General features: G+C 38.3%; 1 pseudogene; it reads left to right on the plus strand.

Annotated features, from left to right (window-relative positions):
• Positions 1-12519: 12519 nt before the first annotated feature.
• On the plus strand, positions 12520-13455 carry LOC146399399 (olfactory receptor 4P4-like; annotated as a pseudogene).
• Positions 13456-72089: the final 58634 nt, after the last annotated feature.

Here is a 72089-nt window from a genome sequence, read left to right on the forward strand (position 1 = left end):
TTTGAACTTCCAAATGCTGTGGGTGTGGCCATAAAAAGGAAAAAACAAACCCCCCAAAACAAAAAAGTAATAATGATGGTTAATTGGTTGTGACAAATGCACCATACTAGTATAATAACATGGGAAACTGAATGTGGGGTATATGGAAATTCTCTGTGCTGTTTTTTACAACCTACCTGTAAATATAAACTAGTTATAAAATATAAAATTAATTTAAAAGAACAACTTACTTTTTAACATTGCTCACATATTATTTCTGTTGTAGCATGCATCTGGTACTACTTATTTTAATGCTGAATAATATTCTATTGTATGGATACCATGTTTTGTTTATCTATCCCTGTGCTGTTGGAGACTTAGGTTCCTCAGCCATTTTGACTGCTCTGAAAAACTTTTTATGAATATGGGTTTACAAATATATCTTTAAGTCCCTGCTTTCAGTTATTTTTGGTTTATACCCACAAGTGGAAATGCTGGATCATATTCTAATTTTATTTTTAAATTTTTGAAGAATGCCTTAGGGACTTTCATAGTGGTGGCACTATTTATAGCCTCAGGAAGAGTGCACAAGTGTGATTAATGATGTTGGGCAACTTTTCATGTACTTATTGACTATTTGTACATCTTCTTTGGAAATACAACTATTCAAGTTGTTGGTCTGTTTATTGGGCATTTACATGTTACTAAGTTGTAAGAATTCCTTGATATTCTGAATATTTTCTTATCAGAGATTTGTGTTTCCTCTAATTCTTTGGTTTGCCTTTTCTCTCTTTTGATGCTGCCCTTTGATGCTTAGAAGCTTATCATTTTGATATCATCTGGTTTACCTGTTCTTGTACTGTCACTTGTGTACTTGATGTCATATTTAAAAATTTATTGCTGAAGTTCCTATCATGGCTCAGTGGTTAATGAACCCGACTAGTATCCTGGAGGATGTGGGTTAGATCCCTGGTCTTGCTCAGTGGGTTAAGAATCTGGCATTGCCATGAGCTGTGATGTAGGTTGCAGATGTGGCTCAGATCCCAGGTTGCTATGGCTGTGGTCTAGGCCAGCAGCTACAGCTCCGATTAGATCCCTAGCCTGGGACTCTCCATATGCCATGGGTGTGCCTCTAATGACCAAAGACAAAAAAAATCAGTGCCTAATCTAATGTCGTAAATTCTTTCCTCCATAATTTTTCTAAGCGTTTTATATTTTTTGCTCTTATATTAAGCTTTGATACATTTTGAGTGTGTTATGTATATGGTGTACTTTAAAGGTCCACCTTAATCCTTTGCATGTGGGTATCTAGTTATGCCCACTCCATTTGTTGAAAAAACTGTCCTTTCCCCCATGGGAGTTCTTGGCACTTCAGTAGAAAGACATTTGACCATTAATATGATGGGATATTTCTTGGCTCTTTATTCTGTTCTATATGCCTGTCTTTACAGTTAGTACCACACTGTTTTTGAATACTATGTTTTGAAAGCATGAAGGGTGAAATCTCCAACTTTGACTTTTCAAGGTTACTTTGCTTGCAGGTTCCCTTGAGATTCCATGTTAATTTTCAGGTGATTTTTCCCAGTCTCCAAAAAGTGTCCTTGGGATTTTGACAGGGATTGTTTGAATCTGTATTGTTTTAGGTATTATTGATATCTTAAAATATTAACTTTTCTAGTGCATGAAAATGTGATATATTTTGGAACAAATAGTGATTCATAGGGAGAGGTTTACTTGAAGGAACTGGCTCATGTGATTATGGAAGCTGGCAAGTGCAAAATCTGAAGGACCAAAGTCCTGATTTGAGTCTAAAGGCCAGAAACTGCTGTATGCTAGTAACAGACAATGTCCCAGTTCAAGTTCATTGGCAGGAAGTTGCTGTAGGATTAGGAAAAGCTAATTTGCCAGCATGCATTCCTTCAGAAGAAAGGGCTGATTTTCAGTTTGAAGGCTCTCAGGCTGAAAAATTCTCTCCTACTCAGGCGAGGTCATTCTTTTGTTACTTTCAGACTTACTGCTGATTGGATGAGGACCACCCACAGCATAGGGAACAACATGCATTGCTCAGTCCACCAGTTAGAATGTTAATTTTCTCTAGAACAACTACAAAGACACAACCGAAAGCAATGTTTTGGTAAATATGTCTGTGCATCTTGTGGCATAGTCAACACAAAACACTGGCCATCACAAATCAATGGCATGCCATTTTAGTACCTGCATGCACCACATTTAATCATAGTTAATCTCCAAATAAGGACAACACTGAGGTCATAATTCTGCCTAACATGGCACAACTATCCTGTGTACAAGTGAAAATGCACCAAATCTTTCCCCTCTAAGGAGGTAGAGCCCTTGATATCATAAAACTTTAAATGCTGTGATGGAAATTACAATACTTAAATACCGTGATAGAAAGTTAACATCTTATTTTGTGTAACATAGTAATAAGATAATAAAACAAAGATATATATATGTGTATATGCATACCTATATAACATATATGTATGTTTATATGTGTGTATGGGTATATATGTGTGTATATATACATTGTTATGTGTATAACACATACACAAACATTCATAAATTAAAGAGAACATAGAACATAGACATAGAACATGTAATTACATGTCTCATTTCTGTAACTGGTCACATGGCTGTAACTGACCTTTATAACTAATTCCTTCTTTTACACACGCATTTTGCATTCTCTGTGCCTTCAGCAAAACCTGAGTTGATGGTGATCTTTATGTGGTGGGGTGACATAAACCTTTATTGCTGAAAAGTCTGGGCTGTTAATAGTTCTGCCTGGATTGGGTTGTTGCAGTTCCTTTCATTCTTAGTTATCATACATGGTGATACTAAAAGAGGCTCTATAGGAGTTCCTGTCTTTCAGACATAGTTTTCCTCATCACTGCTGCAAAGTAGTAGTGCAGTTTCCCCCTGTAGTCAAGATCAATCACTCCTACCTTCAAAGTACTTCATTCACCTGTTGATTCCGAGGCAGGAGGGTTCTAAAATGGTCAGGCAGAAGACTTAACTCTCAGTTGAAGAGAAACTTTCTGTGTTTCCTGGTGGAAGCACTTCTCCCTTTGGAACTAAAACCTCTAAGTCGTTTCAAATGATGCAACTGACAAGGGCTTAATCTCTAGAATATATAAACAACTTATACAACCCAACAGCAAAAAAACCAATCAATCAATGGAAAAATGGGCAAAAGACCTGAATAGACATTTCTCCAAAGAAGATATACAGATGGCCAACAAACACATGAAAAAATGCTCAACATCGCTGATTATAAGAGAAATGCAAATCAAAGCTACCATGAGATATCACCTCACACCAGTCAGAATGGCCATCATTAATAAATCCACAAATAACAAGTGCTGGAGGGGCTGTGGAGAAAAGGGAACCCTCCTGCACTGCTGATGTGAATGTAAACTGGTACAGTCACTATGGAGAACAGTTTGGAGATACCTTAGAAATCTGTACATAGAACTTCCATATGACCCCGCAATCCCACTCTTGGGCATCTATCCAGACAAAACTCTACTTAAAAGAGACACATGTACCCGCATGTTCATTGCAGCACTCTTCACAATAGCCAGGACATGGAAACAACCCAAATGTCCATCGACAGAGGATTGGATTCGGAAGAGGTGGTATATATACACAATGGAATACTACTCAGCCATAAAAAAGAATGACATAATGCCATTTGCAGCAACATGGATGGAACTAGAGAATCTCATCCTGAGTGAAATGACCCAGAAAGACAAAGACAAATACCATATGATATCACTTATAACTGGAATCTAATATCCAGCACAAATGAACATCTCCTCAGAAAAGAAAATCATGGACTTGGAGAAGAGACTTGTGGCTGCCTGATGGGAGGGGAGGGAGTGGGAGGGATCAGGAGTTTGGGCTTATCAGACACAACTTAGAATAGATTTACAAGGAGATCCTGCTGAATAGCATTGAGAACTATGTCTAGATACTCTTGAGAACTATGTCTAGATACTCATGTTGCAACAGAAGAAAGGGTGGGGGGAAAATGTAATTGTAATGTATACATGTAAGGATAACCTGACCCCCTTGCTGTACAATGGGAAAATTAAAAAAAAATAAATAAATAAAACCTCTAAGTCAGTAGAGCATAATATCTCCCTGTTCCTGGAAATAGGAAGCAACATTATTACTAATAGTTACTAAAAATAACCATGAATGGTACCACTCCCATTTTTATACTTAGTGCTGTAAGACACAAATATTTTCATATATTTTGTCCTTTCAGAGGAGTACATAAATACACATCTTCCTCTTTTTTTTTGGGGGGGGGGTTACCAATTATCGTCATGTTCCTTCCATATCCCAGGACATCCAGCTAAATCAGTGGTCAAAAAACATGAACCATGGAGTTCCCGTCATGCCTCAGTGGTTAACGAATCCGACTAGGAACCATGAGATTGCGGGTTTGATCCCTGGCCTTGCTCAGTGGGTTAAGGATCTGGCGTTGCCATGAGCTGTGATGTAGGTTGCAGACGCAGCTTGGATCTCACGTTGCTGTGGCTCTGGTGTAGGCTGGTGGCTGCAGCTCTGATTCGACCCCTAGCCTGGGAATCTCCATGTGCCGTGGGAGGGGCCCTAGAAAATGGCAAAAAAAAAAATCATGAATCAGTATATATTGCACATCTGGACATTGCTCTTTCCAAGCAAAGGCAACAACCAGGTGCACTACTTGAACTTGTACTCTTTGGAAGGATTTCCATTAATATTGACCTTTAGGAATTTTCCAGAATGGGGCTGCAGCACTGTAGGTTTCCACTTTCAGGTTATTGTTTTGTTTATTTATTTATTTTCTTTTTAGAGCTGCACCTGTGGCATATGGACGTTCTCTAGTTAGGGACAGAATCAAAGCTTCAGCTGGGGCTACACCACAGCCACAGCAGTGCCAGATCTGAGCCCCATTTGCGGCATACACCAGATCCTTAATCCACTGAGCAAGACAAGGGATCACACCTGCATCCTCATGGAGTCAGGTTTTTCACTCACTGAGCCACAACAGGAATTGCCTCCTCTTTCAAGTTATGGCTGCTTATCATTGTGGAACTATCTGTAAACAAGTCCTTAGTCTTTTCTTCCTCTGTCAACTAACTGTAGTTGATTCCTCATGGCTCCATAGAAGCAGGCAGGGAGAGAACAGGGAGTATAGGACGGGCCAAGACTGTGAGTATTTTTGCCACTTAACAATATGTTTGCCTTCAGGTCTTACTTGTGCCGGTCCATTTGATGATGAAGCACTGTTGTGCATGCCCAAATTTATTTCTTTGATGGGTCAGATAAGAGCAAGTTCATAATGGGCAGCCCAGGTTATATGGTAGCCCTAGTGAAGGCAGTCAGAATCTACTAATGTCCAATAACAGGCCAGGTGCTATTTATCAAAAGGAGAATGTTTAACTGCAAAAGGTGGCAAGCTTTGCTCCAAAATACTAAGTGCCTGCAGTGCAGTTTGCATGTGGAGACTTGCCAAAGGCACTGGCATCCCCATTTGCCACTAACATACCAAGCACCACGGACCCACTGGATCAGAGAAGCTTGCATGATATCCTACAGAGATTTTTTTCCTTTCTTTTTTTTCCTTTTCTTTGTGAGCCATCACAGAGCAATTCATGGATGCTGAGGGCTCTGCTACAAATTTATTTTTCATGATTGTGATGAAAAGTGTGTGTTCTAGAACCTCTCAGGGTAGCTGAGTTTATCTTCAATAACATATCCATTCTGGCCTTCCAGTCGCCATATGCCTTTTTAATCTCTTCCTCTACATTAACCCAAAGCAGGACTGACGTTTCTAAGCTGCTCACTGTGGGCCACCATTTGGTTCATGTGTTAGCTATACCAACACACAAACTTTTAGAGACCTTCTTATTTCCCCCAGTGTCAGTGTCAAAGTCAGAATCTCTTCTTAGTGCCAATCAATAAATCAGGCCTGATCAAAATGTATAGTTTTTCTACAATTATCATGTATTTTTGTCTTAGAACACTCAGGTAGTTACTTGGGAGTGTAGTGCAACTTCCTAATGTATCACATTTTGTATCTCACTTATTTCTATTAAAGTATAGTTGAGTTACAGTGTTGTGTCAATTTCTGGTGAACAGCATAGTGACCCAGCCATATATAAATGTGTGTGTGTATACATACATATCTTCTTTTTGTCATACTATCTTCTGTCATGTTCTATCCCAAGAGATTGGATATAGTTCCCTGTGCTGTACAATAGGATATCATATAATATATAGTTATTTTTTGCTTTTTAGGGCTGCACCTCTGGCATATGGAAGTTCCCAGGCTAGGGGTCACATTGGAGCTGCAGCTGCTGGCCTCTACCACAGTCACAGCAACACCAGATCTGAGCTGTGTCTGCAGCCTACATAACAGCTCATGGCAATGCTGGATCCTTAACACAGTGAGCAAGGCCAGGGATCGTAACTGACTGAGCCACAATGGGAAGTCCCTGTAGGACCTCACTTTTAGCAGCTTCCTGGTACCTGTGTCTAGTTATAGAACTAGAAGAAAAGAGGGGTGAGTGCTATGGTTGTGTGGGTCCTGAGGAGAATGGTCTTTCGTGGCAACCATTGCAGGGCAGGGCAGGTCATTACAGTTTCTTCAGGCAATGAAGGGATAATCCTTTAGCCTGAGAGTGAGTTGCCATGTCCACTGGGTGTGAAGAGGCCTTGTCCACTGTCAAAGAATGCTCATCCTCTCTCTCTGTTGCTTCTCCTCAATTTCTTCAAATATTCGGTGATAAAAGCCAGAATCTAGATTTAATCCATGACTCTTTTTCTCACGTCCACATCTTATTTTAAGTTCTTTTTTTTATAACTCCAAAATATTTCTCCTTCTATATTTGCATTTTAGTTTGGGTTTCCTAAATGCAGATGCTGGGATGGAATTTTTATGAAAGTAATTTATAAGAAGGGTTGAGGGAACTGCCTATGATGGGAGAAAAAAGGTGTAGTCTCCATTAGTTTGGTTCCAGCCTGGATACATGGGAACTCATACTTGTCGTATATGTTACAGTATTGCCCAGGTTTCACCCTTAGGCAAGGATACCAGTTCCTTTTACTCCATCTTCAGTCATTAAATGGACATTGGTGGACCTTCAGATGGTGAGCCTAGTCACCAAGTGAGGCAGTTTCAATTCTCTCTTGTGCAATTTTCTGGAAACAATGGGACCTGTGAGCTGTTAGCAGCCCAGACAAACAGCAGATAATCCTGGGAGCACTGGTCCAGTGAATGAGATTTGACCAGGTGCAGCAGTGTCCACAATATTCTCCATCAGCTGGTACTACTAATTAATTACATTAACCTTCTTACTACTCTTTTGCTGCCCACCTTGTCCTCTTCAACTGATTTTCCATTCTGTAGCTAGAGTCATCATTCTATATCTCAAATATAACAGCATCATTTGCTAGATTAAAAAACCTTCCAAAATTTTCTTCACTCTACTTAGCTTTGAGCCTTTAACACAGTTATGAGAGCCTTCTTGGTCTTCCCTGTTCCTTTCTCACACAATGCACATAACTCAAATAAATAGTTGATATGACAACCATAGCTGTATCAAATTTATCAGGATTTCTGCATTTTTATTTTCACCTTCTTGCCTTGGTTATATATTCCATCTCCTAGGAATATCTTTGTCTAACTGATGCCTATTCATTCTATTGATCTTTATATCCTTTGCATCCCTTTTTTTATGTCTTTTCACACTTGAATCTTCTGAATCCCCAGGATATTGTTTTGTGTCCCTCAAACATACTTTCATAGCACCCCCCTGTGCTTCTACTATCTTACTATTTATAACACTGTGTGATATCTCTCTGCTTTCTTTGGGAGTCTCTCAGTGGTTCTAAGCTCTGCGAAGAAATCATTTAGATTAGTCTTTACTCACCACTGAAGCCCTGGTGACTCTTAATGTACTTGATGCATTCTGTGAGTTTAAGAATATCTGTTGCTAAATGAATGAGGAAAGGAAAAAAATGAATGGAATATATTTACCCTGAAATTGCTTTGTGTGCATCAGAAGCTACAGATTTTTAAAAACAGCTTTTCATAATTAAATGTTACCAAAAAGCAAGCTAATTAAAAGGCGAATGGAACAAAAAACATCCCACATTCAGAAAATGATGAAGTCTTGGTAAAAGCAAGGAGAATACCAAAGTAAACACTTTGTTCATCGGATAAAATACTTGATTTCTATTTCTTTATTTTTCCCAGTTTAAGCAAGACTAAAAACAGATGTGATTTCCCAAAGAAATACAACTAGAATTCTCATGGTTTGAAGGAGATGAAGGCAGAAAAAAATGTCCTAACCTCATTCTTACTTTTTCTGCTCTGCATTTCATTAAATGCATGCTTCTTCCTTATATATTTATTTATCCATTTGGTATTTATCAGATACTGTGCCAGATATTGCATAGCAAATATTATGACACTGGTAGAAACTGTTGTTCGCAGGTAGGCAATTTCTTTATAAATTATGACAATTTATTTAATTAATTTAAATTCCCATTTGTCATTAAAATATACTTTGAAACATTTCTCTGATATATTTTCAGCATAAGACCTTTCCACAATTCGTATAATAGGATTCAGAATGCGACAAAGAATGTTGAAAACATGGTATAACATTGTTACTTCTTAGAAGTTAAATATCCCATTGCTTTTATATTCCTAGAGTAGTTTCATATCACATTCTTAAAGTTATCATATTACCATCAACTATGATATATAAAATGAGCAGAGTTTTTAATGAAAACTATTAGAATCTATCTATATATGATGAAATAATAATACAGTCTATGCAATAATATATATTTAATATATAACATATTAAACATAACAGCATGCATGGGTATGTTATGTAGTATGTATTTGTCTTTCTCTTGCCCTTTCTTATTCTGTGTGTGTGTGTGTGTGTGTGTGTGTGTTCAATATTCTGATTTGGAGTTTTGTGGGGTTTTTTTTTTTTTCCTCGTCTGTAAAATGGAGATAGTAGCTGTGCCTACCTCTATGGATTGTTTTAGAGGTTACTGCTTAATATCAACATGTTTTGTATTTATTTTTTCATTAAAAGGAAAGCTTATGAATCTATATACATTGATGAGGATGGTAAAACTAAGCTCCAATTTGGTAAAATGTTCCAAATATTCCAAGATTTATCCTGGGCTAGGTTTTTCTTATTTTTCTTACACTCATTTTTTTTCTTCTTTCCTTGCAGAGTCTATGATTTATGGCAGTAACTTTTTCCTCTTTATATCATAAACATTCTTTGCTAAGATCATCAACAATAACTTTTTTGAACTTTGCATCAGTTGAATAAGTATTAGGCACAATGCACATTTTATTTATCACTTAAAATCACTTGCCTACTACAAAGTTTCCTAATAGAATTTTTCATTTGAGCACTTCTCAAAGTATATATTAAAGGGTATATACATGGAAGTTATCAGAGTATAGAGCATAGCAACTGCTTTATCATTAGGTAAAGTAGCCACAGGTCTCAGGTATACAAATAAATAGGCAGGGCATAAAAATAGGACAACCACCATGACATGGGAGACACAGGTAGAGATGACTTTTTGCCTCACTTCCAAGGTCTTTGTCTTTAGAGCATGCAGGATGACCACACAGAAGCCAGTGAAGAGGAGGAAGTTTAATATACAGATAAATCCACTGCTAAAAGCAACAAAGAGCCCTGTTGTGTGGGGTATCAGTGCAGGCAAGATTGAGCAAAGGGTTCAGATCACACATAAAATGACCTATGATGTTAGGACTGCAAAAGGGCAATCTGATTATGAAGAGGGTCTGGATAAATCCATGAAGAAAGCCTCCCACCCACATCACTCCCACTAGCAGGCCACATAGCTACCAATTCATGATGGTTGCATAGTGCAAGGGCAATTACTACAGCTAGTCCAATACTAGGGTTTCTTCATGGATTTATCCAGATCCTTTTCATAGTCAGCCACAGCAACACAGGATCCAAGCTGCATCTGTGACCTCCACCACAGCTCACAGCAACACTGGATCCTTAGCCCACTTAACCAGGCCAGGGAATGAACCTGTATCCTCATGGATGTATACTAGTTGGATTCATTAACTGCTGAGCCACAATGGGAACTTCCCAATAACTTTATAGTATCTAATAAATGTACTTTTCATAATTGATTGCCATGGACATGGCATGATAGCAACCTGTGTGGGTAGTATTATTTCATCCATTTTGCAAATGAGAAACCATCTCAAAGACCAAAATATTAATTATAATATAAACAAAAATTTCATGAATAATTTTTGTGCTCCAAGTGTATTTGCAAATCATCCTGTGAAACCTGTGAAATAATTAATACTATCATTTTACACATCAGTAAATAGAAGCACAGAAACGTTGAGGAACCTGCCCAAGATCAAGCAGATTTAATAAAGATCAAGAACATAAATTAGATATAATAATGATCAGAATGAAGATTAGATCAGATTATAATTTTTACTATTTTTTCTCCAAGTTCTTAGCGCATGTCCTTTATTGTTATGTTATAGTACACCACACCGTGTTAAACTAGTAAACTCCTTTTGAAAAGACCATAAGAATTATAAATACTTAATAATACTTCAGAGTCAAGTATATATAAAACAATTTCATGAACAGGCACAAAAATACACATATACATGTACACACACAGTATAACATATTGTAATTCCACATTCTTGTCACTTGGCATTACTCTTTTACTTATTCCAGGAGGTATGCTGGTAACTGTAAGTTATATGCAGATGCTTTTGGTCAGTTTGAGCAAATTTATTTCTTTCCTTCATTTGCCAAAGTCTTTTTTTTAGATAAATCTAAATCAAAATTTATCAGTGGAAGAAAGTAGCCTCTTGGAGTTCCCATTGTGTCGCAGTGGTTAACGAATCTGCCTAGGAACCACGAGGTTGCGGGTTCGGTCCCTGGCCTTGCTCACTGGGTTAAGGATACAGCGTTGGTGTGAGCTGTGGTGTAGGTCGCAGACTTGGCTCAGATCCTGCATTGCTGTGGCTCTGGTGTAGGGCAGTGATTACAACTCCAATTAGACCCCTAGCCTGGGAACCTCCTCTGCTGTGGGAGTGGCCCTAGAAACGGCAAAAAGACAAAAAAAAAAAAAAAAAAGATAGAGAAGAAAGTAGCCTCTTCAGTAAATGGGGCTGAGAAAACTGGAAAGCTATGTGTAGAAGAATGAAAGTAGAACACTGACACCATAAACAAAAATAAACTCAAAATGGATTAAAGACCTAAATATAAGGCCAGATGCTATAAAATTCCTAGAGGAATACATAGGCAGAATACTCTTTGACATAAAATCAAGCAACATCTTGTTTGATCCACCTCCTAGTATAATGACAATAAGGACACAAATAAACCAATGGGTCCTAATCAAACCAAAAGCTTTTGCACAGCAAAGGAAACCATTAAAAAAAAAAAAAAGAAAAGATGACTGCAGAACAGGAGTAAATATTTGCCAATGATGCAACAGACAAGGGCCTGACCTCCAAAATATACAAACAACTCATGCATTCAACAACAGCAAAAAACAAACAACCCAAGTGAAAAATGGGCAGAAGACCTAAATAGACATTTCTCCAAAGAAGAGATATGGATGGCCAACCGGCATATGAAAAGAATGCTCAATGTCACTATTTATTAGAGAAAAGCAAACAAAACTCCACTGAGATACCATCTCACACCAGTCAGAATGGCCATAATTGATAAGACAACATATAATAAATGCTGAAGAGGGTGTAGAGAAAAAGGTACCCTCCTCTACTGTTGGTAGGAATGTAAATTGGTACAACCATTAAGGAAAACAGTGTGGAGGTACCTCAGGAAACTAAATGTAGAACCATCATATGATCCAGCAATCCCACTGCTGGACCTATATCCAGACAAAATTTTCCTTGAAAAAGAAACATGCACCCATGTTTTCATAGAAGCACTATTCACAATAGCCAAGACAGGGGCTTGACGTTTCACAGGTAGTTAACAGCAGAAGGGTATGAGACCCCATATTCTTTATAGAGATGGAAACAAGCAGTAGTACTTTTGGCTCTTAGATGAGGTAGCATAATTGTGCAAAGCATAGAAAATGGCATCAAATACAAGTTCATATCTTAGGTTGCTACTTAATGTTTTAGTGATTTTGTGGAATTAACTTTTTCTACTTCCTCCCATGTAAAATGAGTATCAAAAAATAAGTATTCATGCAAAAGAGTTACAGAAGTTCCAGACTTAAAATATACTCTCCCTAAATTTCACTTGAAATATAATACTGTTACTGTAAAAAAGATTTAAAAAAATAAGTATGAAGTAAATCTTGTATAATCTACATCTTTTTAAATGTATAAATACTCTGAAACTTCAAAAGTTCTATTAAAGATGTATTATGTTCAGTGTAATTTCAGACAAATTAAATTTCTGTTGTTTATGCTGGACACACCCCACCCTCATGGAAAATCAGAGCAATGTCACAAAATTTGTATTTATGAGGCTGTGGGGACATAAGCAAACAGAGCTACTGTTTCTTTTCTTGTTCCTGATATGTTACCTGACAGTCTTGATGTGAAACTACGTCTTTTTAATGGGAAACAGCCTAATCTTACAATCACTGGCAGCCATCTACTCCAACAACCAATGTACTACTTTCTCTGACACCTTCCCTCATAGACCGCTTCTACACTTCTATCGTGGTCCCCAGGCTAATCAGGGACTTAGCTGCAAAAAGAAAAAATATTTCTTATAGCAATGACATTACCCAGCTCTTCGGTGCCCACTTGATGGCAGGTGTGTAAATACTCATCTTGGTATCCTTGGCTTTGACCACTGTGTTGCAATTGTCAAGCCCCTGCAGTACATGGTCATCATGAACCGGCAGAGGTGCATTGTGTTGGTTATCATGGCCTAAGCTGTGTGTTTTGGGTGCTCTATTTTTCTACTGGTGGTGATACTCAGTTTACCTTTCCATGGTCCTAATCAGATAGATCCCTACCTAGGTGATGTGAAGCCACTTTTGAAACTGGTATGCAGCAGTATTCATATTGTGAATATCTTAATGATTGCAAATTCAGGGGTGGTGGTGGTGGTTGTTTTTCCTGCACTAGTAGTTTCTTATATAACCATATTATATAGTCTTAGAACACATTCCTCTCTGGGGTGGCAGAAAGCCCTCTAAACATGCAGTTTTCACATAATGGTTGTGGTTTTATTCTTTGTTCCTGGTATCCACATTTATGTTCTACCTGCTGGGAAAGAAAACAAGGATAAGGAAATCTCCATGATTTCCACTATGATTTCCCCTGTGCTGAATCCTCTCATCTATACTCTGAGAAATGAGGAGATGAAAATTGCCATGAAGAAGGTGTGGTCTAAAATAGCACACTCATAATTGAAGTATATAAGATGGTATTCATTGCACCTCTGATTGGTGTCTCCAGGGAATTTATTGTTTGAGATAGAAAATATGTATGCTTTTTTGGGGAAGTTGGACCAAAGAAACAAATCACTGTTATTCAGATTGCAGTTTGCACTTTGAAGTTTCCAACTAGGTTCTGGGTGTGATCCCATGGCTCTAAGGCATACAGAAATGTCCTTCTAAAGCACATTTCTGATCATATCAGAACACTCTCCGAAAATTGCTATGGAACCCTATTTTGCTTGAGATAAAATCCAACCTTCTGAATTGTTTATCAAATATCGTCCTAAATTGGTCCAAGTTGAATTTACTCATTGTAAAAGTCACAGGATTGGTATAAATTATTACACAGCACTTGCATAAATTACTGTAGTAGGCTTTGTGGTCAGGGAGACCTAGGTGACTACTGACTCTGAGTATTGGCAATTTGCTTTATTGATATGCATCTTTGTTTCAAATATCTATGATATGAGTAGCATTTGTTTTCCATAAAGAAGTAATATTCCTTTATCTAACACATATGAAGTTTTAGCAGGGCAGATGACAAACTGGAAACTCATGGTTGGTATTTTTGCCTTACCTTAGTTTATTTCTCTGTTTCTCTTTGCTTGGATGCTTTCATCCAGCTAGAGTGGACCCCTCTGCATGCCCCAAACATACTCTAAAATCTTATTCATATGCCTTATTTCTCTCTCCCCTCTGCTTGTACTACCCCTATGCTTTAGTGTCCATGTCTTAGGTATAATTCACACTCTAATATTTTTATTCAAAAGATTTTACAGCTCCATCCACAGACCACACATATTTTTTTATTCCATCTCTGTTCTTTTTGTTGTTGTTATTCAGCTATATGTATACTCATTTCAAATAGTTTTATGTGCAAATACTGGTATTTCTTATGAATTGTGTTTTTCCAGTTTGCTTGAGACAGAAGTTTATGTACTATATCTTTATTTTTCATGTCTCTCTCTATTGATAAGCAGTGAGCCTGTGCAAATTACGATGTAAATAAATAGTTACTAAATTAAGTTTAAAGACACTATCTTCTTATTTGACTGTATACATTGATCTTATATATCTGGAATTTTCACTTGTGTCTTTAACAATCATGCATTATTTTTAAAATAAATAATATCAGTAAGGCTAAAATGTTAACATATACTACTATGTGTCTATGGGGGGAATGGAATCCAACAGTCTCCCAACCCCCCTAGTGTCTTTTCACTTATTTTATGCAATAAGAAAGTACTGTTTTATCATTTATCCTCGTATCATTTGGATCACATGATCCCATCTCAGCTCCTTGTCTTGGTTCCAATTTTTCGAAATGTCTTTCTCTACCAAGGCTTTTCTAAGTAGAATGACTGCATTGCTTCAATACAGAATTGCCTTGATTGACTTACTCCTGCCCCACAGCAAAAGCAAAATCTAGGAAAAAATGTAGAGGCCATAGTGTTTGTCTTTAATGTCACAAACCCTTCTTTTGCTAATTGACATTCAATAACTTTTACACATCCAATAACATTTTTTTCTTCTTGGAGCCATGGACACCTATAGAATAAATGGGGAAAAAACATTCCATCTATTCTGTAGGAATACATCTGACTAGTTATTTATTCAAAGTTTTGTTTAACTAGGTATAATGTAATAATTTTACAAAGAGAAATATAGGAATGTAGTGTGTGCATTTGTGCCTGTGTTTATGAGATGTTTCTGTCTGTGTGGGTATGGTACAGGGGGTTTGGGTGGTCTTGAGGATGGGTCAGAAGAAATACTTACTTATCCCATCAGAAAGAATGCTGCACAACTACTGTAGCCCAGGGCAGATCACTCTAAAGTGTGCCTCAGTGATATATCAATTATTAAGTTAAAGTAACTTAAGAAATGGCAGATGCAAGTGGGACACTTTGACCATCCTCTCTTGTCCCTGAAAGCAGGAAATAGTCTCTCACGTGACTACTGTACTGGGTGTTGGAAAGATACCCTTATAAGATATCCTTATCTTTCCACTATCCAGGGGGAGAAATTAAGGATCAAGGAGGCTCAACAAGCAAACTTTGTTACTTCTTCACTAATTTCATACCCACATCCAGACTTTTCTTAAATTACTTACAAATTAAACACCCAAAACCTAAGTTTATTTGTTCCATTAAACAATCACTCACCAATTTGTTGTTTTTTCCCATCTGCCCACTACTGTGGTCCAAGTTCTATGACACTCCCATGTGCACAAATGAAAATCAAGGAGTAGGGGGAAAACGCCCTCTCCTGTCACACACACTCAAAAAAGCTCACTCATTTTCACTGTCATTTATTTTCTTTTCTCAAGGGTCTACAAGATTTTATTGGCCAAAAATATGACTACATCACACAGTAATTATATAAAAAAGCATACACTGAAATAAGATTAGTTACCTACTTATTGGATGGTCTTTTTAGAATTCACTTTCCTGCCTATGGCACAGTGCTTAATATTTCAAATAGAGCTGCCAAACTAAATACATAGCATATAAGTCTGAATACAGAACATTTAATAAATATTAATTGTTATAAAATGTATAATTTATGATAGTCTATTTAAATAAGACTTTAAAAATCCACCATTAATAAATTTTATTAGCAGAATACCTTAACCAGCTAATGAACACTAACATTAAAAGGCTTACTTTTTAAAATCCCATGTGTCAGCAAGTACCAGACTGGAAGATGTTTAGAAGTTTTGGAGGTGACCTAAAGGAAAGATTGGGGAGCCAGATATGGCTGTGTATGATGGAGTTCTATGTGACTTCCTATTCAGTCACACTCTCCTTATCCCTCATCATTTTCCTCAACCCTGTATCTGTTTCTAGTCGTCAGTCGAGAGGGTCAATTTAGACACTTATGGACTATTCTTGTATTATCGGCAACACCAGGTAATGATGATGTCAAATAGCCTAGAGATTTCTAAATAATCTTTTTTTCTTTTGTTGAAAAAAATTCCCCATGCAATTAGTTGCACATCCGTTATCTCACATAGTTCTCTTTTATTTGATGACAATGTTTAATTTTTACTCTCTTAGCAAATTTCAATTGTACAATACAGTGTTATCTGCGGTAGTCATCATGTTGTATGTTAGAGCCTCAGAACTTATTCATCTTTTAGATGAAAGCTTATATTCTTTAACCAATGTCTCCCTATTTCTTATATCCCCTACCCTAGCCACTGACGAACACTTTTTAAATTTCTATATATATGAGTATGATTTTCCTTTTTTTTCTTTTTATGGATGTGGCGTATAAGTGTTGCCATTTGGGTATTTAGGCTAGTAGACATTCGGGACTGTCCAAAATTTGGTTCATGCCAAAAGGTCCTTGCAATATGGTTCTATTTTGTCTATGGCAAATGATTTTGGACAGGACCAAATATTGCAGGCCCTTTGGTGTGGACCAAGTGTTATATGGATGTTTGGGGCAGGGCCAAATGTCCTGCAAAGGGTATTTTTTCTTTTTTCTTTTTTTGGTCTAGCCTATTTCATTTATCATAATGCACTCACAGTCTAACCATTTTGTCACAGATGTCAGGATTTACTTCTTTCTCATGGAAGAATAATATTCCCTTGTATAAATATAAACCACATCTTCTTTATTCTTTCTTCATTAATAATGGATGACATTGAGACTGTTTCCATTACTTAGCTGTTAGGAAAAATGCTGTACAAAGTAATTGTAATTTCAAACGATTATTTTTTTTCTCTGTCCCATATCATCAGCTTTCACAGAGCCTTTTGAATGTACTGAACATCTAATAGGTGCTTCATGTTAAAATAGACAATTTTATTTTATTTCACATTATGATATATTTACTACAAAATGTGATATAACATGAAAAGGATCAGCCACAGGGAAAATAGGACTTACAGATAAATACAGAAAAGTCAGGGACACAGCACACACACTGTCTAAAGACTTCCTGAGTCCATAGCTACCTCCAGACGTGCCCCTAGACATGGCCCTGCCCACCAGAGGGCCAAGACCCAGCTCCACCTAGCAGTTGGCAGGCATCAGCCCATTTTACCAGGCAACTTGCACAAGCCACTAGACCAGCCTCACCAGAAGCAGACACCATAAGCAAGAAAACTATAGTCCTGCAGCCTGCAGACCAAGTCCACAAACACAGGCCAGACACTCCTCTGGGACCAGCTGGCTCCTGGCCATTGGAAGATATGTGAGCGCACTGGTGGGATACATTGGTTTTCTTCTACAGAGAGACAATTCACCAAGGTTGAGAATCCTAACCAACCTACCACATACGTAAAAATACAAATAGGAATTTAGACAAAATGAAGTGACAGGCATATGTTTCAGAAGAAGGAACAAGATAAAACCCACAAGAAAAAATATATGACACAGAGGTAGGCAATCCAACCAAGAAAGAGTGCAGAGTAATGATCATAAAGATGATCAAAGAATTCAGGAGGAGAGTGGATGCACAGAGTGAGAAATTAGAAGTTTTTAACAAACAGTTAGAAAATATATTCTGTGGTACAGGCCTCTCTGTGCTAGAGCTCTGTCTTCTACACATGCCACCTATGTGGGCTCCTTGAGGCCTCCTTTTGTGTCAGGATGACTATTGTAAGTAGTCTACTAGGTTTGATTGGTCCATCTTTTTATTGGTCACCAGGCCTTACCTTGTGTGGAGGTTGCTGGCTGCTGCTTCTTGGGGCCAGGTCACAAAATGACTGGATGCAGAAGCCTGGGTCACCCTGGGGCTGGTGGTTTGCAGTGTCATGACCCAGGAATCCCAGGCCTGGTGTTTGCCAACTGGTGGATGAAGCCAGGTCCTTGGATTAGTGTTGACTCAATGGCAAACCAAACCAAGTCCTAGTTCTCGCTATAAGCTCCAGGAATCCCAGGCCTGGTGTCTGCCAACTAGTGGATGAAGCCAGGTCCTTGGGTTAGTGTTGACTCAATGGCAGGCCAAGCCAAGTTCTAGTTCTCGCTGTAAGCTCCAGGAGTCCCAGAGCTTATGTCAGACTACTAGTGGATGTTCTTAGTTGCTGACACAATTGACTGTGGGATCCAAGATTATCCTGAAGCTTGTGTTGGTGTATTGGTGTGCAAGGCCAGGGCCAATCTGGTCCCAGGGCTGGTTTTGGCCTGCTTCTGTGTGGGCTGGGTCTGTAGGCTGTGTGAATGTGATTTTTACTGGGGCTGGTATGTGTCTGCTGGTGAATGAGGCTAGGCCCAAGGCTTGCAGCATTATTGCTGGTGGGAGGGCTGGGGATTCTGGGACTAGTGCATGAAGACTATTATATGGAGCTGGGTCCTTGGGTCTCTGGTTACAGGGCCCTGAGGATTTCAGCACTAGTGTCTGCACACTGGTGAATGGGGCCTGCTCTGGTGGGCAGGGCCATGTCCAGGAATAACTTAGGGTTCATGGGACCTTAAGGCAGCCTGTCTGCTGACAGGCAAGTTATTTGGCATGTTAGTCTTTTGGCCTGAGGTTTCTCCTTACTTGTTCCATGGGTTGGTGGGCTTGGGTGGGACTGGGTCCTGAGTTTCATAAACTAGAGGGAAAATTTCAATATAGCACTTGCTAGCATGAGTCCTTATGAGCTCCCAGAAATGACTGACTCCAGTGCCCATGTCCCTAAGAGTGAGCTTTAATTGCCTCCCACCTCTCTAGGAGACTCTGGAAGATCAGTAGGCAGGTTTTTTTCAATTTATTCTCTTTATCCTGGGTCACAGAGGTATGAGATTTTGTGTGCACCCTCTACGAGGGGAGACTCTGTTTCCCACAGCCTTCTGGGCACCCCAAAATTAACCCCCCCATTTCAATGAAGAGCACTATAGTAGGTTATCTTCATGGCACAGGGCTTGGGACCTCAATATGAGTCTCAAACTCCTCATTTCTTGGGAAAAATCTCTACCATTGTAATTATTCTCCCACTTGTGGGCTGCCCACCTGGAGATAAAAATCATACTATACTGTGTTTCTTACCTTCATACCTGTCTTGCTGTGGGTTTTATAAATCTCTTAAGTTGTAGAACTTTTCCAGTTTTTTCAGTAGTAGTTCTATAAATTGCTGTCATTTTCATGTGCCCACAAGAGCATGTAAGTTCAGGGTCTCTCTACTCCTATGTCTTCACTGACCTTACCAGAAATTTTTTGTTTGGTTGGTTTTTGATGTAGTACAATTTGCCCATTTCTTTTCCTCCTTCCATCTGTGCTTTTGGTGTCACATACACACACTCACATGCACACACACACACGCACACACACACACAAACACACACACACAAGATTGCCTTGCCTAATATCTGAATCTTGTGCTCTCTAATTATCCTAAGTGTTTTAAAGTTTTAGCTTTTGTGTTTAGGTATTTGATCTTGAGTTTATTGTGTATGTTATGTTATATGGTATATTGTGTATAGGATTTATAGATCTCTTTCATTCTTCTTCACATGGACATCTAGTTATGTTTTTGTTGAAAAAATTGTCATTTCCCCATTTTTTGGTCTTTTCACCCTTGTAGAAAATCATTTAGCCTTTTATGTAATGGTTTATCTCTGAGCTGTCTCATCTTTCCTATTGCTCTGTAAGCCTGCCTTTATGCCAGTATCACACTGATTTGATTACTATAGTTTATATTAAGTTTTGAATAAGGAAGTATGAAATGTCTAATGTTCTTTTTTTCTTTTTAAGATTATTTTGGGTGTGGTGTCCCTTGAGATTCCATATGAATTTTCCAGATAATTTTCTACGTTTGCAAAAAGTCTCATGGCAGTTTTGATAGGTATTGCTTTAAATCTACATTGTTTTATTATTCATGTCTTAACAATATTAAATTTTCCAGTGCATGAAAATGTGTTATTTTCTCAAACCAATCTCTAGTTATTGATTCTGAAAGGTAAGAACTGTAAGGAATTGGATCTTGTGATTAGGCAAGTTGACAGGTACAAAATCTGCAGAGGCAATGTCCAAGTTTTAGTCTAAAGGACAGAAACTGCTGAAAACTGGTAAAAGTCAATGTCCCAGTTCAGATCAGTAGGCAGGAAGCTTCTACAGAATTATGAAGAATTGATGGGTCACCACACAGGTCATCAGACAGGAAGAGGTGATATTTCATTTTGAAGTCTTTAGGCAGGAAAATTCTCTTATACACAGGGGAGGCCAGCCTTTTGTTAATTGCAAATATTCAGTTAATTGAATGAATTGGATGAGGACTCCCTGCAGTAGAGAGGACTATCTGCTTTACTCAGTCTACCAATTCATTTGTTAATACCATCCAGGAAAACCTCAGAGAGAAAGCCCAAAACAATGTTTGAACAAATATTGAGTACCTCATGGCCTAGTCAAGTTAACATAAAACATTAGCCACTGTAAGTCTATTACTTGTCAATTTGGCATCTGTATAAATGTTCTTCAAACCTAGTTAATCTCTAAGTAAAGATAATACTAAGATAAAAAGTCTAGCTAACATGACACAGCTCTTCTGTGTACACCTGAAATCACGGAGTCCTTTCCAAGAAGGGAAAGAAAGTAAATCCTTGGATCATGTATACTCTTCTCCTTGATAACCTGTAACCTATGTACTCTGATAGAAAGTTAGCAATACTTAAATACTGTGATCATCAACATAAGGTATTTTACATGATGTAATTAGAGAAAGAAGAAAACAAAGATTTTGTGTATAATAGATCGATACACAGAAATATATTCATAAAAAAGAGAATACAACAATTAGAGACATGGATTTAGCTGCTCTTTGGAACAACTTACTTCTGTTACTCATTTTTTCCCCTGTGCCTTGAGAAGGCGTCTAAGCTGGCTGTGTATAATAAACTATATTCTATCATATATAACTAATCATCTATAAATATTATGTGTGTGTGTGTGTATATATATATATATATATACATACATATATATATATATATATATATATATATATGTTTATAGACAGAAGAATGGATAAATGAATAGTCCAGCACAGTCTCTGTCTCAATAAATGTTAACTAGTATAATCATGTAGCCTTTCTATTATCATTGCTTAGCTGTTTATCACAGCAGTTAAGAACATGGTCTGAGGGGTCTGTTAGTTTCTGGTTGCTAGTTCATCAATATGTCTTTTTCAAAATGCTCTCCTTTCTGTTTGTTTATTCACCTATAAAATGGAGATAATAGCAGGGCCTACCACTTTATATTGTTATAAATATTGCTGCTGAATATTTATTATATTTCATTTTATCGGTATGAAAGCATATAAATCCATGAACAAAGATGAAACTAGTAAAATTAAACTGAAATTTGATAGAACTTTTCCAATATGCTAAGATTCATCCCCAGCTAGATTTTTCTTTCTTTTCCTACATCTAGTTCTTCTCCCCTCCTTACAGTATCTATAATTTATTATTATTTTTTATCTCATCGATATTCTTTGCTGAGATCACTAACAATGTTCTTTTGACCTTGGCATCAGTTGAATGGACATTGGGGTCCATGCACATTTAATTGATCACCTGGAATCGCTTTCCTAGCATACAATTTCCTAATAGCATTTTTCATTTGGTCATTTCTCAGCATATAGATTAAGGTATTTAAATGGGAATTATAGTATAAAATACAGCAACTGCTTTATCAATAGGTAAAGTAGCTGTGGGTCTCAGGTACACAAATATGCAGGGCCCAAAGAAAAAGACAACTTCTGTGATGTGGGAGACACAGGTATAGAGGGCTTTTTCCTTTGCTGCCAAGCTCTGAGTACTTAAAGAGTGGAGAATGAGAGCATGGGAGCCAGTCAAAAGGAGAAAATTTAACATGCAGATGAAACCACTGTTGGCAGCAACAAAGAGCCATAGAGCATGGGTATCAGGGCAGGCAAGATTCAACAAAGGATTCAGATCACACATAAAGTGATCTCTGATGTTAGGACCACAGAAGGTAATCTGAAGAAGAAGAGGATCTGTATGGTTGCAAGAGGGAAACCTCCCACCCACACCACTCCCACTAGCAGGCCACACAGCTGCCAGTTCATGATGGTTGTATGTTGCAAGGGCTTGCAGATGGCCACATAATATTGGTTATAGGCCATCACAGTAAGCACAATGACATCAGCCCCTGCAAATAAATGTTCCCCAAAGATTTGGATCATGCATTCACTGAAAGGGCTAATTTTCCTTTCAGAGAGTGAATGTACAATCAGTTTAGTGATATCAACACAGGAATAGCAACCATCAATAAAAGAGAGATGAGCCAGGAAATGGTACATAGGGAACCCCAATAATGGGCCGGCTGTGATGGTGACCGTAGTGAGTGTATTTCCTACCATAGAGATGATGTAGATGATCAAAAACATAACAAACATGACTTTCTACATCTTTAGATTCTGTCTGGGTCCCAGTAGAACAAACTGTGTCACATTGTTTTTATTTTCCATATTTCTCATGTATGATTAATTATATCACCTGGAAAAAAAAAGTCACTTTTTATTGCTCAACTCGAATTCATTAAGTCCCTCCATGTATCAAATACGAAATACCTAGATTCAGTTGAGTTCTAACTTCCTATAACTTTTTTGAGATAGAAAAAGAAGGGTCTGATTTCTTGAAGATTACTCAAATTCTCTCCTGGAAGAAGCTGATGTTTAAAATATAGCCACAAGGACCATAGTGAACACAGAGGCAGAAGATGGTCTGTGCACAGTTTATCCTGTGAGATGACTCAGAGTCTCAGGTGAGGCAGTAGAGCTCACAAAGTGTAGCTAAGCCTAAAAAGTGAGGTTAAAAATGCATGCAAAGTCTATGAATTCCAAGCTAAATAATTTTCCCTTCATTTTTAAGAAATTGGAAACCAGGAAAAGTAATTGAGAATAAGAGTGGTAGGGTTTGAAAAAGAGGCAATATTGCATCTAACATTGCATCTAACTCTAGTAAAAATATTTGTGTCATTTGGATGAAGTGGGCTGAGGTTCTGTAAGGATATGGAAGCCAGAGACAGGAACCCCAATACCATACGATTACATTAGCTGACATAAAGTGTCACAGGGCATTGGTGATGGGAAAATAATGAAGGAATACAGGAGTTATTGCAATAGATTTGGTAAAGCATGTTGTCTAAATCCAATAACTTTCTAATAGTTTATAAAAATACTTTTAGTGATTGTTTGCTATATGCATGGCACAATAGCAGCCTGTGTGGGTGCTACGATTGCATCCATTTTGCGGATGAGAAACAATCTCAGGAACTAACATTCTGAGAAACAATCTCAGTGATAGTAACAGTAATAATAATAACTTACAGAACGGTTACCTTGCTCTTGGTGTTTTTGCAGACATTGGTTCTTTATCTCTCATTATATACTTGTGAGATAATTACTACTGTCATTTTTGTGCTTGTTTTACACAATAAGAAACAGAAGCATAAAGTTAAGGATCCTCTCTAATGTCAAGCAGATAATAAAGGTCAGAACTATGATTTGATCTTTTTAACCCAAGATCAATAAACTTATTTTATAATAAACAATGTTTAACTAGGAAACTGCTTTTGATATGAAAGTAATAAGTATAATTACTTTAATCCAATATCAGAGACAAGTATATATGAAGCAAACTCATTAACAGACACACAAATATGCATATGCACATATGAGCAGTATAACATATTGGAATCCCAAATTTTCAATAACTATGTGGTACTTCTTTCACTGAATGTTCATTTTATCTTTGTGTTTTTCTCACCCTCATTTCTTCTCTCCTTGATTTACCTGCAAAGCATAATCCCACTTCTCCTCTGAAAAAATTTGAAAATGAAACCCCAGTGGTGAGGAATGTTATTTTGAGAGTCATAAAGCTCAAATAAGAATCTTGCCTTTTCCCACTTGTAATTTCTTGATCTGGGGTATATTTCTTGCCCCCTTACATTTTGTTTCCTCTAACATAAAGCAAGAATAATACTGTCCACCTCACAGCGAGGTATGAGAATAATTGAGAAAACGTATGAACATATCCACCGTACCTCTCTGGATAAACAAAAGACCTTCATTTATTTTTATGATTATATGAGCCTAGGGGTAGGAAAAATTGACCTTTTGAGCAAAGTCACAGAGAAACATTTAACCATGCAATAAACTATGGAAGAATCATTTACAATTTGACTTATAAAGAAGCCACAGAGACTCATATTACGCATAGCAGTGTGTCCTAGGATAAGTTCTTCATATTTATCTTTGGACTAAAGAGGTTACAATTTATATCATTTAATATTCCTATGTGTGTGTTTTTGTATGTGGAGTGTTATTTAAATTTTGTTTTCATTCCAAAATTAGTCTTTCTTTTATTACTCAAATGAATTTATCACATCTGTAGTTGTGTAATGATCATATCAATCCAATTTCACAGGATTTCCATCCCACAACACAAGCACACCCCCCCCACCCCCCAAACTGTCTCCTCCGGAGACCATAAGTTTTTCAATGTCTGTGAGTCAGCATCTGTTCTGCAAAGAAGTTCAGTCTGTCCTTTTCTCAGATTCCACATGTCAGTGAAAGCATTTGATATTGGTGTCTCATCATATGGCTGACTTCACTTAGCATGATAATTTCTATGTCCATCCATGTTGCTAAAAATGCTGGTATTTTGTTCATTTTAAAGGCTGAGTAATATTCCATTGTGTATATACATATACACATCTTCTTGATCCACTCCTCTGTCGATGGACATTTAAGTTGTTTCCATGTTTTGGCTATTGCAAATAGTGCTGCAGTGAACACTGGAGTACATGTGTCTTTGCGAGTCATGGTTTTCTCTGGATAGATGCCCAGAACTGGGATTGCTGGATCAAATGGCAGTTAAAATATTTTTAGTTTTCTGAGGAATCTCCATACTGTTTTCTACAGTAGTTGCATCAATTTACAATCCCAGTAAATTTATAGTGTCATAGGGTTCCTTTTTCTCCACATTATCTCCAGCACTTCTTGTTTGTAGACTTTTGGATGATGGCCATTCTGGCTGGTGTAAGGTGGTACCTCATACTGATTTTGATTTGCATTTCTCTAATAATGAGTGATGTTGAACATCTTTTCATGTGTTTTTGGCCATCCGTATGTCTTATTTGGAGAACTGTTTAGATCTTCTGTCCATTTTTTGATGGTGGTGTGTGTTTGTTTGTTTGTTTTTTGGTATTGAGCAGTAGGAGGTGTTTATAAATTTTGGAGATTAATCCCTTGTCACTTGATTCATTTACAAATATTTTCTGCCATTCTGTGGGTTGTCTTTTCATTTTGTTTAGGGTTTCCTTTGCTGTGCAGCAACTTTTATGTTTGATTAGGTCCCATTTGTTTATTTTTATTTTTATTGTCAGTACTCTTAAGAGGTGGATCTGAGAAGATGTTGCTGTCGTTTATGTCAGAGAGTGTTAGGCCTATGTTTTCCTCTAAGAGTTTGAGAGTGTCTGGTCTTCTATCAGGTCTTTAATCCATTTGGAGTTTATTTTTGTGTATGGTGTTAGGGAGTGTTCTAATTTCATTCTTTTACACATGGCTGCCCAGTTTTCCCAGCACCACTTATTGAACAAGCTGTCCTTTCTCCATTGTATATCCTTGCCTCCTTTATCATAGGTTAGTTGGCTGTAGGTGTGTGGGTTTAATTCTGGGCTTTCTATCCTGTTCCACTGATCTCTTTTTCTGTCTTTGTGCAAGTACCATGCAGTTTTGATGACTTTTGCTTCGTAGTATAGTCTGAAGTCAGGGAGCCTGATGCCTCCAGCTCTGCTTTTCCTTTTCAGGATGTCTTTGGCTATTCTGGGTCTTTTGTGCTTCCAAACAAACTTTAAAATATTTGTTCGAGTTCTGTGAAACATGTCCTTGGTAATTTGGTTGGGATTGCATTGAATCTGTAGATTGCCTTAGGTAGTATAGTCATTTTGATACTATTAACTCTTCCAATCCACGAGCATGGTATATCTTTCCATCTATTTGTGTCATCTTTGATTTCTTTCATCAGTGTCTTATCGTTTTCAGAGTACAGGTCTTTTGTCTCTTTAGGTATATTTACTCCTAGGTATTTTATTCTTTCGGATGCGATGGTAAACGGGATTGCTTCCCTAATTTCTCTTTCTGATCTTTCATTGTTATTGTATAGAAATGCCATCGATTTCTGTGTATTAATTTTGTATGCTGCGACTTTGCCAAATTCATGGATGAGCTCTAACAGTTTTCTGGGAGGGTATTTAGGATTCTTTAGGTATAGTATCATGTCATCTGCAAATAGTGACAGTTTTACTTCTTCCTTTCCCATTTGGATTCCTTTTATTTCTTTTACTTCTCTGATTGCCGTGGCTAGGACTTCCAAGACTATGTTGAAGAGTAGTGGCAAGAGCGGACATCCTTGTCTTTTTTCTGATCTCAGCAGGAGTTCTTTCAGCTTTTCACCATTGAGAATGATGTTCGCTCATAATTAGTCTTAGTCATTCAAGTACTTCAGGGCAAAAACGGGATATCAGGTGTGAGAGAGCTGCATCCTACAAATTTAACATTTGTGAGCTTTTTCATCTGTCAAATTAGGCTAATGATATTTACTATCTTTTGAGGACAGTAGCGAAGATAAAATGCTCTATTGTTAGGACTGTGAAACAGTGATTGCTGTATATGGAAAGTAACTATCTTTAAAAGCAGCAACACTATTGAAAAACCTAACTTCTGGCTTAGATGGCCTTAATGTTCTTTAGGGGTGTTCAAAAATAATCCCATCTTTGAATTAAACTTCTCTTCGGATAAGTATCTTTAATTCTGAAAGTCATGGCACAGATAGAAAAAGACTGTTTAGATAATTCAATATAAAATCAATAGTGGAAAAGTAGCTTTTCTTATAAGTCTAAATCTTTCCTTCTAAAGCCTCCAATAGTTTTCACAGCCTCCAATAATTTTCACAGCCTCCAATAGTTTTCACAGAAAGTCTGGCACTTGAATTCAGAATGGATTCATTTGGAACACTATAGAGAAATGATCATTTATAGATGGCTGTGGTCCCATAGGTAGGAGGCAGAATGTGTGGTGGAAACACATTCAAATGGGTCATTTCCCCCTTGATGAATCTTGCTCTGTAGATATAAACAAAGAGGTTTACCTGCAATGCATGGATATTTAAAGAGGTTTCCACAAATGTTCAACTACCTTGTCCTTTAGCTACAGTTTTCTCTCTTGGGAATTAATTATTCTTTTTTGATGGAAAAGCTTCATCTTAGAGGCAGGTATTCTGGAGATACTTACTTGAGAAACACTCATTCTTAAGTAGGGAATTTTATTCCCTGCACTTGCACCAAACATGTGAGTCCCCTCTCTATATATATACCTGAGTTTCTGAGAAAGCTGAATGCCATGTAAATAGGAAGAATTGAATAATTCCAGCATGAGGACCTATGACATAGTTAAATCTCCGTACTCATGTCAGAGAACTGCTACCTTATCCATTTGAAGACATTTAAGTAAACCTAGTACCCAGGGCCAAAGAACCAAAGCAGTGAGGGCATAACCTTAATGGTAGTAATTGGGTCACCATGCTGTACAGTGGAAAAAAATGTATTGGGGAAATAACAATTAAAAAAATACTTGATGCCAACATGTGTTTTTCCAAGGGATATATAAACAAAAATCTAAAAGGTTCTGGGTAAGTCATTTTAAGACACATGTGCCAGTCATTATGGACTACCAGATGACCTTAAAAATGTGGAGAGATATCCAAAGCATAAGACTTGGGTTCTAGCACTTATGGTCAACCAACCCATGAAAAAAGAGGCAAGAACATACAGTGGGGAAAAGACAGTCTCTTCAGTAAGTGGTTCTGGGAAAATTGGATGGCTACATGTTAAAGAATTAAGTTAAAACATTATCTTACACCATACACAAAAATAAACTCAAATGGATTAAGGATCTAAACTTAAGACCAGATACCGTAAAACTCCTTGAGGAAAATATAGCCAGAACACATTTTGATATGAATTGCAGCAATATCTTCTTTGATCCACCTCCTAGACTAATGAAAATAAAAACAATAATTAACATATGGAACCTAATTAAACTTAATAGCTTTTGCAAAGCAAAAGAAAACATAGGGGAAAAAAAGAAATGGCAATGCACAGAATTGGGAGAAAATCTTTGCAAACAAAGTGCTTTATAAGGGATTGATTTCCAGCTGACAGGTGACAGTGCGGTGTTTTTTTGTCTTTCGGTTGGTTTTTTGTTTTTTTGTCTGTTTTGCTTTGTTTTTTTGTGTGTGGGGGTGTGCGCGAAGGGGGAGAGGGTGGTGGTGCTCCCTTTAAAATCCTGAGGAAACACCTCAGGAAGGAGGGCGACGGGGTGAGTGCTGGGAGGGTGGATGTGGGCGGGAATCCACTGGCTTGTGGGGTGTGCTTGGTGGGGATCGCGCGCGCGCGTGCCTTAGACAAAAGGGGCAGCCTACAGGAATGCTGAGGGACACCTGGAGCCTAGGGGACTGCAGCAAGGATGTCAGCTGAGCTGCAGCTGAGAGTTCATAGTGCGTTCTTTTAGTTAGTTTGATTTTTTTGAGACGGTTAGAAGGTTGGAGAGGGTTCCTTTAAAAAGCTAAGGAAAGGAGTTCCCTTCGAGGCACAGTGGTTAACGAATCCGACTAGAAACCAAGAGGTTGCTGGTTAGGTCCCTGCCCATGCTCAGTGGGTTAAGGATCCTGCGTTGGGATGAGCTGTGGTGTAGGTTGCAGACGCGGCTGGGATCCAACGTTGCTGTGGTTCTGGCATCAGCCAGTGGCTACAGCTCGGATTTGACCCCTAGCCTGGGAACCTCCAGACTCTGCAGGAGCGGCCCAAAGAAATAGCAAAAAGGAAAAAAAAAATAAAGCTAAGGAAAGTTGACAGATGGAGGGGGGAGCTTGAAGGGGCGAGTGCTGAGAGGGTGGAGGGGGCAGGTGCCCGATTGAGTGTGTCGCGTGAGTGGTGGGTTTCGGGCGTGGGGCAGAGGGGAGAGCAGAAGGGTATGCTGAGGGACCCCGCGAGCTTGAGGAAGTGCAGTAAGGCTGTCAGCGGACCTCAGCTGACAGGTAAGCCGGCTGGTTTGGAGTTTTTGGCGAAGGCGCGGAGGGTGGAGCGGGTCCTTTGAGCAACCAGAGGAAGGAGGTCCGGAAGGGGGGGGGGTGAAGGGGTGAGCGCTGGGAGGGTGGAGGGGGGCGGGGCCCGGCGGGCCTGCATGGTGGGGGTTGGCGTGCGTGCGTGGGGCAGAGAGGAGAGCGGAAGGGATTGCGGAGGGACGCTGGCAGGCGCGGTGGGAGAGAGGTCAGGCTGCCAGTGGAGCTGCAGCTGGCAGCTTCCAGGGAGGAGAGTTTTTGAGAAGGGGCAGAGGGTGGAGAGGGTCCCTCGAAAAAGCTGAGGAAAGATGGCAGGAAGGGGGGGTGAAGGGGTGAGGGCTGGGAGGGTGGAGGGGGGCGGGGCCCCGCTTGCCTGGTGGGGCAGAGGGGAGAGCAGAAGGGAATGCTGAGGGACCCCGCGAGCCTGAGGGAGTGCAGTAAGGGTGTCAGGGGAGCTCCAGCTGACAGGTGACAGTGCGGTGTTTTTTCCTTTTTCTTTCGGTTGAGTTTTGGGTCTGTTGGTCTGTTGTGCTCTGTGGTGGTGGTGGTTTTGTGCGAAGGGGGAGAGGGTGGTGTTGGTCCCTTTAAAATCCTGAGGAAACCTGAGGAAGGAGGGCAAAGGGGTGAGTGCTGGGAGGGTGGATGTTAGCAGGGATCCACTGGCTTGTGGGGTGTGCGTGGTGGGGAAGGCGGGCGCCTGCCTTAGGCAGAGGTGAGAGCCTATGGGAAAGCGGAGGGACACCTGGAGCCTGAGGGAGTGCAGGAAGGATGTCAGCTGAGTTGTAGCTGAGAGTTAATAGTGCGTTTTGTTTGTTTGTTTGTTTGTAGTAGTCTTTTGAGAAGGGGCGGAGGGTGGAGAGGGTTCCTTGAAAAAGCTAAGGAAAGTTGACCCAAGGGGGTGGATGGGGCGGGCGGTGGGCCTGAAGGGGCGAGTGCTGGGAGGGGGGAGGGGGGCGGGGACCCGGGTGAGTGTGTGGCGTGCGTGGTGGGGGTTTGGTCTGTGGGGCAGAGGGGAGAGCTGAGGGGTCTGTATGCTGAGGGACCCCGCGAGCCTGAGGGAGTGCAGTAAGGCTGTCAGGGGAGCTGCAGCTGACAGCTGACAGCCTGGGGGTTTTTTTTGTTTGTTTTTCTTGTGGTTTTTTTTTTTTTTTTTTTTTTTTTTTGGAGAAGGGGAAGAGGGTGGTGTGGGTCCTTTTATAAAGCTAAGGAAAGGTGGCTGGCCGGACTGGGGGTGTGTGTGGGGGTGCACGTGTGTGTGAAGGGGCGACTGCTGGGCTGGTCTCCGGGGGCAGGGAGCCGCTTGCGGGTGGCGCCTGCGGGGTGTGCGTTGCGTGCGTTGCGTGCGTGGGTGTTGCGCGCGTGGGGCAGAGGCGAGAGCCGAAGGGTATGCTGAGGGACCCCAGGCGCCCGCCAGAGGGAGTGCAGTAAGGCTGTCAGCGGACCTCAGCTGACAGGTAAGCCGGCTGGTTTGGAGTTTTTGGCGAAGGCGCGGAGGGTGGAGCGGGTCCTTTGAGCAACCAGAGGGAAGAGGTCAGGAAGGGGGGGGGGTGAAGGGGTGAGCGCTGGGAGGGTGGAGGGGGGCGGGGCCCGGCGGGCCTGCGTGGTGGGGGTTGGCGTGCGTGCGTGGGGCAGAGAGGAGAGCGGAAGGGGTTGCTGAGGGACGCCGGCCGGCGCGGTGGGAGAGAGGTCAGGCTGCCAGTGGAGCTGCAGCTGGCAGCTTCCAGGGAGGATGGTTTTGAGAATGATAGGGTCCAATTGGAATGGTGACTAATTTCCCTATGAAGGTTGGGGGGAATCACGAGAGGGCGGGTGTGGCGAGGAGGGCGGTGACCCGCTTAGGTTAAGAGCCTGTCTGGGGGCTGAGTGTGGGCAGGGGATGGGAGAGAGGAGTTACTGCTGAGGGACCCTGCCTTTGGGATCGTGGGGGAGGGAGTTGAAGCTGTCATAGGGTCTCTGGTTGCCAATGTACAGTTAGGTTTTTTGGGGGGGTAGGTGGAATAGGGTAGGTAGGGTTCCTTTGAAATGTTGAGGAGAGGTTCCCGGAAGGGTGGGGGTATGTGTAGAGGCAAGGAGGGGTGGAGGGAGTGACGCAGTTGCTGCTCTGCCTGCCTGTGGGGTTGAGTGCATTGGTGTGCAGCTAAAGGGAGAGCAGAGTAACCAGGAAAGACCACTTGAGCCTCAGGGAGGGAGGTAAGGAAGGTCAGCGGAGTTCCAGCTGACAGGTTCCCTTGAGGGTTTGTTTTTGTGCCTGTTTTTGTTTTTTGAGAAGGAGGAAGAGGGTGGGTAGGGTTCCTTTGAATTGTTGAGGAAAGCTCCCAGGAAGGGGAGGGGTAAGTGGGGAGGCGGGGGGGGCGGGGCTAAGTGGGGAGGCAGGGAGGGGCGTGGGGGTGGGGATGCGCTTGCTGCTGTGCCTGCCTGTGGGGGTGCGTAAGTAGGTGTGCAGGCAAAGGGAGAGCAGAGCGACTAGGAAGGGACCACTTGAGCCTGGGGAGGGAGGTAAGGAATGTCAGCAGTGCTCCAGCTGACAGGTTCCCTTGAGGATTTGTTTTTTTGTGTGTTTTGAGAAGGGGGAAGAGGGTGGATAGGATCGCTTTCCCAATTTGAGGAAAGCTCCTAGAAGAGGGGTTTGGGTGGGGTGGGGTGCGGACGGTCGAGTGTGGGGAGGAGCGAGGGGACTAGGCACCCACTGGCCTGCAGAGGAAGCTTGGGGGTTGTGTGCGTGCAGGGGAAGGGAGAGCTGAGGGACATGGCTAGCGAGCGTGGGGGACGGAGGTAAGGATGTCAGCGGAGCTCCCGCTGACATTTCCAGTTAGCTTTTGTTTGGAGAAGGGGAAGAGGGTGGGCAGGATCTCTTTGAAAAGCTGAGGAAGGCTATCAGGAAGAGGGCGGGCAACAGAGGAGTGCAGGGAGTGTCCAGGGCAGCAGGGACCAGCAAGTGTGCAGGAGTGAAGGGAGAGGGAAAGAGAATGCTGAGGGACATAGGGAGCATGGGGGACTGAGGTAAGGATGTCAGCGGAGCTCTGGCTGACAGGTTCACTTTAGGTTTTTTTTTTTTTTTTTTTACAAAGTTAAAATATGGTTAGGATCCCTTGGAAAAGTTGAAGAGGGGTCCCAAGAAGGTTGGGGGTAACTGTGGGTGTGCAAGGAGGGCCTAGGGGTGTGGGGACCCGCTTAGGTGCAGCACATGGGTTGGTTTTTCCTGCATGGTTGGGAGGGAAGAGCCGCAGGGAATGCCAGGGAACATAGCCCCGTTGTCTTGCAGGAAGGGAATGCCAAGGGACACAGCCTTCTAGCCTGATGGAGTGAAATATGGATGTCAGCGGAACTCCAGCTAACATCTTTCAATTGAGATTTTCTTTTCATGAGGTGAAGAGTATAGACAGGATCTCTTTGAAAATCTGAGGAAATTTCTTGGGAATGGCTGGGTGTAATGCGTGATTGCGGGGAGGGACTAGTGGGGCGGTACCCACTTCCATGTGGTGCTTGTATGGTGGGGGTTTCATGGGTGGGGTCCAGGGGAGAGGGGAAGAATGCTGAGGGGGACCTTGAGCGAGCATGGGGGACTGAAGTAAGCATGTCAGTGGAGCCCCAGCAGCCAGCTTCAAGTGAGGTTCTTTTTTAGAAGGGGAAGTGGGTAGACAGGATCTCTTTGAAAATGTGAAGAAAATCTCTTTGAAAATCGGAATGCGCGAGTGTGGGAGTGTGGGGAAAGGCAAGGGGGGCGGAATGCTGAGGGACACCTCGAGCGAGGGTGGGGGACTGAGGTAAGGATGTCGGGAATTCTAGCTGACAAGTTCAAGTTAACTTACTTTTTGTGATGCAGGAGAGCATTTATCTGTTTGATAATCTAAGAGCAGCTATTGACTATCTCCTCAAAAAAATTATAAAAGCATGCTGGTTCCAGGGCCCCTGAATGGCTCTCTGTAGACCCCAGGCTAGGCCTGAAAGAGCGGAGCAAAGCAAAATGGGTGATTCTGGTATTGGGGCCTGCGTCTTGGTGACTCTGTGACAGGGGGACAGAACAGAACAGGTGACTGCACCTTTGCAGTCTCTCTCTGTGGGCCCCTTCTGGGCTTCAGGTGGCTTGGAGGCCAGGTCGTCTGACATCTGTGACGTGGCACCTTCAGAGGGGGGAAAATTCTACGGAGGGGTCATTCCCCAGGGTAGGGCCCCATGGGGGCCCTTGTTCTTCCCCAGCCAGCCGGAAGCGATGGGCAAGGAGCCTCACCACCAGGCCCCATGAGCCTCCCGCTGGTCAGCGCAGATCTGGGCATTGTCCTCAGACGTGCTGGTCAGCGCACTGCTCTGGCTAAAGTTGAAGCATGGGGCTTAGAGATGCACACTGGTCTAATCCCCCCACCCCCTGTCCTGTGGTCTCCACAGCCTTGGTGTAGTGGGGGAGGTGTGACCCTTACCCCCAGTTGGGTGACTAGGAGAGCAGCAGATTGGGGTTCTGATCCCCTTTTTACTATTAAGTAATTGGGATGAGAAGCAATTTTCCTGAGCTTCCTGCAGCTGACTTTCTTCATTTATAAAATGGGAGAATAGCTCACAGCATAGTTGGAAGTGTGACTGAAATTGGAAGCATTTAGTGCATGGCATCGTGCCTAGAAGTACCAGTATATACATGTATTTCCAGATAAAGTACAAATTGTATTAAGAAAGACTGTATTAAACTGCTGATTTCTTTTTGGTTTCTTCTAGGCATACCTAGCTGTACCGTTTTCAGCCAAAGCCCACCAGGTCCATCTTGTGAAGTCACAAGCCTGAAGTAAGTGGCCCTTTAAGTTTTTTGTGATGTTCTGAGAGATTCAGCTTAGTTCACCATTAGCTCCCAACTGGATTGTTGCCTGGGTCTCCAAGTCTTCACACTTGCCTGCTTCCCTCCCATTTCATTCTCCCTTATTTTCTCTGAGCGACAGTTACCGACTGGTTCAGAGCACAGTCCTTGATGTTGCACACATCTCGTTCAGATAGTAACCCCACCCTGCTTTGTCGCTGTTGGTGTGAGCTTGGACAAGTTATTTCACTTCTTTAAGAATCCTTTCTCTTGACATTCCCGTCATGGCTTCGCAGAGACGAATCTGACTAGTGTCCATGAGGTTCAATCCCTAGCCTTTCTCAGTGGGTTAAGGATCTTATGTTTCCCTGAGCTGTAGCATGGGTTTCAGGCAGTGGCCTGAATCCTGCATTGCTGCGGCGTAGGCCAGCAGCTGTAGCTCCGATTTGACCCCTATCCTAGGAACCTCCATGTGTCGTGGGCTTGGCCCTAAGAAGACAGAAAAGCATCTTTTCCTTCATTTGTAAAAGGGGAGAGTGGTGGTCTCTACTCCTGTAGATGTCGTGAGAAGCTCCAGAAGTACTAAGTGTAGAGTGGCCCATGGTAACTCATAGTAATTTAGTAAAATGGCAGATTAAAATGGATTACAACAGTGATACTGCTACCATGAGTGCATGAAGTGATGGACCATGGTATCTAGACTTGATAGGGAGTTAAGCAGTAGGGTGGCAATGAGCTGAAGAATGGGAGAAGTCAAAGGGCGAGATGTCTTTTGAGAATTAGAAGTGGGTATTCTGAGTCACAGGGTTGAGAGGTTGTAGGCAGAGAATGGGTCAGTGGAGTGCAGGAGTTCTGAAGTGGATCAATGTACAGAGTGGTCTAGGACCTTTTAAGAGCTGTAAATGCCATGTGAAGTGGCATGTGGTCAGAGGTTTACAAGTAGTGGAGATCAAGGGACAGTGAGATTAGAACTGTGGGCTGAGTCATCGGTAGTCATTGAGGTTGTTTATCTGATGGCATGGGTTGGAATGGAGAGGCAAATTGAGCTAGTGCTGAGCTAAGGTCCATGCTCATTAACAGGGAACATTTATTTCACAAATGTTTACCAAACTCCTAGTAATGCCATGGTGTAGCAAGACAGACAAGAGTCCTGCTTTCAGGGAGCTTACAGTCTAGGAGAAGTGGTAACAGACCTTACTAATCCTGCCTATAAATAGCAAACTGCAAATTGAGATAAGAGCCATAAAGGAAAAATCAGGGTTCTATAAGTACTTGTAAGTGGAGGCCCTGACCCTGTCTGAAGTGTCAGGGAAGGCTCCCCTGAAGAAGTGATGAGAACTGGAAGGATCAACTGGAGTGGAAAGAGATAGAAGAGGAATGAATGGAGGAAGTATTCAAGGTAGAGGAGACAAACAGCATGTGCAGAGACCTGAAGCTAGAACATGTATAAGGGACTTGAAGCACTGAAAGGCGTCTCCTAGGACTAGAGCATCTTAAACAAGGAGAGTATTGGGAACTGAGGCTGGATGGTGACCCCCTTAATTATTTGGGGTTTTATGCTAGGAGTGGTGGGAATACTCCTACTAAAGGGTATTGATTAGGTGAATGACATAATTATATGGGTCTGTGTTTCTTTTTTAAAATTTAAAATTAAACTTACTAATATTTCTCTCCATGTCCTCCGCAAGTATAGAGGTATGTCATTAGGTTGTGACTCTGATTCCTTATCTGTATTCCTTTGACAGACTTTAAGATGTGGGAGGAGGAGGGTAATGTCTGCTAGATAGCTCTAACATTCCCAGGGGTAACGAAAGTATCTTTTGCATTGAGTCATTTGGAAAATATTTATAAAAATCCGAATCAAAGCACAACAGTCTTCCTTGTATTTTACATGTCATTTGGTGTCATAACCCTGAGGTGGACATCCATGAGTCTATGTAGAGGATTTTTTTTTTACTTTTCTTTTTTCCTTTTATTTCACAGAATTATTTCCTCCCCTTAAGTTGATCCCTGTAGCCACACATCATAGGAGCAGCCAGTTATTCTCTCTTAACTACAGAAATACGTAGGAACACCTTAATAATCAGTGGAGATTTCCAGTCACTTTATGATGTGTCATGAGAGAAACTTTTGGTTATTTAGATCACAACTGGAAAAAATAACACAGAAGAATCTAGTGACTTTCACTCCCCCATGGCTTCTGATGCTTTTTAAAGTAGCAATTCGCTACACTAAATATATTTTTGCTTGCGGTACCTAGAGTAGATTGCTATTCCTTCACACAACTATGAATGAAACAGACCAGAGCACCAAAGTGTTTCCAAGAACAAGACCACCAAAAATGGCAGCTAAGGGTAGTTTTACATCTGCAGGTATTTTTGGAAGGTCCTAAGTGGAAAGTACTGGATTTCCATGGCATGAAATAGCAAGTAACTCCTTAGATTATCAAGTGTGTCTGAACAAAGTGCCCTTTGAAGGTAGGACTTACACTAACTCAACTCTTTTTTGGATATTAACCCCTTCCTTGTCAGACATGTGATTCTCAAATATTTTCTCCAATTCCATAGGTTGACTTTTTATTTTTAGATCATTTCCTTTGCAATGCATAGGTTTTAAGCCTGAGGCAGTCCCACTTGTTTAATTTTGTTTTGCTGTCTTTGCTTTAGTTGTTGAATCAAAAAAATCATTGCCAAGATCATTGTCAAATTCTTGGGTCAAAGAATGTACCCCCAATGTTTTCTTCTAGGAATTTTTTGTTTTCTACTCTGTGTTTAAATATGTGAACCATTTTGAGTTGATTTTTGTGTATGATATAAGAAAGGTCCAGGTTTATTTGTGCACATGGCTGTTCAGTTTTCCCAACATGTTTGTTGAAGAGACTATACTTTCTGCCTTATAGTCTTGCCTCCTTTGTCATAAACTAATTGATCATTGATATGTGGGTTTATTTTTGGGTTTTCTCTTCTATTGCATTCATCTATCTCTGTTTTTATGTCAATACTATATTGTTTTGACTGTTGTAGCTTTGTAATATAATTTTAAATCAAGGAGCATGAAGCATCCAGCTTTGTCTTTCTCAAGGTTGTCTCAACTATTTGGGTCCTTTTTGGTTCTGTACACATCATCTGTGAAAGATACCATGGGAATTTTGATAGAGATTTCATTGACTCTATGTATTGCTCTTGCTGACATGGGTGTTTTAACTATATTAGGACTTCATCTGTGAGCACAGAATATCCATTAATTTCTTTTTAACTTTTTCAATTGACTGCATTAATGTCTTATAATTTTCAGTGTAAAGATCTCTCATTTTTCTTTGCTAAACTTATTCCTGGGTATTTTACTCATTTGATACAATTATAATTTATCACCTAAAGCTCTGGTCACATTTTTTTGCTGTTATTACTTACTTTTTTTTAATGAATAGACCTTCCAGCTATTATACCACCATTTATCAAGGGAGGTTGATTGGATATTGATCATGCAACTCTATGCAATTGTGTTCTATATAAACACTCTAATAAGTAACCTTCTGGGAGTTCCTGTTGTGGGGCAGTGGAAATGAGTCTGAGCCAGTATCCATGAGGATGCAGGTTCAATCTGTGGCCTTGCTCAGTGGGTCGGGGATCTGGTGTTGCTGTGAGCTGTGATGTAGGTCGCAGACACAGCTTGGATCCTGTGTTGCTGTGGCTGTGAAATAGGCCAGCAGCTGTAGCTCTGATTTCAACGCCTAGCCTGGGAACTTCCATATGCCACAATTGCAGCCCTGAAAAGCAAAAAAAAAAAAAAAAAAAAAAAAAAAAGACATTCCTTATTAAGATATCACTTCAAATTTCTACATTATATAGTACATATACACCCACACATATATATACACATATATGTATATATACTAAGTATATTGTAAGTTAGGTAATTTAAAAATAAAATACCACCATTTGATTTTCCTTATTTTGGTAAGATAAATTCAGCTTTTTCTATTAATTTCCTCAAATTATTTTGTGAATTTCTACTTAGGAGTGTTCTATTTCTACTTAGGAAAGTCGTAACATTTTTAATATGCCCTGAGATGCACTTCATGTATTCTCATTCCCTCCTAACATATTGAATTCTTTTAAAACTATTACAGTGGACCATGACCACAAAAGAGAATAAAGTGCTATCCAAGAGTGAATTATTTTATGTAGATGGGCTGTTCCTCATAAAGATTCTCTGATTTTACATCTTACAAAAAGGGTAAAGGACAAACTCACAGATTGCCTAAGAAAGAGCATAGTGTTTGCTAGTCAAGGAAAAACAATTTCTCATTACATTATTCAAAATTACCTATGGAATGTTACAGATAGCATAAAGACGTTAAAGACTTCAACCATATTACACATGAAGGACACATATTTGAAATAAGATAGTTGAGGAATTAAACATAGTATCAAAGTACAGTGTAAGAAGTATTTTGAGAGGTTTTTGAGTATTACTGTTGCTATTATCACTTGATACAACTACTAGCTATAGAGAGCTCATGTGTTGAGCACCTTATATACACTGAAACTGTAATTAGCATTCATACAAAAGTATCATGTATTTCTCAGAACATGTATGAAAGTAGGTGTCATGGTTAATTCAATTTTATGTATAAGATGCTCATGCATAAAGGCGTTAAATAGCTTATACAGTGTCGTACAGTATAATAATTTTTAGACTTAAAACTAAGACCAAGACCTCTCATAGCCAGCAAATTATATTATATAGGACATATGTTCACTGAGAAATAAGTGATATCAGGTACTCTAGAATGTATTTAGTTACCATCCTAATGCCATACAGCATATACTGCCACATATTGATAAAATTTCTTTAACTTTGCCGTCGATAATATGCTTGAGAATAAGAAATAAGTGACCTTGTAAATGTGTTCAGGGATCTGGTGTCTTGGTGGGATCTCAAGCCATAGAGAAAGTCTGGCATGCCCAAATATTATTTCCAGCCACTTACACTGTTAAGCTTTTGATAGCATCAGAAAATATACTCTAATTATCATGTAGAAAAACACCAGACACTGTGATTTGTAGTTATTATTATGTTGTATTTATTCCTCATTTAAATATAGAATTATTAATTATATGTTAGTAAGGTATTATGAGAAATGTTTAGGTTTTATTTTTGCTACTTCATTAATACATATGTTTCTCATGTATAATCCAAAAGGTAGAACGATCAGCAGTGCATCTATTATCAGGTCAACATATTTAATTTTTGTTGGGCTTTGCCTTACTGTCAAATATTTGCAGGCAAGAAAAGGAGCTTAATACTCCCACAGCTTAACTAAACTTCAAATAATGTTTTTTTTTTCTTTCTTTATTATCTTGGAGCATTTACATAAGAAAGCAAAAATATAAATTCCATCTCTGTCCCTTGGATATGTGAAAATTTTACAACCTAGGAATATGTTGTTCAAAAACCTGGGAGCCTTCCATCCTCAAAGTAATAAATTAAGAAAGATAAGGCCCCTTTATGCCAGTCTCTATGCAGAGGTAGACCCTAACTTCCATTAATACCAGTTAGTAAGCACAGAAGCCCGCCCTTCAGGCTAAGGACCTGAAGTACTTTTGAATTAGTTCACTCTCTGTTTACAAACACCCCCCTTAATGTTTCAGAGGAGCTAAGTTCAATCTCTGTCCTTGCAATAATCTTGACCTTTATCACAAAGTATTGAATAAAGTTTTCCTTGCCAATGTAATACTGTCTAGTGCAGTGCTTTTTTTCTTGAAATATCTGCAACTCTTTACTATCAGATAAATAACAAGAAAGACATCTTACTCTCAAAATCAATAGAGATAGCTGCTTTAGTGAGTTTGGACTGCTGCAACAGAATATTCTGAATGAGGTGGCTTCAACAATAATTATTTATTTTTCATATTTCTAAAGGTTGAAAGTTCAGGATCAGGTGCAACAAAGTCAGGTTCTGATGAATGCCATGTTTCTGATTTACACAGGGTCATTTTTCTCATGCATCATTGCACGACAAAAACAGAGAAAAAAAGTGGAGCTCTCTTCCTCCTAGAGGGACTCCACCCTCATAAACTAATTGCCTACCAAAGGCCCCACCTCTTTGTACCATCCCACTGAAATTTGGGGTGCCAACATAGAATATAATTTGGGGGGACACAAATATGCAGGCTTTAAGTATAGTAACTCATTCTATTTATAGTTGAGCAGGATTTCATTAGACTGTTCATGATACTATGCATGTAACAATGATATACTTAAAGTTGGCCTTATTTTGTCATTTCTACATCATTTACCTTGATTCATTGTTATAAATAGTAACCAAATTTTAAAAACTGTTTAATGAACTTTAGGAAGATTTTTTAAAAAAACCCATCATATTGCTTGGTCAATCCCCTTGGCAAATTGAATCTATATCAAAACTCAGTTAATTCTCCACTACTGAAATCAATAATAGGACATTTACAAAGTTATTTTAATCACAAATTCATTTAATGTGCTTTAACATCTACTGAATGTGCCATTCTTTCTCAGCAAACACCTACAGGTTCATTGCTGGATAAATAGACACATCATAAATCTAATCTGTTCAAATGGATTAATCATTGGTGCACCATCATGACCACTTCAAAAATGTTCTTTGTTTGGTTGTCGTGATTATTGTACACCTGTAAATGTAATAAAATTCATTAAGGAGAAAAAGAATGTAACGATTTTGCAAACCTGATGAATTACTGGATCTAAGCAATGGATGTATCAGTGGCTGCTGACATCGTAAAATGATAGACAATCAGACATTATTTATCCATGATGGAAGCATCCAATAATACCTATAAAGTACTCTCACCCAAACAAAGAAACAAGCAAAACTACTAACTAGAATCTTATCAGCCCTCATTAAATAGGGGAAATTATTAACCTCACAGGGATGCAAGTCTCAAAATATAGATAATGGGAAACTCTACAGGATAAAGCAGTCTTGTTCTTTAACAAGAAAAAATTACAAGGAACAAAGGAAATGAAAAAAAAATGGAGGTGGAAGTATAAAAAATAGACTTGAGATATGTTAACCAAATGCCAATGTATGAACCTTTTTTGTTTTGTTTGTTTTGCCACTTCTTGGGCTGCTCCCATGGCATATGGAGGTTCCCAGGCTAGGGGTCCAATCAGAGCTGTAGCAGCTGGCCTACACCACAGCGACAGCAACTCAGGATCCGAGCCGCGTCTGCAGCCTACACCACAGCTCACGGCAATGCCGGATCCTTAACCCACTGAGCAAGGCCAGGGATCGAACCTGCAACCTCATGGTTCCTAGCTGGATTCGATAACCACTGTGCCATGACGGGAATTCCTGAACCTTTTTTGAATGTGGATACAGACAACCTGTTAAACATTTTTAAGACAATAAAACATTTTTCATTAGACAGTCAAAAAAATGTTCTGAGCTTTTTATATGAAGCATAAATTACCATGTATCTTTACAAAATATTCAGCTCATTTTATGAATGGACTGGCATATTTCTGATGGTATATAACTTCTGGGGGGAAAGCTGCATCCTTTCCTAAAATATTCGTTGTCTCCTTTTGATATGCATCTTTAGAAGTATTCAAAATTGTTTAATAGAAAAATTTGTCTTGAAACACTATAGTTATTTTCCTAATTAGTAAAATATTTTCTTAAAGATGTATTTAACCCTTCATATGAATAATAGACATTTTATCTTTCCGACTTTTCTTTCTCAAAGCCAGAAATAAAATATTTACTGATATTTTTGGCAAATGAAAGAAATTTATTCATGCTATAAATACAAGTAACTAATAATTTAAAAAATTGTGACAAATTGGAAAATTACTTGAAATAAAATATTTTTCTTTCACGTATGTTATTTATTTATTTATTTATTTATTTATTTATTTATTTATTTATTTTTATTTTCCCACTGTACAGCAAGGGGGTCAGGTTATCCTTACATGTATACATTGCAATTACAGTTTTCCCCCCACCCTTTCTTCTGTTGCAACATGAATATCTAGACATAGTTCTCAATGCTATTCAGCGGGATCTCCTTGTAAATCTATTCTAGGTTGTGTCTGATAAGCCCAAGCTCCCGATCCCTCCCACTCCCTCCCCCTCCCATCAGGCAGCCACAGGTCTCTTCTCCAAGTCCATGATTTCATTTTCTAAGGAGATGTTCATTTGTGCTGGATATTAGATTCCAGTTATAAGTGATATCATATGGTATTTGTCTTTGTCTTTCAGGCTCATTTCACTCAGTATGAGATTCTCTAGTTCCATCCATGTTGCTACAAATGGCATTATGTCATCCTTTTTTATGGCTGAGTAGTATTCCATTGTGTATATATACCACCTCTTCCGAATCCAATCATCTGTCAATGGACATTTGGATTGTTTCCATGTCCTGGCTATTGTGAATAGTGCTGCAATGAACATGCGGGTGCAAGTGTCTCTTTTAAGTAGAGCTTTGTCTGGATAGATGCCCAAGAGTGGGATTGCAGGGTCATATGGAAGTTCTATGGATAGATTTCTAAGGTATCTCCAAACTGTTCTCCATAGTGGCTGTACCAGTTTCCATTCCCACCAGCAGTGCAGGAGGGTTCCCTTTTCTCCACAGCCCCTCCAGCACATGTTATTTGTGGATTTATTAATGATGGCCATTCTGACTGGTGTGAGGTGATATCTCACGGTAATTTTGATTTGCATTTCTCTTATAATCAGCGATGTTGAGCATTTTTTCATGTGTGTGTTGGCCATCTGTATATCTTCTTTGGAGAAATGTCTATTCAGGTCTTTTGCCCATTTTTCCATTGATTGATTGGCTTTTTTGCTGTTGGGTTGTAGAAGTTGCTTGTATATTCTAGAGAGTAAGCCCTTGTCAGTTGCATCATTTGAAACTATTTTCTCCCATTCTGAAAGTTGTTTTTTTGTTTTCTTTTGGGTATCCTTTGCTGTGCAAAAGCTTTTCAGTTTGATGAGGTCCCATGGGTGTATTTTTGCTCTTATTTCTATTGCTTTGGGATTCTGACCTGAGAAAATATTCATGAGGTTGATGTCAGAGAGCGTTTTGCCTATGTTTTCTTCTAGGAGTTTGATGGTGTCCTGTTGTATATTTAAGTCTTTCAGGCATTTTGAGTTTGTTTGTGTGCATGGTGTGAGGGTGTGTTCTAATTTCATTGCTTTGCATGCAGCTGACCAGGTTTCCCAGCAATGCTTGCTGAATAGACTTTCTTTTTCCCATTTTATGTTCCTGCCTCCCTTGTCAAAGATTAATTGACCATAGGTGTCAGGGTTTATTTCCGGGTTCTCTATTCCATTCCATTGGTCGGTCTGTCTGTTTTGATGCCAGTACCACACTGTTTTGATGACTGTGGTTTTGTACTATTTCTTGAAGTCTGGGAGAGTTAATGCCTCCTACTTGGTTTTTGTTTCTCAGGATTGCTTTGGCGATTCTGGGTCTTTTGTGGTTCCATATAAATGTTTGGATTGTTCTAGTTCTGTGAAAAATGTCATGGGTAATTGGATAGGGATTGCATTGAATCTGTAGATTGCTTTGGGTAGTATGGCCATTTTTACAATATTAATTTTTACAGTCCGGGAACATGGAATATTTTTCCATTTCTTTACGTCTTCTTTGATTTCTTTGATTAAAGTATTATAGTTCTCACATATAGGTCCTTTACCTCTTTGGTCAGGTGTATTCCGAGGTATTTGATTTTGTGGGGTGCAATTTTAAAAGGTATCCTATTTTTGTATTCCTTTTCTAATATTTCATTGCTAGTATATAAAAATGCGACTGACTTGTGAATGTGAATCTTATAGCCTGCTACTTTGCTGAATTTATTAATCAGTTCAAGTAGTTTTGGGGTTGAGTCCTTCAGGTTTTCTATGTGTAGTATCATGTCATCTGCATACAGTGACAGTTTGATCTCTTCTCTTCCTATATGGATGCCTTTTATTTCATTTGTCTGTCTAATTGCTGTGGCTAGGACTTCCAAAACTATGTTGAAGAGCAGTGGTGAGAGTGGTCATCCCTGTCTTGTTCCAGATTTGAGTGAGAAGGCTTTCAGTTTTTCCCCATTGAGTATTATATTTGCTGTGGGTTTATCATAAATGGCTTTGATTATATTCAGGAATGTTCCCTCTATACCCAGTTTGGCGAGGGTCTTGATCATGAATGGATGTTGGACTTTGTCAAATGATTTTTCTTCATCTATTGAGGTGATCATATGATTTTTGACTTTTCTTTTGTTAATGTGGTGTATGATGTTGGTTGATTTGCGTATGTTGAACCATCCTTGTGAACCTGGGATGAACCCTACCTGGTCATGGTGTATAATTTTTTTGGTATGTTGTTGGATTCGGTGGCTAAGATTTTGTTGAGAATTTTTGCATCTATATTCATCAATGATATTGGCCGATAGTTTTCTTTTTTGGTGGTATCTCTGTCTGGTTTTGGAATGAGGGTGATGGTGGCCTCATAGAATGTCTTTGGGAGTATTCCTTCTTCTTCAACCTTTGGAAAGAGTTTAAGGAGAATGGGCACCAGTTCCTCTTTATATGTTTGATAGAATTCACCTGTGAAGCCATCTGGTCCTGTACTTTTATTTGTAGGGAGTATTTTTCTGACCTCTTCAATTTCATTTCTAGTGATGGATCTATTCAGTTGGTCTGTTTCTTCTTGATTCAATTTTGGCAGATTGTAAGATTCTAGAAAATTGTCCATGTCTTCCAGATTGTCACACTTGTTGCCGTATAGTTGTTCATAGTATTCTCTTAAGGTTTTTTGTATTTCTGCTGTATCCGTTGTGATTTCTCCTTTTTCATCTCTAATTTTGTTTATTTGGGTTCTTTCTCTCCTCTTTTTAGTGAGTCTGGCCAGGGGTTTGTCAATTTTGTTGACCTTTTCAAAGAACCAGCTCTTGGTTTTATTAATTTTCTCTATTGTTTTTTGTATCTCTATTTTATTGATGTCTTCTTTGATCTTTATAATTTCCTTCCTCCTGCTGACTTTAGGTCTTTTTTGTTCTTCTTTTTCTAATTCGTTTAGGTGGAGGGCTATGTTGTCAATTTGGGATCATTTTTTTGAGAAAGACATGCATTGCTATAAATTTCCCTCTGAGCACTGCTTTCACAGCATCCCATAGATTTGGAGAGGTTGTGTCTTCATTATCGTTTGTCTCAAAGTTATTTTATTTTATTTTATTTTTTGGCTATTTCTTTGGGTCGCTCCCGTGGAATATGGAGGTTCCCAGGCTAGGGGTCTAATCAGAGCTCTAGCTGCTGGCCTACGCCTGAGCCACAGCAACGCGGGATCCGAGCCACGTCTGCAACCTACACCACAGCTCACGGCAACACCGGATCGTTAACCCACTGAGCAAGGGCAGGGACTGAACCCGCAACCTCATGGTTCCTAGTCGGATTCATTAACCACTGTGCCATGACGGGAACTCCTCAAGGTATTTTTTGATTTCCTTCTTGATTTCCTCATTGACCCATTGGTTTTTTAGTAGCATGTTGTTTAGTCTCCATGTAGTAGGTTTTTTCTCTTTCCTTTTCCCATGGTTGATTTCTAATTTCATGGCGTTGTGGTCAGAGAAGATACTTGAGATAATTTCTATGCTCCTAAATTTGTTGAGGTTAGCTTTGTGTCCCAATATGTGGTCGATTCTTGAGAATGTTCCATGCAGATTTGAGAAGAATGTGTATTCTGCTTTTTTTGGATGTAGTGTCCTGAAGATATCAATGAAGTCTAACTTTTCTATTGTTTCCTTTAGGATCTCTGTTGCTTTATTGGTTTTCTGTCTAGAGGATCTGTCCATTGGTGTGAGGGGGGTATTAAGGTCTCCTACTCTGATTGTATTCCCATCAATATCTCCCTTTATGTCTGTTAATATTTGTTGTATGTATGTGGGTGCTCCTATATTTGGGGCATTTATGTTGATGATAGTAACATCCTCTCCTTGGATGGTTCCCTTAATCATTAAGTAGTGTCCTTCTTTGTCTTTCTTTATGTCTTTTGTTTTATTTTATCTATTTATTTTTTGTCTTTTTGCCATTTCTTGGGCGACTCCAGTGGCATATGGAGGTTCCCAGGCCAGGGGTTGACTCAGAGCTGTAGCCACCGGCCTACGCCAGAGCCACAGCAATGCAGGATCCGAGCTGCGTCTGCGACCTACACCACAGCTCACGGCAACGCCGGATCGTTAACCCACTGAGCAAGGGCAGGGATCGAACCCGCAACCTCATGGTTCCTAGTCAGATTCGTTAACCACTGCACAACGACGGGAACTCCTATGTCTTTTGTTTTAAGGTCTATTTTGTCTGATATGAGTGTTGCAACTCCTGCTTTTCTGTCATGTCTATTGGCGTGAAATATTTTTCCTCACCCTTTCACTTTCAATCTATATGTATCCTTTGTCCTAAAGTGAGTTTCTTGTAGGCAGCATATTGAAGGTTTTTGACTTTTTATCCACTCAGTCACTCTGTGTCTTCTCATTGGGGCATTCAATTCAGTGACATTTAAGGTCATAATTGATAGATGATTATTTATTGCCATTTTGAACCTCGTGTTCCAGTTGATTCTATGGGTCTCCATTCTTTCTTTCTTTCTTTTTTTTTTTTTTTTTGGTTGGAGGGTCTCTGGTTATTATCTGCTTGAGTGTTTTATTTTTTTTTCATTTTTTTGCGAGTGCAATATTTGGTTTTGGCTTGTGGTTGCCCTTTTTTTTAAGTATGCTAACCCCTTCCTATAATTATGTGTTTTAGCCTGATGGTCCTGTAGGTTCAAACACTTCATTACTATATTAAAATTAAGAAGAGCAACAAAAACAAACAGAAGGGGTCTATTTGTTTCCTACCATCTCTTGCCCACATTTTATGATTTTGATGACTTTTTTTTTCTTTTTAATTTTATTTTGTTTGAAACATGTTCATGATTAAATCTGTATGCTGGCTTATTTGATTGACTGCTCTCTGATTGTGGTTTCCTTAGTCCTAGTTCTTCCTCTTCTTTTTTTTTCTTTTTCCTGCCCTTTCTTTCCTTCCTTTCTTTTTGGTTTAGAGAAGCCCTTTCAGTATTTCTTTTAGCCTGGGTTTTGTGTTGCTATATTCTTTTAGCTTTTGTTTGTTGGGAAAAAATTTTATTTCCCCTTCTATTTTAAATGATATTCTTGCTGGATAGAGTATTCTAGGTTGCATATTTTTTCCTTTTAGCACTTTAAATATCTCTTGCCTTTCCCTCCTGGCCTGTAGTGTTTCTGTAGAGAAATCAGCTGATAATCTTATGGGGGTTCCCTTGTAGGTAGCATTCTGCTTTTCTCTTTTTGCCTTTAGGATCCTCTCTTTATCACTAACTTTTGCCATTTTTATTATGATGTGTCTTGGTGTGGGTCTATTTGGGTTCAATTTGTTTGGGGCACTCTTTGCTTCCTGTATCTTGAACTCAGTATCCTTTAGATTTGGGAAGTTTCCAGCGATAATTTCTTCAAATATATTTTCCATTCCCTTTTTCTACTCCTTCTGGAATTCCTATTATGCGTAGATTGGCCCGCTTTATATTATCCCATAGGTCTCTTATATTGCTTTCCTGTTTTTTGATTTGGTTCTCTGTCTGCTGATCTGATGGGGTGATTTCCATTATTCTATCTTCCATATCACTGATTTGTTCTTCTGCATTATTCATTCTGGGTTTTGCTGGTTTTTGTATCTCTGCAAATGAATGTTCTAGTTTTTCTTGGCTCCTCCTCATATTTTCTAGTTCCCTTCTGAGGGTGTCTGCTTTACTGTTCATATCTTCTCTTAATTCCTTCAGTATTTTCACTGTTTCTCTTTTGAACTCAAGGTCTGTCAGACTGCAGAGATCTGTTCCATTGCTGACTGTTTCAGGTGAGTTCTCCTGTTGGTTTGACTGGGGGTGGTTTCTCAGCTTCTTCATCTTGCTTGTTGTTTTCTTTTCCCTGGGGGAGTTGTACTCTCTGTGACCAGGCAGTGTTTGCCTTGTCACTGCTGTGGAATGTTTCCTGAGGGCTGGTGTTGTTGGTCAGTCTTTTTTGAGGCAGTGTTGTTTTTCTGGAGTGTTGGTGGGGCTAACAGGGTCTCTTTGAAACAAAGGAGGACTTCCTGAGGGCAGACAGGACTGGGAGGTCCACACCACAATGGTAGCAGATTTCACTTGGTCATGCAGAGCTTGTTCTGGTGTTTTTAGGCTGTGGGGTTCTTGCAGGGAGTTGGCGGTGTTGGGAAGCTGTTTCTCAGGAGTGCAGCACCCCCTTGGGGCTGGAGCAGCTATCTGGGTCACTGAGAACCCAAGAGTCTCTTCCCCAGGGCAGCCTGTCTCAGAAGGACTGTCTGAGAATGTAGGCAGATCTTTTCACGGCCCGGCCAAGCTTGTTGTAGCTTTTCTGGGGTGTGGGGTGTCCTGCCGGGAGCTGGCAGTCCTGTGCCGTTGTTCCACAGGAGTGTGGCTCCTCCCAATAGCTGGAGCAGCTAGCTGTGCCAGTGTGAACCCAAGAGGCTCTTCCTGGGGCAGCCTGACTCAGAAGGACTGTCAGAGAATTAGGCAGATCTTTTCACGGCCTGGCTAGGCTTGTTCTAGCTTTTCTGGGCTGCAGGCCTTTTCTCGGGGCTGGTGATGTTTGGTGCTGCTCCATGGGGCTGAAGCCCCTCCAAAGGGCAAGCAGGCCTGTGCAGGGACAGCCCCTGCGGTAGTAGGTTTCAGGCAATTGTTGAGACCAGCCCTCCCGGATGGCAGGCAGCCCCAGGTCTGGTGAGTGGGTAGGGGGTGGCAGGGGTGGGGAGAGGGGATGCACTGGAAAGCACAGCTTTCTGATAGCTAGTTGGCCAGTAAGCTTGCTGTGGCATGGGGAGTATTCTATGGGGACCCACCCCTTCTCTCCCCTCCCCAGGCACAGACCAGGATCTTCTCCCAGGTTCCCTCTGATGTCGCTTTCCACTTGCCCACCCCTAGAGTATTGCTCCCTCCCCCTGCGACAGCTTTGCTTTCTAGTCTCCCAGGCAGTCTCTGCCCCTTTAAACTTGACAGACCGGTTTCTAGACCTCCCAAGCAGTCTCCGCTCCACCCCGCCCCCCCCCCCCAGCCCTTTCCGGGGGACTAACCTCTGGAGCCAAGGTCTCGATGCCCAGCCCCCACCCAGGCATCTCAAGTTTTGGTGACTGTGCCCATAGTTCAGATGATCCGCTTGGTTCTCGATCAGCCTTTCAGAACTCCGACTTACTGCGACACTCTTCTCTGCATCTGGAGATTCCTCTGGTTTGTTTGAACTTTCCCTCGAGTAGGTGACTTTCCAGGGTGCAGGATCCCTTTCTCCTCCACAGTTTCCTTTCGGGAGCGCCCATCCAGCTTGGAATCACCTTCTCTCACTCTCCTCTTTTCTCTTGTTTTACCTAGTAATGTCAGGAACTTCTTGCCGTTATTGGAGTTTAGGTTCTTCTGCCAGCAATTGGTTGCTGTTCTGTGCGAGTCATTTATCCTGTAGATGTGTTTGTTTTTGTTGTGTTTGTGGGAGAGGGCAAGCGTGTCCCCCTACTCTTCTGCCATCTTGTCTCCCTCTTGGATATGTTTATGTTTATAGATCTTTAATTTCCTTAACAATGTTTTCTATGCTTTGGTGTAAAATTATTTCATTCACATGGTTAATCATTTTATTCTTTATGATGTTGTTTCCAATGGAATTGTATTCTTGATTTTTTTGACTAAAAATTTTTTTAAATTTAAATATAAAATGTACTCAATTTAAAAGGTTCTGTCAATTTCTGATGTATAGAAAAGTGACCCATGTGTCCATATATACATTGTTTTTCTCATGTAATCTTCCTTCATGTTCCTTCCCAAGTGATGGGATATAGTTTGCTGTGAAATACAGTAGAACCTCATTGCTAATCCACTCCAAATGCAGTAGTTTGCATGTACAAACCCCAAACTTCCAGTCCATCCCACTCTCTCCATCTCCCCCTTGGCAACCACAAGTCTGTTCTCCATGTCCATTAACTTGTTTCTTTTCTGTAGATAGGTTCATTTGTGCCATGTATTATATTCCAGATATAAGTGATGTGAGATTTGTCTTTCCATTTCTGACTTACTTCACTTAGTATGAGAACCTCTAGTTCCATTCATGTGGCTACAAATGGCATTATTTTGTTCTTTTTATGGCTAAGTATTATCCCATTGTGTATATGCACCGCATCTTAATTCATTCATCTGTTGATGGACATATGGGTTGTTTCCAATTCTGGGGTACTGTAAATACTGTTGCGGTGAACATATGGGGTGAATTTATCTTTCTGAATGAAAGTTCTGTCTGGATATATGTTCAGGAGTGGGATTATTGGGTAATATGGTAATTCTATATTAAAACAGTACTTCTGTAGTGTTTTCCACCATTGTGCTAATTTACATTCCCACCAACAGTGTAGAATGGTTCCCTTTTTCCCATACCCTCTCCAGCATTTGTTATTTGTAGTCTCATTAATGATAGCCATTCTGATCAGTGTGAGATAATACCTCATTTTAGTTTTGTTTTGCTTTTCTGTAATAATTAGTGATGTTGGGCACTTTTTCATGTGCTCGTTGGCCATCTGCATATCTTCTTTGGAGAAATGCCTATTCAGGTCTTTTGCCCACTTTTCAATTGGGTATTTATTTATTTTTCTGTTTAACTGTTTGTATATTTTGGAGATCAAGCCCTTGTTGGTTGCATTGTTTGCAGCTATTTTCTCCTATTCTGTAGGTGTTTTGTTTGTTGGTTTTTGGTTTCCTTTGCTGTGCAAAGGCTTTTCAGTTTGATTAGGTCCCATTGGTTTATTATTGTTTTTATTTCTATTGCCTTGGGAGACTGACCTAAGAAAACATTTGTATGGTTGATATCAGAGAATGTTTTGCCTATATTCTGTTCTAGGAGTTTTATGGTGTCTTGTCTTACATTTAAGTCTTTAGGCCATTTTGAGTTTATATTTGTGCATGGTGTGAGAGTGTGTTCCAGTTTCATTGATTTACAAGTGGCTGCCCAGTTTTCCTGGCACCCTTGCTGAAGAGACTGTGTTTCTCCCATTTTATATTCTTCCCTCCTTTGTTGAAGAGTAATTGACCATAGGTGTTTGAGCTTATTTCTTGGTTCTCTATTCTGTTCCATTGGTCTGTTTTGGTACCAGTACCACACTGTCTTGATTTACTGTAGCTTCATAATATTGTCTGAAGTCTGGGAGTTATGCCTCCTGCTTTTTTTCCCTTCTGGATTTCTTTAGCAATTCTTTGTCTTTTATTGCTCCTTATACATTTTTGGCTTGCTTGTTCTAGCTTTGTGGAAAATGTCATTGGTAATTTGGTAGGGATTGCATTAAATCTATAGGTTTCTTTAGGTAGTATGGCCATTATAACAGTATTAATTCTTCTAATTCAGGAGTGTGGGATACCTTTCCATTTTTTTCAATCCTCTTTAATTGTTTAATGTTTGATACTTCTTAGCATATAAGACTTTCACTTCCTTGGTCAGGCTTTGTTTTGTTTTGTTTGTTTGCTTATGGCCACACTATGGCATGTGGACCCAGTTCCTGGATCAGAGATTGAATATTAGCTGCAGCTGCAACTACATTTATAGTGTATGGAAATACTATGGATTTTTCTATGTTGATTTGAAACTTTTCTGAATTGATTTTTAACATTATTGAGTAATAATTGAAATATAAATGTGTATATTTTAAGTGAAAAAGGTAGTGGTTTGATTTACATAAACATTGCAGGATGATTACCAATTTCAAGATAATTAATACATATCACCACTCGTAGTTAACACAGGTAACTCTTTTTTTTAATGTGCATAAGAATGCTTGAGATCAACTTTCAGCAAATTTTGAGCATAAAATATTGTCTTATTAACTAATCACCATACTGTACGCTAAATAATTAGAACTTACTTTTCTCTAACTTAAAAATATTCCTAATTTTACCTAAAATTAACCTGATAGTCAGATCTGATGGTAATGAATTAACTACGCCATTATTTTGGACAGCTGTTTGGACTGTGCTTTCAAGGGGTTATATGATATTTATTTTTATTCTATTATTTTCGTTTTTATACTTTATTTTCTCCTGCAGCATGTGATGATGAGATGATTGTAAAAATAATTTAGCTAACTTTATTTTTCATTGTACATCATTCACACACAGAATTCCAGTTGAAAGTAATTCCAAATGCTGTATTAAAGTTGATAAGTTCTTGAAATTGTTTTTGTTTTTGTTGTTTGTTTTGTTTTTTGCTATTTAGGGCCACAACCACAGCATGTGAGGTTCCCGGGTTAGGAGTCTAATCAGAGCTACAGCTGCTGGCCTACACCACAACCACAGCAATTCCAGATCCAAGTCACATCTGCAACCTATACCACAGCTCATGGCAATGCTAGATCCTTAACCCACTGAGCAAGGCCAGGGTTTGAACCCACAACCTGACAGTTCCTCGTCATGTTCCTTTTCGCCATGATGAGAAATTCTGATTTCAATTTTTGTGGTTTTTTTTTAAATAAATTGTGTATGTATTCTTATAAGGGTATACCATACTTTATACTTGAATGTCTCCAATGATGAAGAAATCTCTAACTTTCAAAAACTTGCCATTCTACTGTGGACTCAGTTTATCTGATTTAATGAATGCAATGTTTTTTCAATCTTTTTGCCTTTTCTAGGGCTGCACCAGTGGCATATGGAGGTTCCCAGGTTGCGGTCTAATCAGAGCTGTAGCCACCAGCCTACACCAGAGCCACAACAACATGGGATCTGAGTCGCATCTGCAACCTACACCACAGCTCATGGCAGCACTGGATCTTTAACCCACTGAGCAAGGCCAGGGATCAAACCTGCAACCTCATGGTTCCTAGTCAGATTCGTTAACCACTGTGGCACAGTGGGAACTCCTAATGAATGCAATTTTATAGCAGACCATGTTTTGATAACACCAGTGTAAATTTGAACTTGTGGTTGAAACTCAATGTTAACTGCTAGAGTAAATATAGTTATTATTTTAATGGCAGAATAAAAAGAGAATGAATAATTTTTGCAATACTGCCAAAATAAAAAGTAACAGACTATTTTTATAATGCGGGAAAATTTCAGGCTACTTATTAGTATCAGAGTAATTATATTTTTTTTGAAAGAAGTGTTTCCCAAGTACAGTTTTATACTTATAATCTTGAAAATCTACATTGTGATTTGTCTTCCCTTTATTTTTTCATTGGACTCAGTTATACCTGTGAGCATGACAATTTCAGAAACTGCTCATTCAAAAAATACAGAAAAGAAAAAGAAAACTAATTTGTGGTTATGAACCAGGTATGACACTGAGGTATACAATTTTTTTGTTATTCCTTATATATTTCAAAATTATGTAACAGTGTCTATATGTAGATAATGTTGCTTAAAGAGTTACATAAATTCTCAATGTAACATATTGAGAAATTATTATCAATAGTATGCATTACATTGACAGTAATTCTCTCACTGAACTGTATTCACATATCCCTCCCTTTTACTTAAGCTAACCATAAGGATCATGATAGTATTTTCCTTCAGAATTCTGGATGGGTTTTTTAAAGTTATTGTGGATGAGATGTCTATGGTTATTGAGAAAACTAACTAGAGGCCTACCTTAAGGAGAGCACATTTTGCTAAAGCTGTTGGAAAGTTACTTCAAAAATGACTTGGAATAGAGAAACCTGGAACCATATATGTTCATGTTTTTTACTTAAGATTTTTATTTTTTCTATTATATTTGATTTACAATACGCTGTCAATTTCTGCCGTACAGCCAAGTGACCTAGTCATTTACATATATATATATTCATTGAATTTATTACATTTATGGTTGTACAATGATCATCACAATCCAGTTTTATAGGATTTCCATCCCACAACCCCAGCACATCCCACCGCCCCCCAAACTGTCTCCTTTGGACACCATCAGTTTTCCAAAGTCTTGTGAGTCGGTATCTGTTCTGCGAAGAAGTTCATTGTCTCCTATTTTCAGATTCTGCATGTCAGTGAAAGCATTTGATGTTGGTGTCCCATTATCTGACTGACTTCACTTAGCATGATAATTTCTGGGTCCATCCATGTTGCTGAAAATGCTAGTATTTCATTCCTTTTAATGGCTGAGTAATATTCCATTATGTATACATAGCATATTTTCTTGATCCACTCCTCTGTCGATGGACGTTTAGGTTGTTTCCATGCCTTGGCTATTGCAAATGGCACTGCAATGAACGTTGGAGTACATGTGTCTTTTTGAGTCATGGATGTTCTTGTATAACTGAATCAGAGAAAGGTGATAGATGGACCTTTAAAAGTAAGCAGTGCTTTTCACTGTGGTCTCTGCAGTAAAATAAATTTTGTAAATGGAAGGATCCACCCAAAACTTTATATTCCACCCTCATCTATTGTCCAAATTTGCCTATTTTACTTCAGCTCTTCCTGAAGATCACATGTTTATTTTTTATTTATTTTTGTCTTTTTGCCATTTCTTGGGCCACTGCCATGGCGTATGGAGGTTCCCAGGCTAGGGGTCTAATTGGAGCTGTAGCTGCCAGCCTACACCAGAGCAAGAGCAATGTGGGATCCGAGCTGAGTCTGTGACCTACACCACAGCTCACGGCAATACCAGATCGTTAACCCACTGAGCAAGGGCAGGGATTGAACCCGCAACTTCATGGTTCCTAGTCGGATTCGTTAACCACTGCGTCACGACGGGAACCCCAAATGTTTATTTTATTTTTGACAAATCTAGAAATTTTAAAGTCGTGGCTTATCCAATTGAAGAGTTTAGGCAGTGTATGATTTTTTTTTTTTAAATGTGTTGTTGGATTCGGAAGGCTAAAATTTAGTTCAGAATTTCTGTGTCTATATTCATCAAAGATATTGGTCTATAGTTTTCTTTTTTGGTGGTATCTTTGTCTGGATTTGGAATTAGAGTGATGGTGGCATTATAGAATGTCATCTGGTCCTGGACTTTTATTTGTAGGGAGTGGTTTAATGACATATGCAATTTAATTTCTAGTGATAAATCTGTTCAGTTGATCTATTTCTTCTTGATTCAGTCACACACCATGACCAGGTGGGATTCATCCCAGGTTCACAAGGATGGTTCAATATATGCAAATCAATTAACTTCATACACCACTTTAACAAAAGAAAAGTCAAAAAACACATAGTCATCTCAACAGATGCAGAAAAAGCATTTGACACAGTCCAACACCCCTTCATGATAAAAACTCTTACCAAAGTGGGTATAGAGGGAACATACCTTAACATAATGAAAACCATTTGTGACAAACCCACAGAAAATATAATACTCAATAGAGAAAAGCTGAAAGCCTCCCCACTAAAATCTGGAATAAGACAAGGATGCCTACTCTCAATGCTGTTATTCACCATGGTATTGGAAGTCCTAGCCTCAGCAATCAGACAAACAAAAGAAATGAAAAGCATCCAAATAGGAAGAGAAGAGGTAAAACTGTCATTGTATGCAGATGACATGATATATATAAATAGAAAACCCCAAGGACTCAACCCAAAAACTACTTGAACTGATCAACAGTTCAGCAAAGTAGCAGGATATAAGATTAACATTCAGAAATCAGTCACATTTCTGTATACTAATAATGGAATATTATTAAAATAGTAAAAAATACAATACCTTTTAAATAGCACCTCAAAAAAATCAAATACCTGGGTATATACCTGACCAAGGAGGTGAAAGACTTATATGCTGAGAACTATAAAACATTAATGAAGGAAATTAAAGAAGATATAAAGAAATGGAAAGATATTCCATTCATCTGGGTTGGAAAAATCAATATTGTAAAAATGGCCATACTACCCAAAGCAATCTATAAATTCAATGCAACCAATATCAAATTAACTGTGGCGTTTTTCACAGAATTAGAACAAACAATCCAAAAACTTATATGGAACCATGAAAGAAGCAGAATTTCCAAAGTAATCCTGAGGAACAAAAACCAAGTGGGAAGGATAACTAACTCTCACAGACTTCAGGCAGTATTACACACCCACAGTCATCAAGACAATGTGGTACTGGTAACAAAAAGACATACAGACCAATGGAACAGAATAGAGACCTCAGAAATAAACCTGTCACCTATGGTCAATTAATCTTTGACACAGGAGGCAAGAACATAAAATGGGAAAGAGAGAGTCTTTTCAGCAAGCATTGCTGGGAAGCCTGGAGGGTCTCATGCAAATCAATGAAACTAGAACACACCCTCACACCATGCACCAAAATAAACTCAAAATGGCTGAAACACTTAAACATAAAACAAGACACCACCAAACTCCTGAAAGAGAACATAGGCAAAACATTCTCTAACATCAATGTTACAAATATTTTCTCAGGTCAGTCTCCCAGAGCAATAGAAATAAGAGCAAAAAGAAAAAAAAAAAAAAAGAAACCTAATCAAACTGACAATCTTTTGCACAGAAAAGGAAACCAAAAAGAACACAAAAAGACAACCTACAGAATGGAAGAAAATAGTTTCAAATGATAGAACTGGATTTGATAGGGCTGGATCTCTAACTCAACAGCAGAAACGCCAACAACCCAATGGAAAAATGGGCAAAAGACCTGAATAGACATTTCTCCAAGGAAGATATACAGATGGCCAAAAAGCACATGAAAAAAATGCTCAATGTCCCTGATCATTAGAGAAATGCAAATCAAAACTACCATGAAATACAACCTCACACCAGTCAGAATGGCCCTCATTAATAAGTCCACAAATAACAAATGCTGGAGGTTGTGTGGAGAAAAGGAACCCTCCTGCACTGTTGGTGGAACTGGAAACTGGTACAACCACTGTGGAAAACAGTATGGAGGTACCTTAGAAATCTGTACATAGAACTACCATATGACCAAGGAATCCCACCATTTGGTATATATCCAGACAAAACTTTCCTTGAAAAAGACACATGCACCTGCATTTTCATTGCAGCTCTCTTCACAATAGCCAAGACATGGAAACAACCCAAATGTCCATTGACAGATATTGGATTAGGAAGAAGTGGTATATAGACACAATGGAATACTACTTAGCAATAAAAAAGAATGAAATAATGCCGTTTGCAGCAACATGGATGGAATTAGAGACTCTCATACTGAGTGAAGTAAGTCAGAAAGAGAAAGACAAATACCACATGATATATGACGTCACATATCTGGAATATAATAAAGGCACAAATGAATCTTTCCACAGAAAAGATAATCATGGATTTGGAGAATAGACTTTTGGTTGCCAAGGGGGAAGGAGAGAGGGAGTGGGATGTATTGGGAGCTTGGAATTACTACATGCAGACTATTTCCTTTGGAATGGATTAGCCATGAGATCTTGCTGGGTAGCAGTGGAAACTACATCTGGTCACTTATGATGGAGCATTATGATGTGAGAAAATAGGATGTATTGCAAGTATGTGTAACTGGACCACCATGCTGTACAGTAGAAAATTGACAGAACACTGTAAACCAGCTGTAATGGAAAAAAATAAAAGTCATCAAAAAATGAAGAGTTGAGGTTAAGATATTATCTACTGATGATCTGCTTAGCATCCTTTTATTTTTAAATTCATTTTTATTTCTTTATTAGAGTATAGTTGATTTATAGCATTGTGTCAGTTTTTCTTCTTCAGCATAGTTACCCAGTAGTTCATAAGTATACATATGAATCACACACACACATTCTTTTTCTCATACTATCTTCCATCATGTTCTATCCCAATAAATTGGGATATCATTTCCTGTGTTGTACCTATCTGCTTTCACTCTTTTTATTTGTTTTTGTCTTTTTAGGGCCACACCCATGGCATATGGAGGTTCCCATGCTAGGGGTGTAAAGGAGTCGTAGCTGCCCAGCCTAGACTGGAGCCACAGCAACACGGGATCCAAGCTGTGTATTTGACCTACACCACAGCTCAAGGCAATGCCAGATCCTTAACCCAGTAAGCAAGGCCAGGGATCAAACCCACAACCTCGTAGTTCCTAGTCAGATTTGTTAACCACTGAGTCACAATGGGAATGGCAAAATTTATTTATTTGTTTGTTTTTGATTTGCATCTTTTAAAAAACAACATCTCTTTTCACTTTCTCCTTTGTTCTCTTCTGAGAACTTGGGGTTTTCTGATATTTGAATAATACCAACTCTATTAGAAATATAACCCTACAGCCACCCCAAAGTCACTCCAGATTTCAGATTCTTAAAAGAAAAATACAGACTTTTGAGTAAAAACCCACTGTCCTTGATACATAAATGTAACTACAGGGATTCTGAATTCTCTGAAGGGTGCTTTTCAGAAACTGGGCTATCTTAGATAATAGAATGTGAAATAACATGCTTGTCTGTCCATTAGCATTTGTCTCTTACAAAATATCACAAACATTCAAGATGATAACATCAGATTATTTAAAGTCCATAAGTGTTTCCCATTTCATTTCTCCTTTTATAATATCTGGAGCAAGTAAGTAAGGAATAAGTGGAGCATATTAGATTTATAAAATATATATATATTTATCTATATATATATAACAAATATGTGATACATAATTGTTTATGAATAGCATCTTTAATTGGGTTAGTTGTGGAGTGTGACTTTATGTTTATAGCATGAACCTTCAAAGGCAGTTATATATATCCTAAATCCCAAGTGATAGAACATGCAAAGCATCTGTCATAAAATTTTTGACTGTGAAACACAAATGAAGGAAAAAACAGAGGCATGTCTCTTAATTACACATTTAATAACTTGGCAGGTTTAATCAAGAATCATATCAAATCCAACAAGGAGTTTTATTTTTGAAGTTCTATAGAAAAATACTTCCTTCAGAAGCTTATTTGAAATTCATAGTAAGTCTTTGCAGTGGTCTTTAAAAGCTAAAAAAAAAAAAAAAAAAGAAACAAGTGTTAACAAGAGTTATTAAGAAATCACAGGAGTTCCCGTCGTGGCACAGTGGTTAATGAATCCGACTAGGAACCATGAGGTTGTGGGTTCAATCCCTGCCCTTGCTCAGTGGGTTAACAATCCGGCGTTGCCATGAGCTGTGGTGTAGGTTGCAGACGCGGCTCGGATCTTGCGTTGCTGTGGCTCTGGCATAGGCTGGCAGCTACAGCTCCGATTGGACCCCTAGCCTGGGAACCTCCATATGCCGCTGGAGCGGCCCAAGAAATGGCAAAAAGACCAAAAAAAAAAAATCACAGGCAGAATGTCCCCCAAGAAGAATAGTCCATAACATCATGTAACACACTATGATCAATTTATTTTTTGTTGTTGCTGCTAAATCATTTCACATTCATCCCATCTCATTCATGGAACCATGCAACTGAACAATAATGTGACTTAGTACATCCTACTTGGGTTGACCTAGGATCCTGTTAGGAAGAAGATAGTGTTTGCCATTTTTTTGATTTTCTATTTAGGGATATTGTTGGGTATCTTGCTGATTATTGCTACCATCAAGACCAGCTGGGCAATTGGGAGTCCACTGTACTTCTTCCTTTTCTACTTACCCTTTTCTGATACCTGCTCCTCTACTTCCACAGCTCCTAGAATGATTGTTGATGCTCTCATGAAGACCACTATCTCTTTCAGGGAGTGCATGATCCAAATCTTTTCATCCTATTTCTTTGGCTGCCTGGAGATCTTCATCCTTATCCTCATGACTGTTGACTGCTATGTGACTATAAGCCTCTGCACTGTACAACCATCATGAGCCATAAAGTCTGTGGTTTGCTGATGGCCCTGGCCTGGGTGGGGTCCTATGTGCATTCTTCAGCTCAGATTTTTCTAGGCTTGAATTTACCTTTCTGGTGTCCCAATGTGGTTGATCACTATTTTTTGTGACTCACAGCTTTTGTTGAAACTTGCCTGTACAAACTCCTATGTGACCAACCTACTCTTGGTGTGCAACAGTGGGGCTGTCTGTGCAATGAATTTTGTCATGCTGATGTTCTCCTCTGTAATCATATCGCATTCTTTGAGAAACCAAAGTGCTGAAAGGAGGAGAAATTAGCCCTCTCCACCTGCATTCCCACATGATGGTGGTCATCTTTTTCTTTAGTCCTTGTATATTTATATGCACACTCCTTGCAAACCCCTTCTCCATGGATAAGATTATAGCTGTGTTTTACACAATTAGAATGTCTTTCTTCGAACCTCTGTTTATACACTGAGGAATGCGGAAGTAAAAAATTCCATAAGGTTGTTGGGAAGTAAGAAGTTGTTTTCACATGACAAAAGATGAATGGAAATTTGAAAATTTTTTCTTCATAGTCTGGATTGACTTAGAAAAAAATTTGTAGAGACTATTATCTTTTTATTGTGAAGTGAATATGATTCTGTCTTACAAATTTGAAAATACACACTGGTTAGCACGGAGTCAATTTAATGTAGAGGAAGAGACAACACTAGCAATAAACAGGTCATAAGGACTATTTGTTTAGATGCTGTATATCTATCTCTCTTATATGCATAGTACCACTGCAGTTTTCATCTAGTGTGTCCTTTCTCCTTCATGCTGCTTTCTGTTGGTTTTTGCTCCTAGATACCCTGGCCCTATATGCCTATATACACAACCTAGTAACTTTTATTTATTCCCAACATTTTCATGGATTAAACAATTCTGTTTTATTATGTCTGTTCAAGAACCTTCAACTTAACTTTCTTCCTAATTGCTATCAGATTCATATATTTGTAGAAGATTCATGAAGTAAGAGACAGTATATAATCGAGTATTTCCCCTTTCAATTCTTGGTTGTTTACTCCAAATTCTTACCATTTCTTTACCTAGATCATTTTTTTCTCATGTGGAAATTTACCCATCTGTTGTGGTTCTTTGATCACAAGAAACTATTCACTGTTAGGTTTTTAGTAATTCTAGTATATTTAATAAAATCTACTTAGTGTTCCTAATTTGATGTCTTCTAACTTCAGAGGAATATTAAGATTCCTCTTGAATTATACCAATTATATTTTAAAAATAATATTGGGTTATTGTGAGTATAGCATAAATGTTATACATTTTAAATACATTAAAAGTGATATATTTATGTAGGCTGCAAGTATAGTGTAAACTGTTGATGTTAGTGAGTTTCAATATGTTAATGTATTTGAGGAATGAATGAGATAACCCGGAGATTATTTAGGCTTGAGACAGAATTATTTATAATGCATTTCTTAAAAAAAGTAGTTGTCAGGGATTCAGAAGTAAGAGTAAAGAGGTGAGTAGGGGGAGCACAGAGAAATTTTAGGGAAGGTAAACAATTGTTTTGATATTTTAATGGTGGATAAGTGAAAAAAATGCATTATGTCAAAACTAACAAAAGTATACAACAGAAGAGTAAACTCTAATGAAAACTATATATTCTTTACTGAACAATGTATCAATATTGGTTATCAGTGGTAACAAATGCACCGCACTTATGCAAGATGTCTGAAACTGGGAAATTGTGAGGGTAATAGAGTGGGTATATGGGAACTGTCGGTACATTCTGCAAAATTGTCTATAAGCAATATTTCTTTAAAAAGCAAAGTCTGTCAAAGTTATATATGCAAGAGAAAGATCAGTTTCTCTTTGCCATATTTAAAATATTTAAGTTTTATTCAATTTATTATACAAGTACATGTTTTATTAGGCCACCTATGGATACCCTCAAATCCTCTACATCTTACCCAAGTAAGCTATACAGGTAACATTAATAAATACACAAGGTGAGATTTTCTGTGCGCAGATATTTTTTGAGGATTGAGAATTATTTTTTTTCTTCTTCTTTTTCCTTTTTTTGACTAATCTTTGGCAAACGGAGTATCCAGGCCAGGGAAGAAGTATTATTCTTAGTTCACATGCATTGAACTGAATGCTGTTATAAATCAGAAAGTGTTTGCAGTAAAAGTATTTTTATACTCCAAAGGATGGTCTTTAATACTCTATATTTACATATTTAAAAGCTTTTCACTATTCTTTACTTTTTTGCATATTTCTTTCATGAACATTTTTGAAAAAAGATTTCTTAAAAGTAACTTAAGCCTTCAATAACAGAGCTTTGGATTTTTGCTACTAATATAGCCTATCTAAACTTACATTAGATTTTTTTTGGTCTTTTTAGGGCCATATTGGTGGCATATGGAAGTTTCCAGGCTAGGGGCTGAATTGGAGCTCCAGATGCAGCTAGCTTATGCCACAGCCACAGCAATGCCAAATCCTTAACCCACTGAGTGAGGCCAGGGATCCAGCCCACATCCTCATGAGTATTAGTTGGGTTCTTATCACTGAGCCACAACTGGAATTCCCCATATTATATTTTTAAAGGACATAAATATAAAACCTGTATTTTCAAAGCCTCAGGCAGGATGTTGCATAAGAAAAGTGGCTGAGAAAATGTAACATCTGAAATGAAATCTATGTTTATCAAAATATATATATGTGTGTATATATATATATACTATAATAATGTATATATCAAAGGATGGTAAAATAAGGCAATTCTACCACCTTCTCATTGTTAATCATTAATCTAAAAGTCTAAAATATGATAGTAAAGAAAAAATAACAATCACTCTTCTGTGAACTTTATGGGTAGTAAAGATGGGAGAAAAACTAGAAAATTATTTAATATTCCAGGGGATTTTAAAATGCCATGAACTACACAAAGCAAGACAAATTGAAGAATATGAAGGTGGCAATGCTGGGTTAAAGATGTGTATATTTAATACAGTATGGTCAAGGAAAGCCCATGCTATTAGTTGGCTTTTTTGTCAACTATGACAAAAATTTGTGTTTCTCAACAAGGGGACATTTTGCCACACAGAATACAGTTGACAAATTCTAGACACGTTAATTGTCAAAACCATGGACTTGGGATATGGGTATTATTACTAGCATGTGATGGATAAAAAAGGGCTGTCTCTAACACTGGAGACTTATATCAGAGAATTACAGGTAAAAGAGACAGCAATGGCAAATAGGAAATGCTTATTTTATACAAAGAAAAATAGCTCAGTGTGGCTAAAGAAAAGAAATAACAGAGTACTTGAAGATGATGTACTCCAGAAGTATAATGAGTGTCATTTTATAGGAATTTAAGGATTTTTTCTGGAGTGAAATGAAAAAATATTTCAGTATTTGTGGCATGATATGACATTGCTTAGCAAGATAATTCTGAATGCCCCTTTAAGTAATAAGGGTGGAAACTGGGATATTAATTAGGAGTATACTGTAATATATCTAGGCAAGAGATTATGGTAATTTGCAACAGGTGAGTAGCAGTGTATAGTCACATGACATCTGCTTGTGAATACCATTTTAATTTTTGATGGGAATGTACAATGATGCAACCAGTTTAGATGGTTAGCATAAATTGAATATACATTCAACATAAAATTTAACACTTTCATTCCTAGCTGTTTATCCAGGAGATATAATATACCTCAGAATCGTGTGATAATGTTCACAGAAGTTTTGTACTTAATAGATAAGAACCTGAAATAACCAAAGGGCACATTAATAAATAGGATGAATAGTGGTATGAACATACAACTATATCTTCCTCAACAATGAGAATGAATGAACTATTGATATACACAACATCATTGATGAATTGCAAAAAAAAAAAATTGCGGAGTCAGTGGCTTATGTAAAGCAGTATTGCTTTATGGTTACTTTTGCATTAAAGTCTAGAACAGGCAAAAGTAATTTGTGGTGGAAAAATTTTAAAAGTGATCTAATATAAGGGGTGAGGCCTTGAAAACAGTTAAGGGAGCAAAATGCAGGGAATTTAATTTCTGGGGTAAAGAAAAATGTCTAAATCTTGCTAAGTACTAGGATGCATAAGTATATTCATTTTTAAATGTTACATGCTTGAAATTTTTTACAATAGTATGTTGGAAAAAAATAAATTTTCTTTGCATATCCAATAGCAATACCTTTTTTTCTTTAATTTTGTATTTTGAGAGAAAAAGTGGTTTTTATCTTTTAGTAATTTCTTGTTACTCCTTTGCACAATTTTCTTTTATATGAAAAGTATTTATTCCATTTATTTTTCACTTGTGTACTGTAATATATCCATTATCACAATTGTTATGTATTCTTCATGGGACATTATTTTTAATAGGCATATAACATTTCCTCTTACAGAGAACAAAAGTATTGTAGTCATTCATTTACTGCTTGAATTATATGTTCGGTTCTATTTTTCACTTTACTGAATATCTGCGAAAAGAGATTTTTTCCCCCCACACTTATTATCATTTGGATGGCAAAACTGCATTTGATTAATTATATTCAAAAACATTTGAGGCTCGCTAGATATTAATAATGATTTTTTTCATAGTTTGTGTTAGACTCAATAATTCTTTGACATGTTACTCTGAATGACCAAGGAATGCCTTGCCCTTTGATGGAGATTGAAGCTTGGGGGCCAGGGATGGTAAAGTTGGCCTCTGCAAATGTGAAATGATTGGAAAAGAAAGTCAATTCCCAGATGAGCATCCAGCACTGCCCTTAACTTATTATGGACTATGCAGCTAAGGGGACTTGTTTCCTAGGTGCCAGGCAAAGACAACTGGGAAGGTAGAGATGGACCAAATCATGAATTCCAAGGGAGAAGGAAGAGGAAAAAAAATAAAGAGAAAGTTTTGACAAGAGTCTAAGGCAGTAAACATGGATTCAAGAAGTAGAGTTTCAAAGACCATTCTCAGACATTTGAAAACAAACAGGAGCACATAAACTATCAATAATGATGCTGAGGAGTTCCCGTCATGGCTCAGTGGTTAACAAATCCGACTAGGAACCATGAGGTTGCGGGTTTGATCGCTGTCCTTGCTCAATGGGTTAAGGATTCGGTGTTGCTGTGAGCTGTGGTGTAGGTTGCAGACGTGGCTCAGATCCTGCATTGCTGTGGCTCTGGCATAGGCCGGCAGCTACAGCTCTGATTAGACCCCTAGCCTGGGAACCTCCATATATGCCATGGGAGCAGCCCAAGAAATGGCAAAAAAGACAAAAAAAAAAAAAATAATGAAGCTGAAATGGCTTGGACGCTCTGTAGGCAGTGTCTTTTCAGTTTTTCTCCATTTCCTTATGTTTCATTAATTCTTCAAAATTTACCTCTGGGAAGCATGGTGTTACAGGGATAGGCTATAGAGTCAGGAGACCCCTGTGACTAATGACTTTATAAGTTTTTATCACTGTATTTTGGCAATTTGTTTGATTATAAGAATCTCCATTAAAAAAGAAAACGTGAGATGGGGTACTATTATACTTCATAAAGATGTAATATTACTTTGGGTACCACTTGTGTAGTCTTAACATGGGCTATGGCTCTTGGAACTCATGATGGGTACTACACATCTCTCCCTAACTTTCTTCTTGTGTTTCCCTTTGCTTCTACACTTTCATCCAGTTACAGTGGACCCCTCTATGTTCTCCAAACATACTCTGAAATCCCTCAGGTATGTGACTGTATTTCAGCTGTCGTCTTAGTTTAGGAGATCCCCATCCCTATTGTGTAGGATCCATGTTACATATAATTCCCACTTACGATTTTATCTTACTCAGCAAGGTTTTGCAGATGCATCAACAGATCACAAATAAAATTCTGAGCCCAGTGGTCCATATATATATATATATATACATACATATACTGCTGTATATTTACTCTGTTTCAAATAATTCTGTGCTCTAGAATTTCTCCTTATGAGTTGTGTTTGTGTATTTGCAGATTGAAGTCGAGAACCACGTACTGTATCTTTATTTTTCTTTGTTATCTATTTCTTTCCAGCAATAAAGATGGCAAAAATTAAGGTATGAGGAGTTTGTGTTGTGGCTCAGCAGGTTAAGAATCCAACTGGTATCCATGAGGATCCAGGTTTGATCCCTGGCCTTACTCAGTGGGTTAAGTGTCTGGTGTTTCTGCAAGCTGTGGCTTAGGTCTCAGATGTGGCTTGGTCCCCAGATTGCTGTGGCCTGGGAACTTCCACATGCCATGGGTGAGCCCTAAGAAAACAAAACAGACAAAACAAAAATTAAGGTTAAGATATAAATAAACTTTTAATGATGAAAGATATCATCTATTTTACATTTGTTTTCAGGCATCTAGATCCTCTCTTCATGTCATTAAAAACCATGTGTTAGTAAAAATACATATAATGTCAGAAAGGTAAATATTTACCATAAATTCTTCATGCCTATCAAGGAAGAAATAAATGCAGCAGACTCTCAAGGCCTTATAATCTTACTGTTATTTATTTTTTATGAAGGAGGTAATATTATTTTCATTTATTTTTACCCCTGCATTTTCTGAATCACATAACCCACTTTAACCACTGTGTTGGTTGCCATTTGTCTAAACCTCTCTCTTTGCCCTAGCAAAGAATGACTGATGATTTTGCAGTTTTTCTTGAATGAGTTACTACTGCAAAATTCAGGAAAAAACACAGAGGTCACAGGTCATTGTTTTTGTTTTAGAGATTGGCATCCTTTTTAATGATTCAAACCTTAGAGTCTTTCATACATATATGTAATACATTATTTTTTCATTCTCCTTCATTTATGCAAACCTACAACCAGTCCATAAGAAATCAGCTTTGACAAATTCAAGACAACCACTGTGATATGGGACATATAGGTAGAGAGAGCCTTGATTCTTGCCTCCAAGTTGTGTGTCCTTACAGAGGACAGGATGGCCACATAGGAGACCATGAAGAGGAGGAAGTTTATCAGCCAGATAAATCCACTGTTGGCAGAAATGGAGTGCTAGAGTCTGGGTATCAGTTCAGGCAAGATTGGGCGAAGGATTCAAATCACACAAAAACTGATGTGTGATTCAACATTAGGGCCACAGAAGGGTAATTGGAAGAGGGTCTTTATGGTTGCACTAAGAAAGCCTCTCACACACAGCATTCCCATGAGCAGGCTTCACATTCAGCAGTTCATGATGGTTGCATAGTGCAAGGGCTTGCAAATGGACACATAGCAGTCATGGGCCATCACAGTAAGTAGGGTGACATCAGCACTTGAAGAAATGTTCTGCAAAGATTGGGACGTGTATACATTGAATAGGATGGCCTTCTTATCATAGAGTGAATCTACAACCAAATTAGGGGTATTGACAGAGGACTAGCAGGCAATGATAAAGGAGAGATATGGCAATAAAAATACATGGGGGACCACATTAATGGGCTGACAGTGATAGTGACCATGATGAGCACCTTTTCTACCACAGTGGTGACATAGATGACAAAAACCACAGCAGATATGACTTTCTCCATCTTTGGTTTCTGTGTGCACACCAGTAGAGGAGACTCTTACATTGTCATATTCTCCATGTGTTTCATGTTATGGATATTTATATTACATGAAAAAATTTACTAATGCAACATTGACTTCATTAAATGTAACTTCTCCAATAAATATTAAATGTGTGTGCTGAGGTTCTATAATGGGATAGAAGGCAGACACAAAATCCCCAGTTAGGAGATTATTCAAATAGTAGACATAAGGAGAAAGGTTATTGATGATAGGAATGTAAAGGAATTATATAAGAGCTACTATAAAAAATTTTGTAATGATCTAAATTCAATAACATTATAAAGCAATACTGTATATAATTATATATGCTATTAATATATCCCTTATATTCTGTAATGTCATGTCAGTATACTTAATATATAGTCAATATCAGTGTATAATACAATATGCTTAATATACATAATATGTAACTATATATATAATGTATATATATTTGATAAATTCTAATTATATAAGTATGTTGTATACAAATATATACTTTATACAATGTGATAAAATTATGCATAACATATTAAATATTATTACACATACAATAACACATTTAACACATGCTTTTTAAAAAGTTTTATTGAAGGATTTATAATAATTTTATTGAAATATTTACAATGCTGTGATAATTTCTGCTGTATAACAAAGTGAATTACTTATACATATGTGTATCTATTCTTTATTCAGATTACATACTTTTAAAAAGAATTTTATTGTGGTATAGTTGACTTAATGTTTATGTTTTGTTTCAGGTGTTCAGGTAAGTGAATAAGCTGTATACATACATTATAGATATATTCATACATCCATTACTTTTCAGATTATTTTCCTATGTAGATAATTACATATGATTGAGCAGATTTCTCTATGCTATGCAGTAGGTCCTTGATACTTATCTGTTTTATATACTGTAGTGTGTATATGTTAATTCCAATGTCCTAATTGATCCCTCCCCTGACATTTCCTCCTTGGTAAACATGCAGGTGCTTTCAAAGTCTTTGAGTATGTTTCTGTTTTGTAAGTTATTTTTGTATCTTTTATTAGATTCCACATATTAGTGATCTCAAAAGATATTTGTCTTTGTCTGACATACTTCATGTAGTATGATAATTTCTAAGTCCATCCATGTTGCTGCAAATGGCATTATTTCATTCTTTTTTCTGGCTGAGTAATATTTCATTGGATATATGCACCACATCTTCTTTATCCTTTCATCTGTCAGTGGACATTTAGGTCACTTCCATGTCCTAGCTATCATAAATATTGCTGCAATGAACATTGAGGTGCATGTAACTTTTCAAATTATGATTTTTCTCCAGATATATGCCCAGAAATGGGATTATTGGATCATATGGTAGTTTTAAATGAATTTTTAAGGAATTTCCATACTTTTCCCCACAGAAGTAGTAATTTACATTCCAATCAACAGTGTAAGATCATTCCCTTTTCTCCACCCTCTCTCCAACATTTATTTTTTGTAGATTTTTTTGGTGATGGCCAGCCTGACTGGTGTGAGGTGATACCTCATTATAGCTTTGAATTGCATTTATCTTATAATTAGTAATGTTGAGCACCTTTTCATGTGTTTTTGGCCATCTGTCTGACTTTAGATAAATGTTTATTTAGATCTTCTCACCATTTTTTATTTGAGCTTTTGCATATTTTTGGTTTTGTTTTGTTTCTTTGCTATAAAACTGTATGAGATATTTGTACATTTTGGAGATTAATACCTCGTTGGTTGCTTCACTGCAATGATTTTCTCCCAATCTTACTTTCATTTTTAATGGTTTCCTTTGCTCTGCAAAAGCTTTTAAGTTTAATTAGGTCTCATATATTTATTTTGTTTTTATTTTCTTTACTCTAGGAGGTGGATCCAAAAAGATGTTGCAGTTTATTTCAAAGAGTATTCTACCTATGTTTTCTACTAAGAGTTTTATGGTATCTTGCCTAACCTTTGGGTCATTAATCCATTTTGTGTTTCCTTTTATGTATGGTATAAGAGGGTGTTCTAATTTCATTTTTAACATATAACTGTCTGGTTTTCCCAGTACCACTTACTGAAGAGACTTTATTTTCTCCATTGAATATTTTTGCATCATTTGTCATAGATTAATTGACCATAGATATGTGGATTTATTTCTGGGCTTTCTATCCTTTTCCATTGATCTATGTATCTATTTTTGTGCCCTACCATACATTTTTGATGATTGCAGCTTTGTAGTATATATAGTCTGAGGCCCAGGATTCTATTTCTTTCAGCTCTGTTTTTCTTTCTCAAGATTACTTTAGCTATTCAGGAATTCTATGTTTAAATGCAAATTTCTGGAGTTTTTTTTTTTTTTTTTGTTCTTGCTATGTGAAAAAATGCTATTGGTGATTTAATAAGGATTGCACTGAATCTGTAGATTGCCTTGAGTACTATAGTCATTTTGATAACATTTATTCTTCCAATCCAAAATCATGTTTATCTTTCCAACTGTTTGTGTCATCCTCAATTTCCTTCGGCAGTGTCTTATAATTTTCAGAGCACACTGCATACGGAAGATTTACTATTTTGACATTTAAATTTTTATTTTTTAAAGTTCTTATTCTGTCATATATAATAAATGCTGATTGAACTCCAATTAAAATTCTTGCATTTTTATAGACTTAGCTTTAACATATAGATATCTAGGTCTCTAGCTCATTTTGAGTTAATGTTTTTAATAGCATGTTGTAATGTTGAGGTTCATATTTTTTATGGATATTCAATCAATCTAGCATAATTTGTTAAAAAGTCTATTTTTTCATCTGAAGATCTTGATTTTTAAAATAATTCATATATTTAGGTTTACTACTGCTCGGTCTATTATTTTTTAAGAATCAATAGGTTGATTCTTATGACACTAACAAACAGCATTGATAGTGAGAGGTTTCTAGTAAGTCTTGAATTTAGGCAAACTACTTAAATTGTTTTTTTTATTTTTTAGAGAAATTTGGCATTGCAGGCTTCTTTAAAGTTGTATATTTTTACAGAAACTTCAGAATGGGATTATCAATTATTCCAATTGTCCTCTTTTATTTTTACTGGAATTGCATTGAAATTTTAATATTTTAATATCACAATGGTAAAAAATGTTGAGTCCTTGAATCCATCAACATGGTATATCTATTTATCTATACAGGGAATTTTTCTCAGAAATGTTTTCTAATTTTTATACACATATTAAGTACTCTACAAATCTATATTTTAAGTTTACCTCTCAAATTTCATGTTTTGCTGATAGTATTTGGCAAAGCATGTTATTTCTAATTTCATTTTTTGACTGCTCCTATCATAGAAATCCATTTAATTTTTGTATTGACATTGTATCCTGTGAAATTGTTAAATTAACTATCTCTATTAGCCTATTTGTAGAGCAGTTAATATTTTCTTAACTACACGAGCACACGATCTGCACATAAATATATTTTTTGTGATTTTGCTTTTTCCTTTCTGTTCTGTATGTTTTGTTTCATTTTCTTACCTTATTGCAATGTCAGAAGACTTTGGTCCAATTAAGAAATGGGAGTGGACAGTTGGATCCAAACTTAAAGAGGATTCATCATTATCAGTTTTGGTTGTTGTAGGTTTTATACAGATGCTCTATCTCAGGTTGAGCAATTTCCTTTATAGTCTTCATTTGCTAAAATGTTTTTAAAATATATATAGAAATTGAAAATAATTTATGTTATGCATTTATTGAAATGATCCTGTGATTATTCTCTTTGTTGTGTTAATACAGTAGATTACATTGATTAAATTTTGAAAGTTAAGTGAGGTTTTTTTTATCCTGGAATGAACTCAACATAGTCATGATAAATTATTCAATTCATTGGGCCTGAAGTTATTTTTGACAAGAATTATAACTGTAAATTTCATTTCTTTAACTGATATAGGACAACTCTTCTTTCACATTTCTTCTTCTGTCAGATTTTATAATATCTTTATAAAAATTATTTTTAAGTTGTTAAAATTATTGTATTTATTTGGTCATAATATTTTCCTCTATCCTGTTGATGTCTACAGAATCTGTAATACTGTATAGTATTTCGTTCTCATTTTAAGTAATTTTTCTTTCATTATTTTCTGCTTTTATCTCTCTCCTCCTCCTCATTATTCTGAGATATTATCTGTTTTATTAATCTTCCAAAAATGGGATTTTTATTTCATTGATTTTTTTTTGTTTCACTGATTTTTCTTATCCTTAATTCCTATGTTTTACTTTATGCTAATTACCTTTAATTTTTCTAGCTTGATAGGTCAAAATCTTTGATGATTGATTTTAGACATTACTTCCTTTTAGACCAAATTTATGTATATCCAAATTCTCCTCTAAATACTTTTATCACTTCTCAG

This window comes from Sus scrofa, chromosome 10 (genome assembly GCF_054392235.1).
Source record: "Sus scrofa isolate SSC_HxYL_T2T_F1_AM1 chromosome 10, Sscrofa_HxYL_maternal_Yorkshire_Landrace_v2.0, whole genome shotgun sequence".
Classification (NCBI taxonomy): domain Eukaryota; kingdom Metazoa; phylum Chordata; class Mammalia; order Artiodactyla; family Suidae; genus Sus; species Sus scrofa.